At 37.9% G+C, this 72,089-nt stretch overlaps 3 protein-coding genes across 6 annotated transcripts in view; 2 read left to right on the forward strand and 1 right to left on the reverse strand.

The window, feature by feature from the left end:
* Window positions 1-17,725: 17,725 nt before the first annotated feature.
* Window positions 17,726-20,492, forward strand: fzd7a (frizzled class receptor 7a). Its single transcript, XM_084122476.1, has one exon. It carries the CDS (start codon window positions 18,170-18,172, stop codon window positions 19,829-19,831), a length of 1,662 nt encoding a protein of 553 aa, XP_083978602.1. The 5' UTR covers window positions 17,726-18,169; the 3' UTR covers window positions 19,832-20,492.
* A 3,630-nt stretch (window positions 20,493-24,122) lies between these two features.
* Window positions 24,123-55,743, forward strand: kiaa2012 (KIAA2012 ortholog; the record flags this gene model as incomplete). The annotated part of the gene is made up of 29 exons (XM_084122467.1): window positions 24,123-24,224; window positions 24,317-24,586; window positions 27,332-27,446; window positions 32,177-32,317; window positions 32,745-32,911; window positions 33,345-33,531; window positions 33,660-33,793; window positions 34,659-34,845; window positions 34,949-35,110; window positions 36,540-36,701; window positions 37,736-37,867; window positions 38,235-38,312; window positions 43,456-43,523; window positions 44,162-44,254; window positions 44,373-44,534; window positions 45,268-45,357; window positions 45,478-45,570; window positions 45,756-45,848; window positions 46,036-46,128; window positions 47,032-47,124; window positions 47,221-47,287; window positions 47,485-47,695; window positions 48,560-48,740; window positions 48,819-48,948; window positions 49,596-50,041; window positions 51,734-51,939; window positions 52,028-52,200; window positions 52,695-52,914; window positions 54,073-55,743. 29 exons carry the CDS (start codon window positions 24,123-24,125, stop codon window positions 54,239-54,241), a joined length of 4,425 nt encoding a protein of 1,474 aa, XP_083978593.1. The 3' UTR covers window positions 54,242-55,743.
* Window positions 55,744-63,251: 7,508 nt separating this feature from the next.
* The window catches only part of carf (calcium responsive transcription factor), a 9,750-nt gene continuing 912 nt past the window's right edge, over window positions 63,252-72,089 (reverse strand). For 3 of the 4 annotated variants that reach the window (XM_084122472.1, XM_084122470.1, XM_084122471.1), the window contains exons 3-15: window positions 71,396-71,569; window positions 71,075-71,186; window positions 69,576-69,696; window positions 69,065-69,146; window positions 68,624-68,813; window positions 66,741-66,861; window positions 66,499-66,642; window positions 66,148-66,426; window positions 65,911-66,067; window positions 65,742-65,805; window positions 65,440-65,552; window positions 64,455-64,761; window positions 63,252-64,352 (exon numbers count right to left, since the gene is read on the reverse strand). In XM_084122472.1, coding sequence (XP_083978598.1) covers window positions 64,315-64,352; window positions 64,455-64,761; window positions 65,440-65,552; window positions 65,742-65,805; window positions 65,911-66,067; window positions 66,148-66,426; window positions 66,499-66,642; window positions 66,741-66,861; window positions 68,624-68,813; window positions 69,065-69,146; window positions 69,576-69,696; window positions 71,075-71,186; window positions 71,396-71,569 — 1,902 coding nt within the window. In that variant the 3' untranslated portion in view covers window positions 63,252-64,314. Of the gene's footprint in view, window positions 64,353-64,454; window positions 64,762-65,439; window positions 65,553-65,741; window positions 65,806-65,910; window positions 66,068-66,147; window positions 66,427-66,498; window positions 66,643-66,740; window positions 66,862-68,623; window positions 68,814-69,064; window positions 69,147-69,575; window positions 69,697-69,832; window positions 69,942-71,074; window positions 71,187-71,395; window positions 71,570-72,089 lie in introns of all 4 variants that reach the window. The other variant, XM_084122473.1, reaches the window with a different exon arrangement.

Raw genomic sequence — 72,089 nt, forward strand, 5'->3', positions numbered from 1 at the left:
GTGCATTTGCATCATCAAAGCAGCAGCTTTTTACCCTGTTGCTTGGTAATGACATTGCAGGAGAATTCGGCAAAATGAACGTACCCCAGACCACCATTTTTAGGCGGACTCGGGTACAGTTCACGGGTGCGCACCTGAGTTCGGACAGCGTTCACATCATTCAAAAGAAATCAAACTCTGACGTCAATGGAACCAGGGAGCGCACTAAAAGTGCTGGTGTGAAATAATCATATCATAACCATAATCAACCTCATGTTGTTCCTGTATGACTTTCTTTCTTAAGTGGAACATTAAAAAAAGATATTTTGAGAAATGCCCAACCCGATTTCATGAGGTGGTGATTTCATATGAATTTGTACGATGTGATTCTTATGGAAACGTATGATTTTTTAGAAAAAACTTAAGCATGAAGGTCCACTCCTAAATCTAACTGCCAGTAGGGCATGAGCAGATCATACGAAAACAAATTAAAGAGATTGTACAAATAACCGCGCCAATCTAGCAAAAAGCAAAATAGTTACAAATTGCCATGAGAGTGTGTAGGAAATATCTCTGGGCTAATTATTTTGTTAATACAGTGGAAGTCAATGGTAACTACAGCTGTTTGGTTAACAACATACTTCAAAATATCTTCCTTTGCATTCATACAAGATTTAGAATGACACAAGAGTAAGTAAATGACTTACTGACCACTTTTGGGTGGACTATCCCTTTAACACATTCATTTATAGTTTTTTAATTTTTTGTGCATAATTCAGACATGTTAAAATACTGTGAAAATCAATATACACTAGACGAAACATCAAGCAATATTTTGTATTACACGCATGTGTGCTAGAGGATTATCTGCTGCGGATTGTGATGGGCTGGCATTGGTCCTTGGCTGCTTTTTACTCCTCCCTGAGGTACAGAAGCTGTCAGAAGTGTGGAAGAGAAACAGGGTGAGAGACTGAAGTGCTGAGAGTAAGAATGGATTTTAAAACTTTCAGTCACGGCAGTCAAACTTTCTTTCCAGAACAGTCCAAATGTGAGTCAAACACCTCCTGCAGCAACAGTAGAGCAGTAATCTTCTAATCTGGTTTGCAGAGTTCATCTCAATTTTGAGTGTCATACAAAAACAGAATGGATGACAAAAAAATGTAGAAATAAGCCCTGATTGCTTTTGGTATTTAGGGGTAGATTAGTCGTCATGGAAATTTAGTTAGCTGCTCTATGCTTCAAGTATAATCTGGGAGCAGCGCAAATAAGAGGGGTTAAAACTGGAGCATCGGCAAACAGACAGAGACAGTGGCAGGCGAGAATCATTCCATTAGAGAACAACAACAAATCTTCGATGGTCGTCATGGAAACTGGAGACCTGTCGTATGTGTTTTGGAGTTGAGAACATGGGAAAATTATAATGAAACCACATGTGATCACAAACACACACACATGCAGATACACGACACAAACAAAAGTTACACAAACCACAGGAACCAAACATAGCAGTGGCACACTTTTTGACTGGGTTATTCCTAAACTTCTAAAAAATAAAGGTTCTTTGCAAAAAAAAAAAAAAAAAAGTAGGCCTACAGCAAAGAAACCTTATCTTATTGGCTGTATGAGTTCTTATCTTGAGATCGCTTTATGGACTTTTGGAGAAAAAGTTGATGCTACATTATTTCCATCAGATGCATGTGCTTCTAATGGGCTCTATTATTTTTGCAATATTAATGCTGCCTTCACATACTATAGGAAATGTCCTACTTCCCACTTCTAAAGTCATGATTATCGCGTTCAAGTGCTCTGGTGTCGGACAGAACAGGAATCATGGAAGCAAAAATCAAGCGTATAGCGTCAGTTCTGGCAGGTCACATCAGTCAAGCTCGCATCAGCTGACTCTCAGCTGATCCACCATATCTACCTATAGACATACATTGGACTGGAGTAAACATATAACCCCATTTGGAGCAATGGGAATCCAGATTTGGCAATCTGGAAAAGTGTGTATCTGGATCAGAGTGATCCAATCCTATTTTGCTTTGAAAAACCAGCACAAAAGTAAGATGGATTACCTGATCCTAGATTCCAAATCTAGATTATTCTGATCCAGATTAATCTTTTTGAACATCTGGGCCTAGAGTATCAAAATGATCCCAGAGTTTCCCCATTGATAAATTTGACTTGAGAGGGTGATTTGTCCAATTTTTAACCAGGAAACTCGTAGGCTATTGACGAGGCCACCACAACTTTCGGTGCAGAGCAGTGTATGGAAATTATGAGAAAATTAATCAAAAAATGTAATCTTGAGGGAGTGCATGTAACACGACAGGACAGAGCAATGTTGATACAATCCACCTTTACAATAAAGTACTACAATGTTATGTTTCAATATAATATACTAAAATGTTATGTTTACAATAGGCTAGTTAAAGGACAAGTTCGGTATTTTACACTTAAAGCCCTGTTTACAGATAGTTTCTGATGAAATAGAACGGTTAAGATTAAAATTTGGACAGATGCTGCTGTCCCGAGAATTTTAGGTTTATTTCGCTTCTCCCCCCCACCTACAGAATGGCAGCCTATGTGCACTGGAACAACCCTTCATAAAACGCATTAAACTTTCGATTACAAAGACGTGAAACTCACCGAGTGGTCAGGGGTGTTCACTGATATGCTCACACAAAAATCACTGCAAAAGATGCTTTCCAACAGGTTTTATCATAGTTTTTGTCCAACTCCATTGACTTGTATTGGGTGAGCTGTGTGAGGTACGGTATTACCAAAGAGTATAGAAGTAACAAGAGGCGAAACTCCGTTGCAGTTTTGACAACAGCCACTAGGTGGCGCTTCGGTAGCGCGGCCGCCATTTTGGACTGAACCAACGGCTTTACCGTTAGCACAACTACTGTACAGCATTAACATTATGTCTGGAAATAATTGGAAACAAAGAAAACAGTGTTCTGCCATCAACTACCAGTGTACAACCAATCAACTAGCATTTCATAGATTCCCCAAAGATCCAGAGAGGTAAAGTAGAAAAGGTTTTTATTAACTTTAAAGTGAGCTAACGTCAACGATAACAGGTGCTGTAACGTTAATGTAAGCTATCCCATAACCGCAGTAACAGTTTGCTAATGTTATGTATTTGGTCGAAATTGTCAAGACTCGAAATTGGCTTTTTAAATCGCATACTTTCAGAGATATATGAACACCTAACCTGGCAAATGACCGCTTTATTAATTCATTGTTATCACTAAATTAACCCTTTAACTTTTTTTCGCATCAACAAGTTGTGTTCCACATTTTAGGTTGATATGTTGATATTTCGCTCCCTCACCCTTCCTGCCGTGTGCTCTAACGTTACACGGTTTGGAGCTGCGCGCTCTTGCTCGCTCGCTCTAGATTCCGGGTGATTTTAGCTAATTTGTGGGCATCAGGGAGCCGCTATCAATATGCGGGAGACTCCCGGATCTTCCGGGAGACATGGGATGTCTGCTCTAGAGATATTAAAAACTAGAAACTACTTTTTAGTTCATTTAACCGCTTTTGAATTTGAACCGGTATCGTTCAATTCTATGACAGCTGTGTTGCGTTCAGTCCAAGATGGCGGAGCTGCAGCTCTGCGCATGGGTGAGTTTGTTGCAATGGAACGTTCTATTGAGTTTCGCCTCTTGGTACTTCTATACTCTTTGGTATTACTCCGCCGCTTCTTCTTCTGCTTCTTCTGTGTATTCAATTAAATGCCAGTGGTTTGCTTGCAATTGGCTAAGGTGCATTATCGCCACCAACTGGGCTGGAGTGTCTATTATTCAAGCTCTCAACGGAAGAATCTACGGGTGTGAGACGTTTGGAAAAATAGATCCACACAGTTTTACAACGAATGGTAAAACACCTGTTGGAAAGCATCTTTTGCAGCGATTTTTTTGTGAGCATATCAGTGAACACCCCTGACCACTCGGTGAGTTTCACGTCTTTGTAATCGAAAGTTTAATGCGTTTTATGAAGGATTGTTCCAGTGCACATAGGCTGCCATTCTGTAGGTGGGGGGGAGAAGCGAAATAAACCTAAAATTCTCGGGACAGCAGCATCTGTCCAAATTTTTAATCTTAACCGTTCTATTTCATCAGAAACGATCTGTGAACAGGGCTTTAAGTGTAAAATACCGAACTTGTCCTTTAATAATATATAGAATATATCTACTACAATATAATTGGTTGTGATCTAGCTAGAGTTATTAGAAATAGCCTATGACAGAGAGAGTTTTCACAACACCGGAAGCAAGTGTAGCACTGAATTTGCAGCAGAAGGCCAAGTGAGCTACAATTCAAGCACTTAAACAGGTATGTCTTTCTAAATAAAAAAATAAAAACAAATACATAAATAAAACCTGCTGTAATCGATGATAGCCGACTTGGAGACTTTAGCCAAATAACTAAACATGTCCCCTTTTTCTACTAACCGCGCCGCTTTGGCATTACCACAACATTACCTGTTTAGGCGAAAGCGAAGCAAGTTCGGCACCTTTTTTCAAACGCGTTGAAGCTCTCAGCTCTCTGCAGCGATGAAAAACCTCTCCTCTTGCTCCTGTTTTGGTGACTTTATTCTCCTCTGTCTTCCTATTTCGTTTAGGATGTTTAGTTGTGTTCGCCGTTGTTGACAAGAGAAATCCGGCTTTACATATGCACTGATTCCTGTGAACTCGCAAAATGATTGACAGGCAGACAGCGCCTCAAAATCCTTTTTGATTGGCTATCAAAGAATATAACAGCGGCAGTTTTATTTCATTTTACATAGAAAGATAAAAGTATTTTTATATTAAGCTCAAAAATGGCACCAGACTATAAAAAATGTTGGGGGTAATTGGAACCTTTATTTTAGTCAGCATACATGACATGAAAATTCACCCTATCTTCTATATGTGCGTGTAATAGATTTTATTGTGAATGATTCATCCATTAGAACTAAATCTACTTGCATCATCCCATGGACGCAAACAAAGAAAAACAAACCCTCATGACAGAGAAAAGTGTGGAATGCTCAGAAATGAAGAGTTAGAACAGAAGAAAGAAGAAAGAGTAAAACAGAAGATTTGAATATAAATAAAACATGAACAAGAGGGTACCTGTCCAGAATTTAGATGTCTTTCCCCTGCCTTTTACCTGACTAAAAAGCTTATTGAGGTTATATGGCCCATCTCTCGCAGGGATCTGGCCCTCTCTGATCCACTATCCTGTGACACAAACCCTTCCCTCATCCATCCACATCACTACCTTTCCTGTGACATCACTTCTTCCTCGTTCATTTGAAAGGTTAGGTGTCTGAACAGTGAACAAAGTGGATGTTTGGAATGAAAGAAATGAAGTGATAGAGTGGCTTTTAAATTCCAACCTAATTCCAGAAACTGAATTAAAATTAAATTGAGCAGGATACAGAACTGCAGTGTGAATCTGAATGGGGGTAAAATGAAAATGAACTAAAATTCAAATAAAGATAGATTGAGATAGATAGATAGATAGATAGATAGATAGATAGATAGATAGATAGATAGATAGAAAGTTTGAAAATGTGATAGTATCTGACCCTGTTTCTGTGCAGCTTCAAGGGTTGTGCACTATTACTGGGATCTGTCACAGTCAGCATTGAAGATACACATGAACACATACACTATGTTTTTCAGGGTGGAACACAGCCAGAGGGGTCGTAGCAGCACCCCAGCTCCCCTGGGGCTAATTACTATTACTTCCGCCTCAGGGGGATATTTAGCTAAAAGAATACTCCATATAAACACACACAGCTAACTATCGTTCTCACAATCTTGTATACAACATTCAAACTCCACATCCTGCCATGTTGAAAATCCACACACATGCACAACTCAGCAGCCATCACAAAAACATCTCCCAAGCTGCTTAAGCTGCATGAAACAGCAGCCATGTGGAGCATAATGAATGCAGCAGTGAATGAAACAACCCCATGCTCACCAACTCATCCCACAGGCCTCATCCCTTTATCCTACTTGTAGCTGCTGTCTTTTGTCTAGAAGTGTTAATATCCCTGACTGTGTAGCTCTAACCTCAGTAGTCCAGCTGTGAGGGGATCAATACCATACCCCAGTTCTGCTCTAGGTTATGTAAACGCCTCTTGAACTTTACAGTAAAAACACCAGGCTCCATCCCTGAGCTCCACTAAATGTTTTTCTTTTTTTCTTAAAAGCCAACTATCTGACAAGGTGAGGCGGCATCCAAAAGTCTGGGTCGACTCTGCAGTGATCAGCTGGGAACATTGATTTTATGTCAAGCTAAGAGCCAAACCTGCCAGACACAGTTGGACTGGCTGCCTCCTTCAAGTTGAACTCTCCTAGCTGCCCGCTTGGCTGTTTGTTTAAAGAGGCTGATCGATACAAACACCTCTTAGCATCACCGCAACACAAACAGCACCAGGGCAACCACATAACTCTTTCACAAGGGCTCCACATCTCCTCGGAGTGAGTAACAGGGTAATCTCATTAGAATTCATGTTATAGATATTCATTAGTGATGTTTACACTTACATTTTTATTTTGTTTGGATAGACACTAAAACTTTCCAAATCACCTGATAATTAGTCAGAAGAGAAATTTTGTGAACGAGTCAGTCTAATTGCAGAACATCCATTGATTTATTTATACTTAAATTATGGAGAAACATTATTCATAAATATATATATTTCATTTAAATACAAATACACACACACACACACACACATATATATATATATATAATGAAATGCAGATGGGGCTAATAAAAAAGTGATACTTGGTGCTCTTGATATTTTAAGGTAATAATATTATATATTATTAAAGTCCACCTGTGGTGAAAATCAAGCTTTTAATGTTGTTTTATGTCTATGGGGTGTTTTTAAAATGCAAACCATGTACAAATTCATAAGTCAACACCATTGCTGAGTATTTTCTACTTAAAACTGCAGTGAACCAAAGACAGTATCAAAAACGTGGTTTGAAATCGCTGGTGTTTCTGACGTCACAAACTACCCTGTAACCAATCACGTTAGTGGATCTCTGAGCTGGTGTGAGTGGAGGCGGGGCTAATTTGTTTATTCATAGAACAGCGTATACTAAATGAGGCTAAATGAGTTACATTCAAGCTATTTTAAGGCATGAAGAATTTTTTTTCAAGGAAAAAAAAGTTTAAATATGTCATTTTGGTGGTCAAAGATGAGTTTTAAGGGATACAATTATTGACTACAGGGGGACTTTAAATATATTGGTCACATTTTAGGGCCTAATTCTCACTATTAACCTCAGTAAACTCATAATGACTGATTATTAATAGTTAGTAAGGTAGTTTTTAACTTTAGGTATTGGGTAGGATTAAGGTATGTAGAATATGGTCAGAATAAGGCATTGATATGTTCTTTATAAGTACTAATAAACAGCTAATATCCTAGTAATAAGCTAATAAGAAACTTAATGAGAATTAATCCACAAAATAAAGTGTCACAGTGCTTTAAATACACGTAATGTCATTAAAATTATTTATTTTATGTAGTAAATTACACATTACAACTATTTACAGTGTATTTGAAGGTCCCACTTTATATTATGTGTCTTTACAACTAACATTTAAATTATAGTTTGATACAAAGCACTTATTGTGTACATACATGTTTTACATTGTACTTATATATAATTACCTACATGTAATTACATCAGATATTATCTTCTGTAATTACATCTTTAATCACACAGTTGACCCTTCCCTTCCCTTTTAGCCCACCCATACCCCCAAACAGGGACAGCCCTGATCTTAACCGTATCCCACCTCAATATCAGCAAAAGTGTTTTGCAATACAACATGAACTCAATAAATACATTGTACTTATTGTTTGATGTAAGTACATAGTTAAATACACCTAATTTAAAGTGTGACACATTTGGATTCTAATGAGGTCACATTGGCTATACAAGTAATCAGAGAAAGACAGCAGCACACACAATGCGGTTTGAGATATGATTGAGATACTCTACAACCCCCCCTCTACAGTTGAAAAATGTTTGGAGCAGCTGTTTCCTTCAGACCTTTGATTCAACTTGGCTTATGCAGCTGTCAGGGTGCAAGAAATTATACTTATAGAAATATAGGACAGGCACTTCATTGTTTCATCACATGTTCCTCTGCACTGAAAGACTCTAGCCAGAGACTTGATCGAGTGAAATGAATTTAAAAATCCAGGTGCTTCAATCAGACAGCATCAAGACCAAACAGTAACACACGGCACATACACACTCTTTCTCAGTGAAAACAGAGGAAGGTCCCCTCCTGCTAAAGTGCAGCACATATTGAGGTCCTGTACTCCCAGCCATCCAATGGGTCGCCTTGTTTATTAATCCTGTGTAAGAATGCCACTTTCAAACAGCACTGAGCTCCCAGAGGTGCCCTGGCCTTGCTTTTTTTCTGACATGTGATAAACACAAGATGGCCGCCCCCACCCCAGTTGGTTTACATAAGACTGTTAAAACATCCCTCCGCCTCTTGCCCTCTACACCGGCAGCACGTATCCTTCACAGCACAACCCCAGCAGCCAGAAACAGCCTACCCGCTCATTTGCTAGCAGACCATACGTGCGGCGTATTTGTACTGCATAAATCATCCTTTCATCACTCAGTTTCTCCTGGCGGCCATGTTTTTTTTCCAGGTTTGTGGAGGTAGCATACCTCTGCCCTGTACTGTAGCGGCTCTGTAAACCATTGACGGATCCAGTCCAGCTGGCTGGGTGAGCAGCCCTCTCCCTGACATACTCGCCCTCTTCTAGTCCACTCCAGGCAGGCTGACGGGTCCTAGCCCTCATCTACCACCTCCGCTGACCAAAAACAGCCTCTTTTTTATTCATCTCCTTTTTCACTCACTGACTCTGTGAAATTAAAACCTCTGTGGGAGAAGAAAATGAAGACTTGCAGTAAATGAAAGTAGCAGCACATGGCTCGTGATGAAGACTACCCTTGTGGACATTTTTGAATGTATTGAATGTGCAAAAAGGTAGTGAAGACATTTTTAAAATTGTCCATGTGACTACAGTGGTTCAACCTTAATGTTATGAAGAGACGAGAATACTTTTTATGTCACATGGACTATTTTAATGATGTCAGTGTTTCCTCTATGTTGATTAGTTAATGGCGGCCCGCCACGGCAAAATTTTTGCCGCCACGGTAACGTTAGGGCTCTACAGTGCGACCATTTCACTCGCATTTCCGCCTAAATATGTCTGTGTGCGACCATGAAAAGATATTTAGGCGCACTTGTGCGACTGACCCGATCGAAGATTTTTTTTTGGCGGCCGCCAAAGCGAATTTTTGTCCCGCCAAAGTCTTATTTGACCGGTGTGTAATGTAGATAAACTGCTGCGCTTGTGACAGCTGGGCGCATGTTTAAAAGAACGAGAGAGAGCGAGAGCGCGCGCCCTCTGGTCGCGTGCGCGCGAGCACTCTCTTTGCAAAGCAAGGTTCCACGTTTTAATGAATGGTTAAACGACTGATCTTTCCAACACTGAACTCACGAGACGTCTGAATCGGTGTATAACAGATCGGTAACACTTTACAATAAGGTTCCATTTATTAAACTCTAGTAGCCTAATAACTACATTAGTTAACATTAACTTTTAATAAACTGCACTTCTACAGAATGTATTAATCTTTGCTAATGTTCATTTCAACATTTAATAGCCTACATTATTGAAATCAAAAGTTGTATTTGTTAACATTTAGTTAATGCACTGTGAACTAACATGAACAAACAATAAACAGCTGTATTTTTATTAAGATTAATAAAGATGAATACATTCAGTAACATGTATTGCTCATGGTCCATGTTAGTAATAAACTAATGTTAAATCAAACCATATTGTAAAGTGTTTCAAAAAAAATAATTTACAGAACTCCTTAAAATAAGAAGGTGTGCTTACCCCCTTTAGTACAGCCTATATGGTTAGCAAGATTTAGCCTTAATAAACTACAGCATTTACAACTGAATGGTAGCCTATTCAATAGTAGATGGTAGAAAATAAGACTATTAGTTAAAATAAACTTTTTAATGCTACTTTTTCTCCCTGCTTTTTTATATTGATATGATTATATACCAAAATAATCTATTAAAGAAGGATTTTATCTTACAAAGCTATGAAATCCAGAGGTAAAATCACAGCTTTTTTTTTTTTTTAAAGTGTTGGCCACCGAAGACCATTTTTGACCCAGGTAAAACCCTGCAGGGCCAACAATGTTTGTGTGCGGACATTCACACTTCAAGCAAGAATCGCTAGTGAGGCACGAAATGTATGAATTTATGGGGGTTTTTTTATGAAATTTTTTTTATGACAGCCAGTGTAATTGTTTTTCTAAAACTGAAAATATTTAATGTTCATAAGGTAAACTTTTGTCACACAATGTGGCACAGTAATATTGTGTCGTTAAAGGGAAAAAAAACCCTTTCAATTGTATATGCTCCTAAATTTGGGGGGGGGGGGGGATTGGCGGGGGGGGGTTGTTCGGACAGACCTGCCCCCACTGCTAAAAAAAATCCTAAAGGAAACACTGGATGTCTTTACTACCTTTCTGGGCCTTGAAAGTAGTAATAACGTGGCAGTCTATGGGGGGGTCAAAGATGAAAGATGGTCTTACAGGTTTGGAACGACATGAGGGTGAGTAATTAAGGACAGCAATTTCATTTTTGGGTGAACTATCCCTTTAATGATTAACATGCTAAAGCAAGTAAAATACTTACGATTAAAATAATTATCATTTTAACTATTTGTTTTAATTTTAACTAGAATTTTATGGCTTGGTTTCACAAACAGGGCTTGGATTAAGCCAAGATTAGGCTTTAGTTCAGTTATGATATTTAAGTGGCTTTTATGAACATGCCTTAGAAAAAAAACATTACTGGTGTGCATCTTTCACGGGACTAGGCTTAAGCCTTGTCTGTGAAACCAGGGATATATATTTTAAATGTACCAAATTGCATCTCAATCATTACAAATGTGTAATTACAAATATTTAAATCCATGACAAGTTTCAATAAAATTTACATTGTAGTATATTTTAGTTTTTAGTTTACCTAAATGCTTGACAGTACATTCAGCAGTACATTTTAATAATATTTCAAAAACAAAATAATATTCCATATTTTACTTAAGTCGGTTAAAAAGGTAACTCTAAAGGTAAACTATTTCCATTTAATACAACTTTTAACTAGAATACATTTTTATTTAATTGTAAAAAGCATAAAATTAAGTGTCCGGAAACGTTACATTAAGTTCGTACTTAAGTAGCCTATATTAAGAAGTATATTATTTATATATAAGTATACTTTTTTTCACTAGTGTAATACCACAACCATGTCACAATGAGATAACATCTATTACAAGACACTTAACTTGTATACTGAGAAATAACTGGATAAACTGGAAAAATATACTACTAAATCTACTAAAGATATGTTATTTAAAATAAATATGGGGTGATCCGTATAAATAGGTTTGCATATTTATTTAACTGAAAGTTGTAGAAACTTAGTGCCAAAAATCACTAACCCTGTTGAAAAAAAGCTGGTTCACTGGTCTTCCAGCCTGGTCAGGTTTTAAAAGGGTTTTGACCAGTTGGCCACCCAGCTAAACTAGCTAAACATCAGCTTGACAACATGAAGACCAGCTTAAACCAACAAACGTTACAGTTAAGTAACGTAAGTGTGTTTGCAGCCTGCAGACCGCTTCTTTCATTTCGCCTTTGATGAGCCCACGTTTCTCTAAATTGTTTCCCTTAAAATGTATATTGCCAGACGACTGTGTTTAGGTTAACGGTATAGCGTGTTTATATGACGAGTACATCTTCCATTGTAGAAAAAAGAGAAAATCTTGCTCTGAATCAAGGGATTATAGGACAGACGCCTGCTCTCTGACAGCTGGCCACTTGAGTTTTACAAATGACAGACAAACTCCATCAGTGGAAAGTTTTAGAAGTATGTCGACCAGAACAGGAGGGGGGAAACTGTGCACATGCAGGGTCAGGAAGAACACACTACGAAAAAAGCAGGAGGGAAGAGTGAAAGATAAGACGAAACTAACTTGTCAACTCACAAAATATATACATAAACATGTCAAAAAGGGAGTTTACGAGTAAAGTGTGTTCATACCACTAAACTGTGTGGCAATAAAACATCTTAAGCATCACATTCTGGTGCAGTTAAGGTGTGGATATCTGTCATGAAGTCCTGTGGAGACAGCCTGGAGCTCTGTTTCCGTAACACAGTGTGATGTTCAGTAAGCTGGATGATCAGAGGGCTAAACCAAAGCTTTCCTCCCCTTTTCCCGTCCCCTGTGACAGCAGTACACGGAAAGCTGGAGAGGGAAGGAGCTCTTGGCACAAAGAATAAATGAGGGAGTTTAAACTGCTAATTAATTGCAGGTCCAGCTCACACACACACACACACACACACACACGAACATGCAAACACCCTAAAAATTCTCTCACATGCAACTACACAAGTTTGTTCTCTATCAAACACACAAAAACGGACATTCAAAAGCTCTTAGTGTGTGTGTGTGTGTGTGTGACACATTTTTAAAGGAATTTCAAATATTACGAGCTAGTGTTCCTGATGTTGTATCCCAGCACATGATCTTAGATTCATATCAACAGCATTTTGCACCATGGACGTCATGTTTCTCTGGAGAGGCCGTATTAACCCCTTCCACATTACACTGGGCCGTATTAGCCGAACTGAATAAGCCTCCTGTCATTTATGAGACAGCGCCTGCAGCCTATCCTCAGGCAGTGCTCAAGAGTCCAGCGTAACCTGCATTTCCTGTGGCTCTCATTCTCTTTCTGCCTTTATCTGTCTCGATCTCTCTCTCTCTCTCTCATGACTATCTTCATTCATTCCTTCCGCAGACACCATCCCTTCATCTGCTGCCTGCACCTCTCCCAGTGCATGAGAACCACTGTCATAGGCAGACATGCCTGGGGCTTTTTAAATATGTATGTGAATCATGATACTCTCTCTTGCCATTAGCAATGGAAATATAATACAAACAAAGGACATTTAAATGGAGCTGCAATGCTGATGAATGCTGTGGCATTCTTCTGCAAGTCCAGACCTACATAACTAGGGTATAAAACAGGTTTGTATTTCTTCTCTTACATGCACACTATTAATTTAGACAAGAGCAAACATTTCTTCAAACATGAAAGTGTTGAGTAGTGGGTTAATATATATCGGCACCACCCATGCAGATATCTGGGTGAAGGGTTTTCTTGCAGGAAAAATCTCAACTGAAGAGAGCCAGAGCTTTACAGTCTGACACGGTAGCTAAATGACCACAGTGATATACACTTTGCCCGGGACGATGTGCCTCAAAGCGCTCACTGACCATCCTTAAGCGTTTTATTTGGCTTGCTCGTGTATGCAGTGTTGAGTTATGTGCCACAGTCCTCTGTAAGTTAACGTTGGTGCCAGACTACGGGAAACCAAGGGCTTGACCAAATCAAAACAGACTCTCCCGCAAATTTACGGACCTGCTACTGAAAGAGCTGAATGACTGGGGGAGGGATGTTCTGCTAGCGTCATTCAAATTTGAAAAAAGCTTCTTTTTTTTCTTTGTATGTAATATAGGTTATAAAGAACAAAATTGGGAGATATGAAAGAATGAAACTAAAGGTTCAGGTTAGGTTAATATTTGTGGAAAATGCATGAAGAATGTGCATGATAAAAACATCTCTGGGACAGCAAATCCAGCATGGTGTAATGAGATTTCCTCATGTACAGAACGTCCTAAATCATGAAGCTTTGATGGGGCGAGCATCAATAGATCCAACTGTAAAAGAAACTCCGCACAATCTGGAAAACATGTTAGTTAGTTTTTTCCTGCAGCATGTAAGTGATTAAAACATAGCACCAATGGGAGGAAATGTTCTTGGAAAACTAACAATTGATTTCCAAAATTTCCTGGAAACTTACAGTTAGTTCTCAGGCTGGGTCATGTCAGAGATGTTTCACTTTTAATCTCAGTGACGTTGAGTTTTGTCTCAAGGGACGGCGAATGCTGGTGGGTGTATCCGAGCGTCTCCCTTGGGAAATCAACCTCTCTGAAACTATCACTGACTATTAGTAAAACACATATAATTTAAGTTGCTTCACTGACAACTAGTTGAAAGAAAAAACATAATTATTTTGCAAGACATCGTGATTCCTTAAGATGTCTCCTCTTTCTAAACCAAATAGGACAGGAGATTCTTGATTCAAATTTTGTAGAATATTTGTAGATACTATAATGCTTAAAGTATTTCAAATAGAATGATTTGTTGGCACATTAAAAAAGTATATACACATGCTGTTTTTTTATGCAGACCTCAGGTGTGTCAGTCATAAAAAAAAATTAAGACATGCAGAGCTCTAACTGGGCCTATAAAACACAGAAAGGACAATAAATATTGACACACTAAAAGCAGTGGTTTGATTTTTTGTCAGGATGATTAAAGGTCAAATTCAATTAGCCCCAAAAACAAGCTATGACCAACAGGTTAATATTCAAAGCACAGCCAAATACGATTGGAGAGTTGAACTGATGGCTCCAATGAAGTTCACATCATTTCACAAAATACAACAGATCATGTAGTTTATTCCACTACATGGCACCCGTATTCCCCTCATTACCTCATTTTACTTTCTCTCTTAGTTGAAATGTAAAAATGTGGAGCTGAGCTGTATGAGAGCTAATAAGGTCCAGTGGGAAACCACAAATATTAATGAAGATACTAAAAACTCATATGAACTTTTCAAACTGGTCTAATCATCTGTACTAAATCATTTCTTTTTGGCATCTTTAAAGCCACCCATACCACCATCATACCATCTCTCAATATCGTTTCCAAATTTCACATATTCAGCTTTAAAGGGGTCATGAACTGGCTTTTTTAATTTTTTTATATTGATGTCTGAGGTCAACTTATAACGTTCGCTTGGTTTTTACATTCAAAAACATCAAAATGAAAAAGTAATAGGCTATTTTCTACCCTGGTTTTGAGCCTAGCTCCTGAAACGCTCGGTTTTTATGGGCGTGCCGCATTGAAGACTTGGAAGTAAACACCCACTGCTATGATTGGATAACAGTTTTGCATATTATAATGAGTTTCATGTAATGCGCGAATTGGTGGGCGGGGCTAAACAGGCAGTGTTGAAGTAGGCGTTGATCTTCTTCTGCGGAGGCGGTGTTTGATACCCTTTGACGTCATAGATCCCCTCTTTGAAAAACCTGTCGTTCGCTGTGCCTGGTGTCAATAACAGCTTTTATTGGACTAACAAGGACGTTTTCAGTTCTGAAACTTACAGGATATTCTTATAGTATGATGACCTCTTATATGTCAAAAGCTCAAGGAAAATTTAATTCCTCAGTTCATCACCCCTTTAAAGTTGTTCCTACTTTTGTTGGTCCTATACAAGCATGCCGCACAAGCCCTGAAAAGTGAAGCCAAAACGTCTCGATCGCCCCCCCCGGTGACTGGTCCTAGTATAGGTCATAAGCCCCGCCTCCCCATGTTATTCAACGGGCCGTGAGACCAACTAAACAATTAAATTACACTTCAAATATCTTTTTTCCAAAGGTGGTTTCTTTCATTTGCTGTCGTTTTTATCACGCTGATGTTAGTTCAAGTGTCTGTTTCAAAAATAAGTTGTTTTTAAGTTAGTTACGTGATGCGGTGGTGTAACGTCATGACTGACAGCTGTGATTGACAGGTTCTCTGAGCGAAGTAGTCACTGAAGCACCAACGGACATTTTTTTCGGGATCTTCGGAGGACTGAGGAGATTGTATTTACTTTATTTTAACAAGCCTCTTGACGTACTGCAATCAATTTTTAAAAAAGTGTGCAGAATCCACTCTCCCTGAGTGCATTCTGCGAGAGTGAGGGCGGAGCGTTGATTTCGCGGCTTTACTTCCTGCTCACTACTGCGCAGGTCTGGTCCCGAGATCGCTACTGCGCAGACTCAAGTTCCAATATGTCAGCGCCATATCGGGACTCTGGCGGCTTCAGTTCTCATCAATGGAAGAGAGCGAAGGGGCGTCGTCCATCTTTTTTTACAGTCTATGGTCCTATACATAGGCACATTAAAAACACAAAATTATGTAAATCACTCTTGCAGAGTAGCATTTTTAACCATATTCTGTTCTCAAATTTTCCCTCAAAGGGACAAGAATCATGAATTCATAAAGTCATGATGTATTTTATCACTAAAACAACATCAGAACAACTTACTGGATGTATTTTTTAGCCCTAATAAGCCAGAGAAGTATACTCTTAAGAAAATGTCGGTCGAAGTTTTAAGTTGCATGTCTGTTGAAAGATGAAGTGAGTGTATATGCCCAGTGATCAAACATGGCCTGCTGTAGAGCTGTACGGTGAGTTCCAGAATAAGCGTGCCATGCAGCGCTCATTTCTGAGGCAGCAGCTTTAGGCTCCGTGTGATTGATGTTGAGGTCCAGAGAGCAGATCATCTCCCTCAGCCCTCACATTTACATACCACGTAACCAGGCATACAGCTATAAAGCTCAGATCTATTTTTAAAACTCACTCAAGCAGAGGGAAGAAGATTTTTTATTTATGATTAAGAATATGTTATTCAATAAGCCAATAGCTCTGGCTACTGCTGGTCTCAGACACTTATTAATTAATTGGTTTATAATTGTAAAAAGTTGTGAATTTTTCACATTTTTGGCACCACTGAAACTCTGTTTGGTTTAGCTTCTAATCTGGACCTTAATGTACTATTTCACATAATCTTCCAGGCAGATTTCATGTAGTGTTTCTCTTAATCTCTTCCTTACATGGACATACTCTTCATGTACATTTAATTCTCAGCATTTTTTGCCCTTAAATAGTCCAAATTGTTTAGCTGATGATCCCCACCCACTCTGCAGGAGAATTTATATGAAAATAATCAAAATATTTACCATGCTTTCTAGCAAGTTAACTTTCCAAGCCAGCCTGAATAGTGGGTGTGAGGTGTGTCATTAAATTAACATTTAAACTCAGACCATTTAATTATCTATTTCGTAATGTTACCTTAAAACAATAGGCTACTTCAATAACAAATATGCTAATATTAGATTGGGAAAGATGTAGGCTATTTACTCAAAGGAATTTATTTTAGCTCTGCTTTTTCCGATTTATTATATGATTATAGCCTACTCAGATAATAACAAGAAAACAAATCAGATTAAATGGTGTTTACATTTTGTACACTGACTCAGTGTTGCTATACTTCTACTACGCAAATTAGTAAACACATATTTAATTTTTTAACATACACACATAATTATCATTTGAAGGGTTTTAAAAATGAAAAGCTAGATTTGAATTGAGAAACTAAAATTGATTGACTTAGTAGTAGTCATGTGCAAGGCTTGGAACCGTTTTACATGCCCAAAAGAATCACTACACTTTCAGAATCCAGCCTATGGATTTTTTTTCTCCGCCGTCTATAGAAGGAAAGTTTCTGATGGCTGAAACCCACCGCAATTACAACGAATGACCAATCAAAAGCAAGACGCAAAGGAAAACAAAACCTGTGATTGGTCTAAAACGCTAGTGGTTTCAAGGCGCCCCGCATCGAGGGGCAGTGATTTTGAATGAGGGGTGTGTGGAAACCGACGGCACATTATTGTATGTGCGCCCCACTTGCGCTCAAACCTTCCAGTCAGTGAGTAGCGCGTCTACCTAGCGCACACGAGAGCGCGCTCTGCTCGAGAAACCCGACTTAAGTTTTCCAGCACCAACACGACTCTCTGGAAGGCAGTTTCTAAAGTCACTGGATACACAGGCTTTTACACGCGGGATTTGGAGAGACAGACGGAAAACTCGAAATAACATTCGAAAGATTCTCTCAAAAACCTTGAAGAAGAAAAACTATGCGCTCCTTGTGGATTTAGTTTGGATCTATTTTCGGACTTTTGTCAGGGCTTCCTTCACAAATCCACTCATTTGCTTAACATGATTGCTTTCAGACCACGAGTGTCGTGACAAGAGCTCAAACAAGGAGTTAAAAAAAAAAAAAATTTACGAACTGGTCACAAAGAAACTTTGACTGTGAACGCGCAGCTTAATTTCTTTCAGAACGAATCAACTGAACAACGACTTTCCTCAAAATGCAACACTGTTGCGGGATTACTGTATATTTTCTTCTGTTTTCCACCCTGTTCCTGCAGCCGTCCAGCGCTCAGTATCATGGCGAGAAGGGCATCTCCATTCCCGAGCACGGCTTCTGCCAGCCCATATCGATACCACTCTGTACGGACATCGCCTACAATCAGACCATTATGCCTAACCTTTTGGGTCACACCAACCAGGAGGACGCCGGGCTGGAGGTGCACCAGTTCTACCCCCTGGTGAAAGTGCAGTGCTCCATGGACCTGAAATTCTTCCTCTGCTCCATGTATGCGCCGGTTTGCACTGTGCTCGAGCAAGCCATCCCGCCGTGTCGCTCCCTGTGCGAGCGCGCGAGACAAGGCTGCGAGGCCCTCATGAACAAGTTCGGCTTCCAGTGGCCCGAGCGACTGCGCTGCGAGAACTTCCCGGTCCACGGCGCGGGCGAGATCTGCGTGGGACAGAACACCTCGGACGCGGGAAGCCCGACCTCAAACCCGACGCCCTACGTGCCAGAACTGATCACACTACAGCCGAGCGTGGTCAGACCCAGCCAGCAATTCACATGCCCGCTGCAGCTCAAAGTGCCCACTTATCTGAAGTACCACTTCATGGGCGAGAAGGACTGCGGGGCGCCATGTGAGCCCACTAGACCCAACGGATTGATGTATTTTAGAGAAGAAGAGGTCAAATTTGGCCGGCTCTGGGTGGGCATTTGGTCCATTTTGTGCTGTGTGAGTACACTCTTCACAGTTCTCACGTACTTAGTGGACATGAGGAGGTTCCGTTACCCGGAGAGGCCCATCATCTTCCTCTCCGGGTGTTACTTCATGGTGGCTGTTGCATACGCAGCTGGCTTTTTCCTTGAAGACAAAGTCGTGTGCATTGACAAATTCAACGATGATGGTTACAAGACCGTTGCGCAGGGCACCAAAAAAGAGGGCTGCACTATCCTCTTCATGATCCTCTATTTCTTCGGCATGGCGAGTTCAATCTGGTGGGTCATTCTGTCCCTCACATGGTTCCTCTCTGCGGGAATGAAATGGGGTCATGAAGCCATCGAGGCCAACTCTCAGTACTTCCACCTGGCCGCTTGGGCTGTCCCAGCAGTTAAGACCATCACCATCCTCGCCATGGGCCAGGTGGATGGCGACCTCCTCACCGGTGTGTGCTACGTTGGCATCTACAACGTGGACTCGCTGCGTGGCTTCGTCCTGGCGCCGCTTTTCGTCTACCTCTTCATCGGCACCTCGTTTCTCCTGGCCGGCTTCGTGTCGCTTTTCCGCATCAGAACCATCATGAAGCACGACGGCACCAAGACGGAGAAGCTGGAGAAGCTGATGGTGCGCATCGGCGTGTTTAGTGTGCTCTACACGGTTCCCGCGACCATCGTGATCGCCTGCTACTTCTACGAGCAGGCTTTCCGAGAGCAATGGGAGAAGACCTGGCACATGCAGACGTGCAAGCGATTCGCCGTCCCTTGCCCGGTCAATAACTTCGCCCCTATGTCTCCAGACTTTACCGTGTTCATGATAAAGTACCTGATGACCATGATCGTAGGAATCACCTCTGGATTTTGGATATGGTCTGGGAAAACTCTGCAGTCGTGGCGCAGGTTTTATAAACGGCTCAGCAATAGCAACCAAGGCGAGACGACGGTATGAAAAAGAAGCGAGTCTGTGTTTGGTTTTGGTCAGGCTATGAATGACCATACTACTTTTCTCTGAGATAAATGTCTCGAGCGGAGACATGGCGAACCGTTACGCGAAACGAGACTTGTTGAGTGAGTTTTGTGGACACTACTGTGTGCCTAGACGTTTCCACAGTGGAAGCGGACCATCATGAACAGTGTTATCAGCCTGAGTCTGCTTAACCATTGGGGTTTTTCATATTATATGTATGTGAAAAAGACATTTGAGTGTATTTCTGTGTAACACGATATCATTTGCAGATGTGATCTCTGTAGACAGTAGCCTACTGAATGCTTTGCGCAATGCTCACGGTTCTGTACCTGAAATTTTGGAAGTAATTTGCCTTATACACATAACTGGGGACTTGTATGACTTTCGTAGCCCTACGTCGACAATCATGCATACTTCATGGACCGTCAAGTACGCATTAGGATTGGGACTCTTTAATGCATGTGTACAGCTGTGAATTTATGCAAGCTCCCTTTAAACGTTGAAATGTGTAAATAATCACCTTTTCTCAAAGAATATATGTATTTATGAAAATAATCTTGCTGTTTTTTACTTGGTTTTTAAAATTTGGTAAGAGACCTTTGTATCTGTACAGTTTTGCTGAATAAAATGATTAGATTTTTAACGAACTGACTCATTTTACTCAAAAGTTTCTATTTTTAAAATTATGAAAACAACTCTGTTTAACCTTTAGCATTTCTTGTAAGAAAAGAGTTTGAAGTGTTCGGAGTTTGAAGACTGTTGCACCAAATGTGGTATTATATCTTGACTTTCAAAACGAAAAGCACGAGACAAAATGATTTTTAATTTAACTACAAAACAAAGTCAGCCTCAAAGAATAAGATCTACCTACATGGTGATATTCGGTGCATTATGAACAAATATGCGTTACTGGGATGAAGTGTAAGAGCGGTGCTTTAGCGCCACCCACAGGTGACTGATATATTGTGAAAACTTGATCACAAGCTGAGTTGACTTTACAGCAAGTATTATGAATGAACTACAAAGACAAGTTTCAAGAACGAAACATACTTTGTATTTAAGCAAAAGTTTAGGTTATCATCAACTGTTGCACATAATTTATCTCTTGTGCTATTGGAGCGCTTTAATATATTCAAATGTATTGTTTTGTAACAGTCTTGAAAGAAAGACTTATATTGATAAGAATATTAATATCACTCTTAAAAAGAAGGAGTTTCGCAGTAATGCCATAGACAAACCATTTTTGGTTTCTAAAAAGAAAGTTTCAGTGAACGGGTTTTAAAATAACTTTTTTGTTTTCCTATAAAGAACACTTTAAAAATCTAAACAATCTTTTTCCATGAAGACCCTTTTGTCCAATGGAAAGTTTTCATGGATGTTAAAGATTCTTCATGGAAGCAAATGCAATAAAGACCCTTTGTTTTTAAGAGTGCACTGCAAAGGAAAAGGGATCACCAAAATATTAATAAAATAATAAAATACATTAATGTTAACATTAACATTAAAATACATTAATGTTAATTAACATTTTATTTCAAGAATCACATTAACAATAATTATGTTGCAAACTCTCTTGAATGCCTACAAGCTAGAAAGTTCTGCACCTTTAAATATGTTTAAATCTGTTGAGCCCCTCACATATACACTAGGCTATACTGTTCTTTGGATGTGCAAAGTGCCCATATTAACTATGGCACTCTCAAAAGCAACTGATTTGTGATATACACATTAAGTAAAACTCCAAGATCTTTTGTAATTTTAAAGACAGAAGAAAAAAAATATTTTCCTTATTTTACTATAATCATGATTTTTTTTAATGATTTCAGTGTAGGTCAAGAGCTCAGCTCAGAGGGTGTTGGCAGGTTAATGTTAAGTATCCTAACATTTTGTCCTCATCAACCTGCAGCTGCTCAACTAGGGTTCTGTTCATCGTCACAAAGCATGATCTCACAGAGTAATAAAATGATTCACCATGTAACACAAAGCACATGCAGTTGTGGTTGAAGAGGCTAGTGTTGTGGTTCAAAGGCATCCCTAGCAGTCTGAAGAAGTCTTTTCTGTGATGCTCAGTTTAAACCTCCAAGTATATTGAAGCACAAGAGCTGCACTTTACAATATGGTTCCATTTGTTAACATTAGTTAAATTTGTTAAACTATGAAAAAAACTAAAAACATTTACTAATACATATTAAAATCAAAAGTTGTTTCTGTTAATATCAGTTAATGGACCTGAGCTAACATGAACTAACATTTGTATTTGTAACATTAACAAATATTAATAATTACTGTAAAAAATATGTTGTTCATTGTTAGTTAATGTTAGCTAATGCATTAACTAACGTTAACTAATGGGACCTTAAGTGTTACTCAATGCACCGTTCCCAAAATGTGTTTATTAGTACCGACACAATAAGTTGCTGCCTTAAATATTTATGTACAAAAAACTTGGTTGTTTAAATCATTTCAACTGAAATTACATTAAACTGACTTAAAAAAAAAATGAGTTAAATATAATTTTGCTCGACTTTTTTCAAAATTGCTTAACTTATTTTGACCAGTTATGTAAAAACATAATTCTGTATGTTGTCAAAACATATTGATCACATAATTTTTTACAGCGTACTGTCATACAGCATGCAATATACGTATCTTTCCTTGCCTCGTGCTTTTCTGGCCAAACTGTCACATATCCTAGTGTTATTTTAGAATCAATGAGATACTATTTTTTTATTCATATTTTTATTTTTATATTTTATTTTTTCATTTTAATTTTAGTCAAAATGTTAGTAATTGCGTTGTGTTTTTGTCATTTTTTATAAGTTTTTGTTTTTTTACAGTTTTAGCTATTTCAGTACATCAAGTTAAACTAAATGAAAATGAGAACTGTTAATCTTGGCAACTGGCTGAAATAAAATGAGTTTTTTTTTAAAATATTTGATTTGATTTCAGTTAACATATATTTTATAGTTTGGTTACACTTTATTTCACAGTATTTGTACATACAGTTACCCGAGAAAGTACTGGTAATATAGGGTAACTATAGGTTAAGGTTAGGTTAAGGGATAGGTTCAGGGTTAGTCACTGTAAAAAATAAAATAATTTTTTGGTTCAACTTAAAAAAAGTAAGTTACCTGGTTGCCTTAAAAATTTTAGTCCATTGAAATGATAAATTTGAGTTAATACAACAAAGTAGATTGACTTAATCAACAGAAACTCAAAATCTGAATCACATTAATCATCTAAGTTGATTTGACAAAAGAAAAAAAGTTGCGATAACAAATCATGAAAATAATTTTTTACAGTGTAGGTTATAACCCAGTTATTGTATGAAGTAGTATGTATATGCGGAACATGACTGTAAAATAAAGTGCTACCTTTTAATTTTAGTTTCAGTTCCTCCAGTATCCTCTTACATTATTTAAGGACATCCTGCAGGTCTTTTAGTTGTACGTTTTAACAATTCCCCCTGTCTGTTTGATTGATGGAGGGGTTTTATGTGAAGGAAGGAAAGATTTGTGGCACAGTCAATAACACTATACTGTAGGTATGTGTTGTACTGGGCATATGACAGGACGTGCCTGTCAAGTTACTCACCAAAAACTGTGACCAGTTATCTTCCTTTTGTTTGTATTTTAGGATGGGTTTAGCAAAGTTGCTGGCCTGACCAGGAGGGGGTAAGTGCTTGGTTGCAACCAAGGAAACAAGAAAACAGTGCTCTGCCGAGGAGCTGTGGAGAGCCTATAGCAACACCAAAGCTCAGCAAACACAGACATTCGTAACATGGGCCGAAATGATTCTTAGTATGTAAAAGCAGCTGCGGAGATGCTGAACAAACACGCAAATGAATTCTGAGGTAAAGAGAAATGGTCGCTGAAGAGAGGGGTGCTGCTAGGCCACAAACTGAGGTACGAGAAACAAAAAACAGTGTTGAACAACTGTGAAAATCGCTGACTTTTGACTTTCTTTGAAACCTAATTATATCAATAAGTTATATGACAACCTTTGTTTTTACATGACTTTTTTTTCAACTTTTTTATAAGTTATACTTTTTTATAAGTTATACAATATTGAACTCATTAATGTAATTTAAGTTGAAATTACTTAAACATCTAAGTTGACTGTACTTAAAAATTTAAGGCAGCAACTTTTTTTTAACAGTGATACAATTGCTATATATAATAACAATATTGCAAATTAAAAAGGCCTTTGTGATTTTAAAAACTTGTACATGTACTTTTTCAGCATCCATTCAAAGAACATTATCAGTGCCACAATGAAAGATTTTGTCCTGTCATTGCTGAGTCGTGGGTACGGCCAAATTGTGCCCGATGAAGATGGTAATGATGGAAGACTGGAGGTCTATTTTGAACCAGAGGTAAATGTTTCTTACATATGTGTCTATATAAGGCCAGTTTCAATGAGTACGCAGTAGAACAGTCAATAGAAACATGATCTTTTCCTAACTAGGACTACTTCAACTGGAAATCCCAGCCTTCACTGCTGCGTCTTACGAGCAGTGGGCGTTTTTTTGGAGGCCTAGAGCCGGCGCCACCTAAGACCTACAGTACAAGGAGAGGGCCTCTTATTCTGTATTCAGAAGATCTCGCACTGGCATACCGATCTGGCCAGGTTAACAGGAAGAGAAAGGCTCCTAGCTGCCCGAAACAGGAAGTTGAGAAGCAGCTGCACACACTGCAAGACCTAACTGGAGCAATTTTGGCCTTTGGAAAAAAGAAGGTAAATTTGTGAAATAGAAGAAAGAATAACACTATTACCCTTCACTGTAAAACATTTGCCTTAAAATGCCTTAAAAACATGAGTAAACTCAACTAAACATGAACATATCCTTTGTTTCACAAATAGTTGAAACATTGGATTACTTTTTTTCCATTTTTGAAAACGTATAAATTTGAGTTCAAAATCCAAAACTTGTCATGACAGTTGGAGTAAATTTGACTTTAAAAATGTACCGTCTCCCCCAGGTGTAAAAAAATAATATATATATATATATATATATATATATATGAAGAGTTCAGATGCAAAAGCCTCTAAGTGCCATCTGAAATTTTCTTCTAGAATGATCATTTTTATCAAGCTCGTATATTTAATTTCAGTAATTTCACTTAAATGACAATTAATAGGTAATTTTCATTGCCATTAAAGTGAAATTACTGAACTTAAATATACGAGCTTGATAAAAATGATCATTCTAGAAGAAAATTCCAGATGGCACTTAGAGGCTTTTGCATCTGAACTCTTCATATATATATATATATATATATATATATATACATATAAATATTAAAAAATATCTTGTAAAAGTATGCACATTCAATGCAATTAAGCAAACTTCTTTTTCACAAGGGTAACTATTAAAAATAAAATCAATTTCAATAAATTTAATTGTATTTAGTGGGTGTTACACACAATAATGTTAATGCTGTTTGCAGAGGTCATGTATTTCTGGAAATATCACTCAGATTTACTGTTCCGGATATAAAGATTTAATGGTCAAGTTTAAAAAACATTAGATACTGAAAAGGCAGCTGAACCGAACAGTCGTCTGATTAATGTACCAGGTTACACACACGTACATGACCAAGTACTGCATGAAACAGTTCGTTATCTGTCAAAAGGCCCAGATCTACTACAAATGGACTATTGTCCAGCTCTGCCTGAAGTTGCCTCCTGATTGCCAGAGAGCAAGAGAGGTGGGACATAAACTTGAAGGACAGACCAGTACACAGTAAATCTTCCAAAATTTTACTGCCCAGAAAAGTTGAAACTCAGGTTCAGGTCAGGGTGACAGACTCTGTGGTAGTATTAGTTTACCGGCCCTCATTGGCGAACCGCTACTCTGGCCAGAGAGGTAACACCATCCTGAAGTCAACTAGGTGAAATGTGGTATGTTCATTTTACATTTCACTTCATAATCTTTCACTGAGCGCTTAAAACTGCACCTGGACAGGGGAGATAACACTGCCGTCAGTACGCAACACACACACACAGACACACATGGTCAGTCCTCAAGGTGTCTTCAATTTCCACACATTCCAGGTCAATCAAACTGGTGATTTACCCATAATGTGCCATTTGACCTCTGTGAGATGTGAGCTGCAAATCTTAATAAAGGTGTCCTGAGGGATTTTACATAAGCACACAGTCCACAATCTATCCAATTCCCGTCCACCACAATCTGCTAATGGTCCACAGCCCTTGACTGTTCCCTTATTATATGCACATTAATCCGCCCTCTCTCTGCGCCCCCTGAAAATCATCTGTCGATGCGGAAGGAGATCAAAGGAATCACCAAATCAGGTGTGCATCTTGAATGAGAAACGTAAACTCTATGGTGGCTTCCGTTTCACAATGTCCATCTTCTATCATCCAAACATAAACCCGCATGAACCATCAGAAGAGAAACTGTGATCAGCAGGAAAAGAGCAACTTCAATGACACCGACAAATTGCTGCAGTATGTGACCGAAATGGCACTCTCTCGGGGCAAAAGGGGAATGATCCAGGTGATGAGAGCTGAATGCTGTAATCAGTGTGTTTACCTCATAGACATGAGGGTTTGGACAGGGATTTGGAGGGGATCCAGGAAGAAGGGTCTTCGGTGTGGGTGGCCTGTGTGAAGTCTCGATCTGTCACGTTCAACTGCAGCAGAATGAAAACAACACAGGTTCATCCAGAGACTCAAAAATGGCCGCCATAGTCATCCTCAGCAAAGCCAGCTGAATTCAAACAGATAATGCTCATAATTATCAACATAACACCAGTTGTTTTTAGCAAATCTAAGTGACTAAAATAATCAAAACCAACACAACTCCAAACAAAACTGACTAAAATTAATCTTTGAAACTATTTTTTAAAACTTTAACCTTTATAACCCACTTGCATTCAACATTTTTAAATAATAAATTTAAAAACAAGGGAAAAAATTTACATATCAGAGAAAAAAAAGAGATATCCCTACAAGAGGTAGGGGAAGATATTTTGTTTATAAGGGGACATGAATAAAAAATTTAAAAAAAAGATGTGCATGGAAAAATCATTTATAATAAATACGGCAATATTCCATTTTGATTTCATGGTAACTGATTTAAAAGCATTGATGTCTATACCTGGTATCTCTTTATTATTGTTAAATGTTCAACCCAGGAGATCAAAACATCTCAGTTCTTTTATATTCTTCTGGAAAAAAATTGCAAGGTATTGCATCCAAAAGAATTCCAGTGTGACTTCCAGCTTGGCATTCACATTCACATTTTCATTTTTAACTGACGTTTAATACAAATAGGAGGAACCTTGAAAATAAGTGAGCCTTGAAAGAAGGTGAACATCATGTTTGAATGGCTTCAAAAGAGATAGTTAGAGATAATGTGGAACAGTTCTATGTTTTTGTAGAGGTCTATGAAATCATGAAGATGTGAAAATCAAACACATGTTCTTTTTATATATGATTCTTTGTTTCTTTTAGGCAAAAGTTGGATCTTTTGCTGGTGTAACGCACCGCTTATTGCCAGATACTAAACATGCTACACAGAACATCCAGAGAAGAAGAGAAGATAACTATAATCTAAACCAGGTTAAAGGTGAGGATATTTAAACACTTAAACACTCTGGTTAACCTTTTAAAATATTTTATAGGCTTAGAATTTTTATTTATTTATTCATAGACAGTTTTATAGAATGAAGTACGGTGGCCGAGAGAGCTCAACGCGCTGCAACTAAAGAAAACACATGCAAATAGAAAAAAACACATGCAAATAGAAAAAAAACACATGCAAATAGAAAAAACACATGCAAATAGAAAAAAACACATGCAAATAGAAAAAAAACACATGCAAATAGAAAGAAACACCCGCAAATTAAGAAAACATCTCAGTTTCACAACACACGTGTGCTCCAAATACAGAAACGCGCTGCAAAAGTTCACAACACAACCAAATACAGAAACGCGCTGCAAATAACGTCTACTTTGTCTATAACGTCAAAAGTCTACTTTGTTTTATTTTATTTTATTTTATTTCTTTTAACTTTTTTTTCCCTTTTTTTTGCAAAACATACAGATTAAATTTTTATGACATACAACTTTGCATACAATATACAAAATATATTAACAATATGTTCAATGTCATCAGAATACAAATGAGAAAAAAAAAAGAGATGAAATAGATGAATAAATAAAAAAGATAGAGAAAAAGAACATGTGGGAAAGATATTAATCTATACATCAGTTACAAATTTTGTCATGTTATGTTTAAATTTTCATAAAGAAAAGTTTCATAAGAAATGTTAGGTAATGGGTCCAGAGTTTTAAAGTTGAGACACTCACACAAAGATATATAACGCATATTTTAAAAGCCTTTTTGTAAAAAAAAAAAAAAAAAAAAAAAAAAACAGCATTATATGTCTTATATATTTCTGTCGTAAGAACAGCTATTCAGCTTATGGACACCATGCTGCTTTGTCATGGGAACATCCCAGGTGAAAATAATGAGGAAATTATGTTGTCTTTTGTTGCTCCCTTCATCAAGTGCGTTCCAAACGGCTACATAATGGCACACCAGTGCCTGCTCACTCTCCAAAGTCCCACTTCAAGGGCTCTGCCATCTGCCCTTTGAAGGGACCCAGCCAACATTGATATGTGGGCCCCATGTGGGTTATATCCAGGCAGCATGGGTTCCTTGTGGGCATGGGCTGAACATGGGCAATTGATGTGGGTCCCATGTGGGTTTCACAATGTGGATCAGATATAGGTATGCCCATGTTGGATGATAATATGGGACCTTCATATGTGGGCAAAATAAAAATACATAATTTATATATTTATACATTTAAACTTTTGAAATGATAACATTTGGTTGACAGTCACTTTTATACAAATAACAAATAATATCATAGATAGGATCTGATCAGTATAACAACTTTTAAATAAAAGTTAAATAAGCATTATTTTCTATTGTGACATTTCGTTTTTTTTTTAATTCTCATTATTACAACGTTCACCTGCCTATGAATTTATCAAACATGTATTTTATTTCCAATTCGCAAAGCTGGGAATGAGAGAAATTAAGAAATGTCAGAAATTAAGTGGGTCCCATATGGGACCTATGGGTTCAACATGACCTAGTCACTGACTGACGACACATTACGCTTGACAAAGTAGTCCTGCTTCGAATGTTTTTAATTACAATTTTTTTTCACATAATATCATATCATTATATCATATGTCACATAATATTTGCCGAAAATAATCGGAAATTTAAAATACAACTATAAAGATTTTAAATATTCAAACTACAAGAATTCCCGCCCAGGCGCAAGGATACAGTTTCTTTCAAACGTAGAGCGATGGCGCCGGCGCAGCGAGTTACTCATAATCGTTTCTGGATATTTCGACGAGGTCGTGGATACAGAAATAAGCAGGTAAAAAGAATATTTTCTAAACATGTCTGTATTATCTGTGTTTTTAACCATAGGGAACTTTGTTTTGGCAACTGAAATGACCTTTAAACAAATTTATCCATTGTCTTTTTTTATTTAGGCGCGTAACAGTAAATTAGGCCTATTATGTTTGTGGGGCTTAAAATTGAGGTAATTTCTGTTGACAGTAAGGTGTACTTTTGTTTTTGCATGTCATTAATCAAGTCACATTCCCATTTTTATAGATTTTATGCTTTAATGATGCTTTTTGTGGCTGTATAGCCACATTTTTTCAAAGCCCATATTGGGCCCACATTGGCCCCACCCTGTAATGTTGGCTGGGGAGTAGGGCATAGGGATGCTCACGAGCAATAAGCACGTCCCAGCCGGGTTCGTCACTCGCGTTTCTGTATTTGGTTGTGTTGTGAGTATTTGGAGCACACGTGTGTTGTGAAACTGATGAAGATGTTTTCATAATTTGCGTGTGTTTTTTTCTATTTGCATGTGTTTTCTTAAGTTGCAGCACGTTGAGCTCTCTCGGCCACCGTATACCTCTTAAACCTAGTAGAGAAAGTTTTATGAGCAGTATGATAACCATATCATCAGCACAGTCACTCACCAAAGCACAACCAAAACAATGTTCGGTAACACTTTACAATAAGGTTTTCAGTGTTTCACACACATAGACTAATTCGTGGCGGTGCGCCACAGAATCACCACCGGCCGCCACATATTGCGTTTCGTTATAAAAAAAAAATGTTTACGCTATTTAATACACGCAGCGTATTCATTCAGCTGAATTTCCTTTCCCTGCTCTCCCTCCGTCTCTCTGTCACTCACGCGTCTCTCTCACAAGCGATTTTTGTCTCGCCAAAGCCTTATTTGAACGGTGAGTGATGTAGATGACTGCTGCGCTTGCGATAGGGCGCATATTACTGAAGAGAGAGCCCCGGTCGCGCGCGTCTTCAAACTGTATTGCTCTCTCTCGCTCCCTCGCGCATATTAATCAAAATCAATTGAGAATTGACACGATGGTAAAAGATTCAGATTTTTAAAAAATATTTATAGTGTTGACAAATCTTGTGCGATGTCCTAACTGCCGGGATAATCACACAACGCGTAAAAGTCCGCTAATGACACATCCGATTCGCGAACTAATGACTCCTTTGAACCGATTCCATTTAATGAATGGTTAAAACAATTGATCTGTCCAACACTGAATCGCTGTATAACAAATCGGTAACACTTTACAATAAGGTTCCATTTATTAAACTCTAGTTAACTACATTAGTTAACATGAACTATTAATAAACTGCACTTCTACAGCATTTATTAATCTTTATTAATGTTAATTTCACCATTTACTAGTAGCCTACATTATTTAAATCAAAAGTTGTATTTATTAACATTAGTTAGCCTAATGCACTGTGTGAAGTAACAATAAAAATACAGCTGTTCATTGTTTGTTCAATTAAGATTAACAAAGATGAATTGCTTGTGGTTCATGTTAGTTAGCCTAATACATTAACTAATGTAAACAAATCAAACCACATTTAACACCTCTTAAGGCGAGACACTACAGGTGAATAGGGTAAAATTTTAAAATAATAGATATCACCATGAAACTTCCTCAGTTGATTACTTACACAAGTATATAAAAAAATTGTATTACAAGTTTTAGAAATTTGTATGTTTAATTATGCAAATTAGGCATTATCTCATTAAATATGCACGATTTTACATATATTTTCGGTAGATAGATCTGAACATATGGTAAAACCAGGTGCAAAATTCTTTTTTCATTTTGTTTACACACAAGATGAAAATAAAAACTCAGAGGGATTTCAGGATATATGCTTTCATTACCTAGGGAATCAAAATATACTGTCCATAGCCATAAAAAATAGATTTTCGACATTTTTTTTATTTTATTAAAATGTCACATAAATCAGGCCAGGAATGATTTATTAACAAATCCCTCTGAAAATATCTTCAGAATACTGCTAAGTGTATAACTGGAAAGTTTGGTGTACACAGGTGCTACATAGGCTGAGATGTAACATTATGTACTGGAGAATGACAAAAAACTCATTTTGAGAAAACGGCAGTTAAAGATTTAAATAGCTCTAAATGAGATTTCGTCATTAGCTTTAAATCCCCCTTTGGACATTCACGATTGGTTACTGATAGAAAGGAAATGCCCATATTTGGGTTACATAGCGTTGTGCAGGAGACTCAGAGCTTTACAATGATACCGGTCACGACAGACTTCAGTAAACAGACGGAGCGCGGCGTGTCACGTTGTAATTACTGCCGCAAGTAAGCAAAATGTAATAAAATAAACATCTTAATGTATATTTTCAACGTTTTCTTTATAGCAGCTTGAAAGAACACATATTGAAGGAGTAAACTAGCCCAAAATCTCAAAACTGACCACTGCATGAAAATCGATGTTTTTGCCTGCCGTGTCTCGCCCTAAAAAGAGAATGTGTGTGAGAGTGTGCTTACCCCATTTTTTTAGTAAGAGTGGTTAGCAAGATAAACCTTAATAACCTTAACAAAGTACTGTATTTTCAGGTTTTCTATATAACAATGTGCAGAACAATTGCCAAAACAATCTTTTAGTTTAGACTGTTTGCGGTAAATGCAGTTAGGTTGTCGAGGTCAAAACTCTAAGCTGTGAATCAAATAAACTTACTATAAATAATGTTCTGTCGTTTTTTTTACTCTTACACTGAATGTTTGGATTTTGTGAAGGTGTGAATCATTTTTGATTAATATTTAATATAATAAAGTTCTGTGTAATGAATTATTAACGAAGGACTCCGCCCCCCGCCATGGAACAACACCTTATAAATTATAATAATCTCGTGTTTATAATCTCATTGTGTTTCAGGAGAAAAAGCTGGGCAGGTCAGATACCAGCCACATTTCCTCTGTTCCCCTCGACCCAACAGGGCCACCCTTGGCCCTCTGCCGCCCATAACGGAGGGTTTGGTACATGTACAAATCCATGAGGAAACTCGTCCTGCACCAGGTATAGTTCATGAAATCTAACACAAGTGACACTAACGATCAGATAAACGTTAACTATTCAAAAGCAGATCAGCAAGTTAGATCAACAACATCCTGTGCAGGACAGCAATGCAGAAACGCAAAAAAATATTTGTTGCCAGTGTTTGCCAGTGTTTAGTTAAAGTCCATTCAGAGGGTGAATGTTTACATATTTAAGATCTTTAACACATGTCAGATACCTGCCTCTGAATGCACTCCATTCATGTTGGGACTTACAGCTTTTAGTTTGGATTTTACTTTCCCATTGCCAAAAGGAAGTAAAAAGTGATTCCTAAAATGTAAACCATTTTGATTTCAAGCAGCTTCTTCTGTGATGCTGTGAAACATAATTGGAAACAGAGAATAACGGTTTCGCTTTAACCTAATGTCAAAATCAATCTTGATTCCAGATGAACAAATGACCTTTAAGACTAAAGTACAGAAAGATGAACTGAGAGAGAAGCCAAAAGAGAGAAAAGGACAGGATAGGAGTCTCAGGATAGCGGTTGACGCATGCAGAGCTCAGATGAGTCCGATCCCTGAGACAGAACCTGCACATCAGACTGAAGATAAAACAGTGAGTCCAATAACCAGATTAATCATCTTTAGTACATGTCGCTCTGGCTCTTTTCGTCTGTTTCCCAACAGTGACCTGAAATTCCCTCCAACCATATAATTGACACTGTGCTTTTGGCATCATAAGACCAGACACTTGGAAAGTTCTACTCATAAATAAACATCTGACCTTTAACAGCATCTGATTTCATTTTTCTTGGTTAATCTCTGTCACTGATGTAATATACTGTTGTTTATGTGAAGTATTTGGCTTTTGAACCTTTACAATGAAAAACGGAGACCAGAAATGCTAAGGTGAAGTACTGTACATGTGAATTTGATCAAATGTCTAAATGATTTCCACTTTTTAGTCCATGTGTTTTTCCAAACTGCATGACCATAACTTCTAAACTTAGCTAAAGAGCTTTTCATTATTTTGCTTTGACATATACCAGATACTCCCACATCTTATCGACCATCTGAAGGATCTAAATGGCCGTGGGAAGCGCACTCGGATGGAGAGTGGAAATGGTGTTGCAGAGACGTGCCCTCTGAGGTCAGTGTATGTGGATTCGTCTTTGGAATACAGCCCACTCTCACGGGTCAACTACTACGGTGGACACATGGAGGGATCCCGCCAGAGTAAGACAAGAAGTACATCAGTATTTAGCGGACCATTTAAAGTCCATAAAATCCACATATGACATCCAGATACAAGCCTGAAGTCATAAATTTGCTAAGTATGTTCTGCAAAACTGTGTTTGCTTTAGTGAGACATTGTGGGGGTGAAACTCACGAGAGGAGAGTGAATATAGAAACAGATCCCAGCTTCACCGTCTTCCACTTACCACCCATTAACCAGAGCCCGCTGGTCAACTCAGACTCTGACATTACTTCAACAATGGTAAGAATTCGGTATTTGGTAATTACACTGCAAGAAATGGCTGAAGACACATTTATCTCAACCATTACTCTAAACCAATGCACTTCTTATAAACAAAATATCAAACAAATCTTGTTCTCTATTTTTCTGCATGTTAACTTCTGTGATGTTAACTTTTTGTTAATTTCTTGGCAGCTTCTTGACAAAATTTGTCAAACATTTTCAAAAGAGAAAACACCTAATATTGCTGAAATATGTATTGTAAACACCTGGGACTCTTATTCAAGCGCAAATCTCAAAATTACTCTTTACTATAAATAAACCTAAAAAAAATTGTCTCCTTCTCTCTTTTCTGTACTTTTCTGCATTTTAACATCTGCTCTAGCTTCTGTTCGACTCTGAATTACTCTTCCACAAGAGGATAATGGATATTTTTGAATCTTGCTTGATAAATTGCTTATCATTTTCCTCATTTGTAATTCAATTAATTTTTAAATGCTAATATTGTGAAATAGTATTACAAATTAAAACAAATGTTTCCTTTTTGAATAGATTTTAAAATGCTGAATTTTCACTCAGTGTCACATGATCCGTCAAATTCATTCTAATATGCTGATATGTTGATCGTTTTGTATTATTATTAATGTTCTGCTGCTTATTTTTTTTATGGAAACATGATATAATAATATAATTGTTTTTGTATACATTTTTGTTAAGATTTAATTGCTAAATAAAAGCATAAAAAAAAAACCTTCTGACCCCAAACTTTTGAACGGTTCTCAAACATCCGAATAACAATATATTTGTCTTTTATAAATTCACCATATCTACTGAAAATGATTTAAGTGCATACAAATGATGTAGTTCTTTTGGAATTGTCTTGAAGAATAAACCGGAAATAACAGATAAAAAAAGGAGCTGTGAGAATTTACCACAAGGAGAACTACATGTACATCTCCCTGGCATCAAAGCGGGAACTACACATGAAAACCCCTCAGAGAGCCGCGTGCGCAGGAAAGTGCTGCTGCTTTTTCCTGCACAAACAGAACATACAGACACCCATCAGCCGGATGGTATGCAACATCACATTGCACACTTTTACCAGCAAGTACATTTGCATAATGGATTAGTTTATTATACCACATTTACCATTCTTTCTTTATTGTTGTGCCTTAGATGACCTTCATAGGACCCCTCTTCAGGAGCGTAAGCCATGTGGTGATCTGCATGCAGAGGGGCTCGACCAAAGAGGACAGGACCCTCTCTCTGACAGCAAGTGCAGGATTATAGAGATGGACCTGGGGCACATCATGTGGTCTGACGATCTAGAAAAGGGAGGTAGTGATATATTTATTTCTTTTTTAGATTTTACACAGTGTGGCTGCTGATATGACTCACAACATATATGCTGAAAGAAATACAACAAAAACAATCCATTATAGCAAGATCGTTTTTGTGATATGATCTTTTTAAGTATTAACCTTTATGCCCAGTGCTGTACAACTGAAGCATTACCTGACACATTCAAAAAGTGGTGCTGCAATTCAATTCAAACTCAAAATCTTGTCAAACATTTTCAAAAGATAATATTACTGAAATACATATTGTAAGAACACCTGGGCGCTGAACTCAAAATGACTCATCCTGAAAGTCAACAGCACTGCGGTATTGAAAACTGGTCAAGTGATGAAAAAATATAAGAACACTGCCAACAGTTTTGTACATGTACAAGCATTACCAAAGAGTCTGGAATCATGTGATCCTGCTTGAATTTTATAATAACAGTTATATATGAATATGGTTTGAATGTACTTTCAGGTTAATTGTTACATTTAAAAAATGAAATTCAGTACTGAGGTTTACTGACCGGTCTCACTCGTGCATTATTAATGTTAATTTATAGCACTTAAAATGTTAGTCACCATGAAATCATTATTTTTTTATGGAATATTTCAGTATTTATTGTAAATGACTTAGGGTTAGGGTTAGGTTTAGGCCATGCACATCATTATTTATTTATTTTTTAAATGCATGTTCCCTCGAAAATAACTACCCCTCGCTCTTGCAGCGAGGGCTCTTCTCTTCTCTGATGATGCGTTTACTGGCACAATGGCGGAACAACCTGTCACTCACATGACATCATAGCAGTAGCAAAACCACAGCCATCCAATCAATTCTCAATGGATAAAATTTTTTTTTTTTATTGTCCGAGAAGCCGTGTCACTCTGATATACGTCACAATAGCGAAGAAAAGACGTATTCAAAAACTTGATTCAAAAACCTTATGCATATTAATGAGTTAAAACCTTAATTTAAAGTCTGGCCAATTTGTAATATCTCTTTCTCATTTTTAACCATCTCATTTTTCATGCTGCTGACCGCCTTTCCTCTTCTCATTAGTTCACACATACTCTCCTCATCCAGAGCTTAAATAAGCTGTACGCTCCAGGGCTGCAGTGGCTCATACAGTGAAGCCGTGCTGGCAGAGCAAAGCCCCCCTCTGAGGGCCGAGCACCTCTTCATGTGTGGCTCGGCTGGTGCTTGGCTGCAGCTAAATGAAGTCTTTAGACAGGCAGAGCAGTGAGGACAGGGGTTGGTGGGAGATCTCAGGGGCTGATACGGTAAATAACAACACAGAGGCTAAGGTTCAGTTGTCCTCTAGCGCTCTGGGACCCAGGCAAAACAAGTCTCTATGAGAATTTCTGAGCATTTCTGCAGTCATTTCTGGTTCAGTCTGAAGTGAATTCTTTTCCTTTAATTCCCTCAGATCAACATCCCCCCCTTGGTCCATTGCCACCCCTGGTGGGCCGGAGGGGTCCCGGTAAACAGAGCTCCATGGCTGTGTACAGACAGAACCTACATGACCCTGCAGACACAACAGAAGCACAGACAGGAAACACTAGAGGCTGTCTTCCTCCGGAGCTCAGAGGTAGCCGGATGCTTCATAAAGACGGTTCAAAACAAGTTACAAGAAAAGCAGGCCAATTTTTTGCTGTGCACTCTGTCTAGAGTCTAGGGTATACCCGGCCCGGTGACAAGCAGGTCAAGGGTTAATCCTTCATAAAGTAAAAAACAAAAAAATATCATATTTATTACATTGTATAATATTTAATAAATAAATATATATTATAGGTATATTTGTATAGTTAGATTTGACCAATATATATATATATATTTTTTTAGTCTTTCTTTGAGTCTATACAAATATGGAAAAATGTAAAATGTATTTTTTTTTTTTAATTGAATGTACAATATTTAATAACTAAATGCAGTTGCATTAAATATATATTTTTATAGTTTCATTTTAACATTACATAGATATTTTTGAGTGTAGCCTATATAATTATCATATAAACTCAAATATCTATATATTTGTCTTTATATATTATACAATAAATAAATAAATGTTTACATAATATTACAATATATAATATTTTATAAATAAATATAATATTAATAATATTGATATATTTGTATAGTTAAATTTAACCAGTGGATAGATTTTCTTTGAGTTTATACAATTAGTGTACTTGCTCAAATTACTGTAGTAGTCTATGTCAATATAATGGCAAAATGTTAATATACAAAATGTATTTATAATATAAATATAAAGGATTGCTTTAGAAAGTTTGCTTCTAAAGATGTGCATGAACTAAAACTTTTTTTTTTATTTAGATGCTTTTGATTCGTCAATATTGTGCATTTCAGAAAATACTCAAATATACAAAAATGTATGTATAAACATTACGTTAAATGTCGAATAGTGAGATTATGCTGATATTAAATATGAAAATACCATTTGACAACATATTTCTGTGACACTTTGTTTGATATGTCTAATGCAATGACATTTTTACATGTGGCCCAAGTGTCATCTTGGAGCCCCTCTATATAGAGCAATCTCAACTTTTTTTCCTTTTTTAGGTTTGTCAAGTCTGTCTGTTTGAATCTGTGTGTTTTCAGAATGGGAGCGAGGCAAAGCGTTGGGCACCTTAATAATGGGTCCTGATGGTGAAATCATACGCTTGTCTCTCTGGGATCCCGCAGTTGACACCGAGGACCACCCAATAAAGGGTGATGTCACACAAGGTCACGGTAATCGAGGCTTTACTTGGTTTTATATTGTGCTCAACCAAATAAACACAGAACACAGTAATGTCTATACTGGCCTTTGCTCGCATTGGGCTCTTAAAGAAAAGGGGGGAAAAACGCATTAAAATGTCCACAAGATGTTATTCTCAACGATGTGTGTTATTAGTTATTATGTTGTAAATGTAACTTGTTGTCAGGGGAGTCTGTGTTAGTGTATTACAAGGACAGAGTAGGTGCTGGGTAAGAGTTCAGGTCAAATAAAGGTACTCTGAAGGGGAAACACAGCAGACAAAACAAAAATAGAGAGCAGAGGAGGTCCGTAACAGACAGAGATGATGTTAACATGAAGAATGTACCTCTTTGTTTCCAGTTCTTAAGGTTGTGACTTCTGAGGGAGATTTGAAACAGCCTTGGACGATCATTATACAGGACCACACCACAGATGAAGGTTAGAGTTTCCTATCCAAAGCACTGGAAGAATTTACTCTGTGTTCAGATTTATTATCGGACATGGTTAATATGAAACAATATACATTCAATTACACTACTGTTCACATGTTTGGGTTTGGTAAGATTTTTAAATGTTTTGGAAAGAAGAATCTTATGCTATCCTAATGCTGCATTTATCTGTAAAAAAAAAATATATTTTAAAATGCAATTTATTCCTGTGATGTAAAGCTGAATTTTCAGCATCATTACTTCAGTCGTCAGTGTCACATGATCCTTCAGAAATCATTCTGATATGCTGATTTGCTGCTCCGAAACATTTCTTATTATAATCAAATGTGCTGCTTAAATTTTTTTTTCAGGATTCCTTGATGAATATAAAAAAACAAATTCAAAAAGATTAATTATTTGACGAAACAGCATTTATTTGAAATAGAAATCATTATAAATATCTCCATTATTGTCGAATAAAAGTATTTTAGCAAAAATCTGACCCAAACTTTTGAATGGTAGTGTATATATTAATATTATTATTTTAATAATAATTATTAATAATATTAATATAAAACATATGATGTACTAGTATTAATAATCAGGTATAATAGAATATAATAACATTCATTGTAAAATTATATTATTTGGCTACTCTTTTATATGAGTTTCTACCTGTAGCTGTAGATGTCTTGGAATGGATTCACTTAAGAACCTTTCAGCAAATTAGCATTTTTACATAACCATTTAATTTTTTTAATTAATCCCACTCTCAAACTCATCTCATATGGGCCCTAACGAGCAAAATATGAGTAAAAATAGTACAGTACAATGAAACACACAAATATGCATATAAAGCACACGCTCCCCCCTCCCGCTCTCATGCTGGCTGCTCCACATCTGGTAGTGGTTTGCAGCAGTGAGGTATCCCGGACAGAGAAACCTGATCCCCCCCCAGGCTGAGGCCTAATCCCGGCCCAGGAGTCTGTGTGACTGACAGAGGCTGTGTTTTCTCAAGCCGACCTCTGGAGCTGCTCTGTTTCCTTTATCCTGTCACTGGTCAGAAACTCAACCCCCACCGACCCGCCTTAGCCCACCAAACCCCCTCCTCCATCCACACTTTCTAAATAAAGACTGTTGGAGCAAATGGCTATCATCACGAGGGCAACATCCCCATACCATGATATCCAAAAACCAAGGCAGCATAATTATCTGATACCATCATTGTACTATGGTACTGTGAGAGTACTATTTTGTTATTAGTTCTTTAACTGCTATTATTAACGTTTAAATTAATCATGTAGTGCAATGCACTTATTGCGTACATACATGTTTTTACATTGTACTTATATTATAATTATAAATGTAATTGCATCACTAATTAATTTCTGTAATTACATCTATAACTACAGTTGACCCTTCCCTTCCCTTTTAACCCATTCTTAAATTTACCCATGCCACAAAACCTGTCCCTGATCTTACCCGTATCCCACCTCAATAGCAGCAAAAGTGTCTTGCAAAACAACATGAACACAATTTACTCTACTTATTTTTTTATGTAAGTACATAGTAGTTAAAAACATCTTAAATAAAGTGTGACCTTTATTTTTCTTCAAGTTCTAGTAAATCCCCTACTGATATATTTCAATCAAAAGCTAAGTTTTAGCTACAAAACGGTCAGATGTGTGTTACAGCAGGCTATTCATCCATTAACATTAGTGCTGCAGACAGCTCTTTACGTTAACCTAAAACCAAATGCCAATACGTGTGTCCTTGTGCTTATTCTGGGATGTTTTATGCTTGTCTGTCTGGACATTGACAATGTGCTAACAAGTTGGTTGCTGAAAATAGTAAGGAGTGTTCAGAGGTGCCACATAGCATTCTGGGGTGTCTGGAATGCTGGAGACGGGTGGCGTTCATTACAGATGGACCAGCAGAAGGGAAGGAAGAAATGTGAAAACAAGAGGCAGCAATGCTCCCCTGAAGCTTATTAATTAAGTGTATATTTTCAGTAGCATTTGTAGAAACATTTATTTATTTTGACCCAAGGCTGATATCGCAAATAACATTCTATTGATATAGTAAAAACATTGTAGTCCTTCTAGACTTCCGCTGACTAGGATTTCTAAAGAAAATTTTGTGCAGGTTTTTATACATGAATGTCTTTTGTGATTTTTTTTTTTTTTTAGAGATCAAAATAATGAGTTACATTAATCCAAACAGTTTAGTAGACAATCTCATATTTAATAACGGATAAGTGAAATGGAAGTCACGATAGTCTTTTCTTCCCTATAGGGACATAAAAGGGAGGGACATGTAGGGAGGGACTTGATTTTGTTCATTGGGAATTGATTGGATCATTGCGGTTTGCTGTTGCTGTGATGTCATTTGAGTGACAGGTTGATCCCGCCCTCTCGCCAGTAAACAGGTCATCAGAAAAGAGAAGTCACTGCAAGAGAGAGGGGAAGTTATTTTGATTAAAGATTACGAGGGCACATGCATTAAAATAAATAAATAATGATGTGCATGGATAAGTCATTTATAATAAATACTGCAACATTCCATAAAAAATAAGAATTGTCCATTTTGATTTAATGCTGACTTCAACTGCTAGTAATAATAGTGAGGTAACTAACAATTGACATATACAAAGTTCTGTTATGAAATTCTAGATGGCGCAGGCTGATTGGTCCTTATTTGTTAGCAATCACATTGTTATCTACATAACGCAGCTGATTGGTTGCTGTGGCATCAGCAGCCAATGAGCTTGCTGCTCAACATTCAAATACTTGGCATGGTTTGCAGTTATCAGTCAGTCTATAGCGCTCTTCAGAAACCCTCCACCTTCCCCAGCTCCACCTGTATAGCAGATCTTTTCTGCCAAGACCAAATACATTAACTTTGCCATATCAATTACCATGCCAATCTCTCAGAGAGTTGTCATGACAGAAATCATTTTTTATATTATATTTTATATGTAAAAACAAGTGCAAATCCAGTTAAAACAAATCTAGTGACCAGTGAGACAGACAAAATCAAGAAAAAAAGAGGACGAGAAAGCGAGCAGAAGAGCATTCCTGTTGCTTTTTGGCAGGAATTGTGTCATGCCTGATGAATAATTGCAGTGGCTGGGTGGGTAAGATCAGAGGGCGAGGAAGGTGAGTGGGGTGTGGAGAGACAGAGCAGAGGTCCCACATGTGGAACCAAATGCAGCCCTTCTTTCCTGAGGATGGGGTCGCTGCTGCATTCACACTGCCTTACAGGCGAACATGTGAGGCTCTTTCCATCCCCCTTCAGTTAAACTCCCTCCCTCGTACTGTCTATCTCCTCCACACACCCGTTTCTTTGCCTCATTGACATCAAAGCAGCGCTGGAACCCATTAAAGCAGACAGACTTGCTGAAAAATAAACCATCAGTGACCGGTGCAGGGGTGCAAAATAACTGGCCGCTCTGTGTCCTGACTATAGGCCGGTGGAGAGAGGCACAAAGAAAACACTCCAGATCCTACAGCAGGACACTGAACATGCTCGCTGTCTCATGGTTAAATGCAAAAGACAGAAATCTGGCATTCGAAAGTTCGTGTGAGAATATCCGTGCCAGCAAAATACATTGAACAAGTAGCAAACTGAGAAGCTGCGGTTGCTATTCTACAACCTAAATCAAACCGCACAGTAACCTCAGAACTATTTTCTCAGACAAAAAGATTTGACTGAGAAATGACTAGACATATAAACATACTATTATAAATACATTTAGCATGGCAAGCTGAACTGCTGTCATGTGCTGTTGAGGTTTTTGAGAGCGATCATGTTTGGGACAGGCCTAAGTTAGTTGTGCCCCCTGGTGGAATGCAGCACTTTTCCATGAGGTTCATCCACGTGATTAGAGGCGACGCAAGCATACTAAACTTTGGTCTTGCGACAACTCAATGCATTCATGTCATGTCAGAATGATTGTATTTACAAGCTGAGCACAACCATGAAGTCATAATTACCAGTGGGAGATTTACCAGACCTGACTTTCCAAGGTGTGTGTCAAGATTTGTGGCAAAAGAAAACTGGTATTGATCATAACAATCTATGATTGTGAATGTTGATGGTATAATTTATTTTGCCGTCTTGTTTACAGTTGATTGAGATTCATTTAGTTGGTTTATTTCAACTGATACGATAAAGACAAATTACAGACAAAGTATCAGTTAAATACCTAATGTGCAATGTTTACTCTTCATCTTTTTATTTTGTTGAATTAGCACAAAGAAGTCAAGAAGTCAAATAGTCCAGTGAGTCCATTTCATTCCAAAGAAAATCACTTGACCGCATATTACATAGCAATTACGATTTCTAAACCTCCCAGGATGCAGAATGACTTCCATTTTACTGAACACAGGTTATCTTTCTTATTGCATCTAGAGCCACAAAAATGATTCTTGAGTCACTTAGTCTTGAGTACACTACTGTCTGTAAGATTTTTTTCTAAATGTTATTGTCTCTAATGCTCAAACACGGCGTTATTGTAAAATATGATTACAATGTAAAATTTATTTCTGTGATGGCAAAGCTGAATTGTCAGCATCATTACTCCAGTCTTCAGTGTCACATGATCCTTCAGAAATCATTCAAATATGCTGGTTTACTTCTTATTATTATCAGTGTTGAAAACAGTTGTGCTGCTTAACATTTTTGTGGAAAACATGATGTTTTTCAGCATTCTTTGATGAACAGAAAGTTCAAAAGAACAGAATTTATTTGAAATAGAAATAGTTTGTAAAATTATGAATCTTTACTGTAACTTTTCATTAAATTAATGCATCCTTCCTGACTAAATAAAGGTATTAATTTTTTGGTCACACTTTAGATTAGGGTCCAATTTTCACTATTAACTAGCCTATGACTTTTGCCTCAATAAACTCCTAATTACTGCTTATTAATAGTTAGTAAGGTAGTTGTTAAGTTTAGTTTACATTGGGTACGGGATGGAGAATATACTCATGCAGAATAAGGCATTACTATGTGCATAATAAACAGCCAATATCCTAGTAATATTCATGCTAATAAGCAACTAGTTAATAGTGAGAATTGGACCCTAAACTAAAGTGTTCCCTTTAACTCCTTTAAAAAGTCATGCAGAAATATACTATCTCTGTTTGCAGAGGAAGTCGCCACTAGTACATCTGAAGAAACTGCTTCTAACATGGAACAGCTTGACTCTAGTCATAAGGTATGACCTCAAGCAAACCTTTCCATCCTGCCTGGATCACAAAACATCTCACTATATCTGCTGAGAGTCAGAGAGACACTTTTATAATATAGTATGAAATATTTCACAGTGAGAGAGAAGGAATTATCCATGAACTACAGTTCAGTGCACTCCACCTCAATATAGCAAAGTCAGATTAATCTCTTTGAATCAAAGCCAGTTCTGTTCCCAAATTAATGACATTTCCATTACGCAGACAAAGTCGGCATGCTTTTCTTATGAATTAATATTTTTTATTATACTTCAGTGTGGAGCACAGCATGTGTTGACCAGTAGTTGTTTTTAAATCAAGCAACATGTATGGCGCAATCTGTTGTTACATTGATTTTGTCTTTTTTGATAATTCAAGGACATTGCTAAGTGCTTTTTTGGCACCAGAGAAGTTTTCCATCCTGTGTGATCCTTAGCATTGTGCAGAGCAATGGCAAAAACACCAGAACTTTGCACTGTAAACTAATCAGACATTTTCTTTAGGTTTTTGATCAGAACTGCGACTTCTTCGGCCAGAAAGCCTTGATGATCTATGAGTCCTCCTGAATTGTCCAGGGTAATTGTTTTTGTGAAAATCACAACATATTTGTGTGGTGTTTTTTTTATAGGCTTTTAAGGTCAGTCAACTTGCAGAGAAAACTAATGCTAAGAAGAAGCAGCATCTTTTAGGTCCCTACAATGAAACATTCCAGAAGACACAGGTGAGTCTTTTTACACCTGTATACAGCTGAATATTAAATCGATGTTGGCCTCCGGGGAATTGCAGGATCATGTTTTTATGAAAAATCACAATAAAAGGTGAGATGCTGCTTTCTGTAGGGTTTTAAGGTCCAAACACACGCAGAGACTAATGCAGAGGAGGAGGAGGAACAGGAAGAAGAACCAGAAGAAGAAGAAGAACCAGAAGAAGAAGAAGAAGAGGTGTATGAGAATGAGGAAAATTGTTTAGGTTCTGACAATAAACTTGTTAATAATGTACAGGTGAGTCCTTCCAAATCTGTATGACTTTCTCTATTTTTTTTACATTTTCAACTTTCTTTAGTGTGTAATGTTGCTGTGTGAGCATGAAAAAAGTCAAAAACTCTGCAAAGTCACAGAGCACAAAATCCATCCAAAGGGAGTTATTCTCTATATCAGTGCACACTGTTTCTGAACTCCCTGAAACGCCTCCATTGTAGTCTTGAGTTTTCTTCCAGGAACGGACACGTCATAGTATTCCTCATTTTAAAAATCCCTGCCCAAGGCAAAATAAAGGGGCGAGGCCTGGTTGAGTTGTGTTAGTAGTGTGTTGAAACTCGTGATTATGGTAAGGATAGTGACATTTCTGAAACACACTTAAAGGGATACTCCACTTTTTTTGGAAATAGGCTCATTTTACAACTCCCCCAGAGTTAAAGAGAGAGAGATGCTAATGGTCTTGTCCGATTCAATGATCTATGCTAAGCTATGCTAAAAGTGGTCTGGCTGAATGGATTTGAAAACGGTAAAACTCAACTGTTTAACTCTGGGGGAGTTGTAAAATGAGCCTATTTCCAAAAAAAGTGGAGTATCCCTTTATGTAACCAATCACAACACACTTGTCCAGCCAACCAATCAGAGCACATTGTGCTTTTCAGAGAAAACAGAGCATTACAGACAGACTGGAAAGAGAGGGGCTGCAACAAATGCAAACAGGAACTACCCACTGCTATCACACATGTGAATTTTTCTGTAGGTGTTTAAGAGGAAAGCGCACACACGACAGAATAATGCAGAAGATTATCAGGATGATTTAGGATCCGACTGTCAGATCATTCAAGAACAGGTTAGTCTTCCTCTTTAAGCACACTATGGGATTTGTTACAACCAAGTAAGAGTTCACCTAAAGTTTCAAACTGGTTTTGTGGAAATCACAATAAAATATGAGAGATGCTGTTTTCTGTAGGTGTTTAAGGCCAGATCACAAGCAAAGCAGAGTAATGCCAAGAGGAAGGAGAATTGTTTAGACGCTGACAGTGAAATAATTAAGGAGGAAAAAGTGAGTCTTCCTCTTTTACCTGTATTGTGTTTAGAACGGTGTTATGAGATTTGTCACCTTCAACGTCTGCAGCTAGAGAGTCTAAATAATCTATGAAGTTTAAACCATCTTTAGAGTTGACCTGAAAGCTACAGAATTAAGTGGAAATAAAAAACTCAAAAAAAGTAAAGTGCTGTTTTCTGTAGGTGTTTAAGGTCAGATCACGTGCAAAGCAGAGTAATGCCAAGAGGAAGGATGATCGTTTAGACGCTGCCAAAGAAATAATTCAGGAGGAAAAAGTGAGTCTTTCTCTTTCCTCTTCCACCTGTTCTCGTTTAGCATGGTATTATGAGATTGGTCACCTTCAATCTCTGCAGCCAGGAAGTCTTAATAATCCGTGAAGCCTAAACTATCTTCAGACCAGCGGACCTAAGAGTTACAGATTTAGCTGGAAATAACAAACTCAAAATATGCTGTTTTCTGTAGGTGTTTAAGGTCAGATCCCGTGCAAAGCAGAGTAATGCCAAGAGAAAGGAGGATTGTTTAGACGCTGACAGTGAAATAATCCAGGAGACACAGGTGAATCTTTCTGTCTCACCTTTATATCATGTGGCACACTATTATACAACTGATTAACTTAACGTCATAATATTCTATGAAGCCTTAACCATATTGCTACCATGCAACACTTGAACTAGAGTTTCAGGATAACTGATTTTGAAGAAATCACAATGAAATACACTACCATTCAAAAGTTTGGGGTCAGTGTAATTTGTATCATTTATTTGATCAAAAACACAATAAATAAAATAGTAATGATGTGATATAATATTACAATTTAAAATAACTGTTTTCTGTTTGAATATATTTAAAAATGTAATTTATTCCTGTGAATTTTCAGCATCATTACTCCAGTCTTCAGTGTCACATGATCCTTCAGAAATCATTCTAATATGATGATTTGCTGCTCAAGAAACATTTCTTATCAATATTGAAAACAGTTGTGATGCTTTATATTTTTTGTAAAACAGCGTTACTTTTTTTTACGATCCTTTGATGAATAGAAAATAATCAATCTTATTTTAACATTATAAATGTCTTTAGTGTCACTTTTGATCAATTTAATGGATCCTTGCTGAATATAAGAATTAATGGTCACACTTTAGTTTAGTTGATAGTTATTTACTATGACTTTTGTCTCAATTAACTCCTAATTACTGCTTATTAATAGTTAGTAAAGTAGCTGTTAAGTTGAGTGATTGGGTTATTATGGGATGGAGAATATGTTCATGCAGAGTAAGGCATTAATATGTGCTTTATAAGTACTAATAAACAGCCAAAATCCTAGTAATGCATGCTAACAAGAAACTAGTTAATAGTGAGAATTGGACCCTAAACTAAAGTGTTACCAAATTAATTTATTTTAAAATATATACTAAATATTTTACAAACGGTATGTAAGAGCGATAATGTTTTCTGTAGGTAATTAAGGTCAAATCACGTGCAAAGCAGACTAATGCCAAGAAGATCGAGGATTGTTTCAGCTCTGACGGTGAAATAATTCAGGAAGCACAGGTAATTCTTCCACTCGTATAACATATAGCATGCAATTATAAGTTATCCATTAACGCCTGGTTTAATCTGACTGAGTCTTATCCTGTCTCTCTCAAGGTCTATTTACCTGAGGAGAGATTAGAGGAAATGAGCAGCTCCACAACTCGGCAGTTCAACAAAACCGGTAACCTGAGTTACAGCTCAACACAGAAACATAAAGAGCAATGGTGCTGATCTGGTATCTAAGCTCTGCAGTCTGAGTAGACTCTGTTTACCATCTAAAAGAATAGAGCAAGAACCATTCTTGCATTTCCATTAAGTGTTTTACCTAAACTTCTCTGTATATTCACAAAAAGTAAATAGTTGTGACTCTGCCCACAGGAGAGGAGGCCACTAGGGTCCCAAAAAAACGAAAAGTAAAGGCAACTTTACAGCCGGAAACAGGGGTGACACGGGGGTCAAGGAAGACCAAAGGTGATGCGCCTGCTATCATCCCAAAATCAACACATTTCACTCCCAGAGCACATTCACCGGAGTCTCTGTCTCCTGAAGGACAGACAGAAATCCAGACAGGATTACCAATGGAAGCAGAGTGAGTCTCAATCACATGTCATGTTGTGCTCTTGTGTTTGTGTTTAGAAATTCTGTACTGATGTGCAGCACCGGTATGCAAGATTGCCATGCTTGTGTATTTGAATTCGGAAAGCCAAATGACAATAAATTCCCTGAATAATGTGCAAATGTAACCCATCTCTCCAAATAAATGATGCATAAGGGACTGAATTATGTTGCAAATGTTTATATTATTGTGCTAAATTATGACCCGGTCAGAGTGAAACAGTAACATAATACTGTTTCGGTTAAGTGGCAGTTATAGTTTATAATTATGGTTTATCAGAGAGGGTTAGAAAGTTTTATAATAATAAATATGACCCAGTGCTTCATCTAATTAATGGACAATCAATCCCCTAAACGTCCTTTTAATTCCCCTGAACTCCTCCCTCTCGCTTTCCGCCGCTTCATCAGTTTTTACCTCTTCAATCATCAGCCTGCTTGCATTCCCGTCATGTTTTGGGCATACACAAAGCAGGTTGCAACTTCGAGTCAGAGGTCAGACAGAGGTCAAACAGCCTGGCTCCAAGGTTTTGGGGACTCATTAATATCCTGTCTAATCACTGTTTGCATTCCTCTCTCGTCACTCCATCCGTCCCAGTCTCCGGCGCTCTTTGATTGCAGCTCAGATTTCAGCCCGAACCCTTCTCAGGCCCTGTGAGCGGTGAGAAAGCCGAGAGGAGATTAGGGTATCGCTTCACATCTGAGCTCTTATCAGTAAATCTCTCTCACTCCCTACCTCACTCCATCTGGGCTATATCTTAACCCCAACACCAGACTTCCGACACTGTGCTCCAGTTGATTCCCATTAATATTTGATATCCTTTGTTGTTATTTTTGACAGCACGGGTCATTCAAAGAACGCAGGTGGAAGAGAAGATTCACAACACACACTGGTGGAGAAAGTAAAGAAAAATAAAAAGCTTAATAAGCAAACATCAAAGGGGAAGACCGTTCAAATTCATAAAGACATTGAGACCCAGAATACCAGCGTCCCCGACGATCCCACTTCTACCTCAAAGAAAGTGAGTTACATTCTAGTCCAAATGTTCTTATTTATTTTATACACATTATAATTGTTATAGTATGCTCTCAATCTGCAGAAGAAAAAGAAAACAGAAAAACAGAAAATTGAAGAGGCTGAAGAAGAAAAGGAAAAGCCTGAAAAAGCCCAGAACTCAATAGTTCAAGTTAAAAAGAAGAAGAAAAAGGATCAACCAGCATTTGTTGTTGGTGAGTTTATGTTGAAATAAGGTAGGCAGAATTTAAAGACATCATGAAGTTTTGCGGTAAACAGATTTTATGTACTGTATAATTCTAACATTTGGGGTAAGTACTTTTTATTTTTTCAAATAAACTAATAATTGATTCAGCAAGGATGCATTCAATTGGTCAAAACTGACGACAGTTTTTTTTTATCATGTTATACAATTTATAAAATCTATTTCAAATAGATGTTGTTCTATCCATCAAAGATGAAAAATATTGATAATTGATAACATTGATAATAATAATAAATGTTAGAGCACCAAATCAGCATATTGGAATGATTTCTGAAGGATCATGTGACACTGAAGACTGGAGTAATGATGCTGAAAAATCAGCCTTACCATCACAGAAATATATATTTTTAATTATATTAAAATAGAAAACATTTCACAATCTTACTTTTTTTTTTTTTTTTACTGTATTTTTTATTTAAAAAAGAGACTTCTTTCAAAAACATTTTACAGACCCCAAACTTTTGAACAGTAGGCTAGTGTATATTTATGTTTATTAGAGGCAACTCATTAGGACAGCAATTAAACAGAAAACATTTCATAAACAGAAAAAATTAAGAACATGTGAAAGAAAATATATTTTCAATGCATTTGTTTTAGGAAAACCTCGGCCACAAGAAGCTGAGTGGATGACAAATCCAGTGGATGAGCCTGAGAGACAGATGACCCTTCAGAGAGAGGTGACGACTCACGACACAGCGGATGACCAACGACAAAACACTGAGAGCACAGAAGAACAAACCTATATTGACTCTGGAGACGACATGGATGCTGATACGGACTCAGAGAGTACAGACACTCATGAAGCACATGAAGACTCTCCCAGATCAGTTTACAGCACTCAAAGATCGCAGAACTCACTCATTACAGCACGTTCAGATGCCAGCATACACAGACTCTCACAGAACTCCACCAGAACCAGCTCAATGGGGGTGGCAGCCCAATGCGGCCCGTGCAGCCCAGCAACCCTGTCTCTCATCCACCTGCCTCCTCAGTCAGTACACCCTCCTGCCTCAGACCCCACCAAATCTGAGACAGGCAAGGATGTGAGTATTTCTCATTCAACAGCTAGACATTTGTTTGAATCTATACCAGGGGTAGCCAACCCTGCTCCTGGAGGGCTACCTTCCTGCAGACTTCAGTTCCAACCCTGCTCAGACACAATTGGCTGTTGTTTTCAAGTAATCCTAAGCACTTTAATTAGGTGGTTCAGGTGTGTCTGATTACAGTTGGAGATAAACTCTGCGGGATGGTAGCCCTCCAGGAGCAGGGTTGGCTAGCCCTGATATACGAATGTGCTGTGTTCGAAATCACCCCCATACCCTCATTCACTATTACCTACATTACTCCACTAATATAGTCTACTTGAAGGAGTTGATGAAAATGAGTGAGTGAATTCGGACACTGAGTGCACTGGAAGGACTGCCGACTTTGTATAGTTTGTGCTTGCTGTTTAATAATAATCATTTGAAATGTAGCAAACTGGCAGCCCCAGTAGTAATGAAAGATGTATATTGAACTCTAACATGGAAACTAGCATATAAACCTTCATTAAACAATTTAATAACAAATTAAAAAGGAATTTATACCTGTATGATATTACGCTGGACCAGCGCGGTTTGGAAAATGGATGGATGATTTGATTCAGCTGCAGGCGCCGGGAATTCATTCAGCGCTCGACTCTCACAGTGCATTATGGGTATTCTCTAGCCGTTGAGCGTACAACGGTTGTGCACTCGTTATTGCGGTGCATTGTGGGATTGAATGAGTGCACTCAATAAAGTCTGGACACCACTACAAATGGCTGTCCCTTCAAATAGTGCCCTATTTAAGGGCATATGGGGCGATTTCGGACACAGATACCATTTATAACAGACTGTCAGTGCATTAGTGGTGAGGATTTTACAGTGACTGCCCGCAGTTACAGTAGATGGCGACAAGTGACTGACTTTATAAATAAGCCAACAAATCTTTAATTCACCCATTTTTTTCAAGCATACTGATTCATTCAGAAATGAATAGTCATTGAATAGTTCACTTAACCGTAAGACTTATTCAGAAACAAAACACCACTGTTTGTTGCACAGTGTTGCAACTGCAACTCTGATTTTACTTCATTTGGAACTGTTTTTGTTGATAGTGCAAACATACACACTAGGAGTTAGAAGTAATTGGAAATACTGTGTCTTGAATGAAATTTACTCAATATAGAGTGCCTTAGTGCCTGCCCACTTTTTCAGTAGCTTTGGTTCTGGAATTATTTTTCCCATAACGTCTTTTGCAAAGCTTCATGGGAGTGGATGGGCGCTAAAGAGCTTCTTTTTTTTTTTTTGCATGATTTGCTTGTACTATTTGCTTTCTCTGATTGGTGGAGATTTCTCTGCAGAATCATGGGTAATGTAGTTTTTCACTAGAAATTCTACTGTTGAACATGATTTTTATTTTAAGTTGAAATATTGAAGGCTGAAATATCATTGATTAACAACCTCATAGTTAGGCCTTTAAAGTTTTTCTTTAAAATGTATTGTAAAAATCAATTACCGTATGCAGAAAATAAATGAAAAATGAGGTCTTCGAAACACAAAATTTTGCACTAAATTTTTTTTTCATTGAATCATTGAATAAGTAAAATCCCCATTGCAGTTGTGCTGTTCATCTGAATATCAGCACTCTTGTTTGTGTGTGATGTTGCTTAAGTACGCTCTTATTCATAACCCTACCATTGACTTCACTATTAGGTTAAAAGCAGCGAGGTGCCAACTAACCAAACAGACAAAAAAGCTGCAGCGCTGGCTGAAAAGGCAGAGCGTCGTCGTCTGGAGGTGGAGAAGAAACGGAGGGAGAGAGAGGAGGAGAAGAAGAGACAGCAAGAAAAAGAAGCGACAGAAGAAAGGATGAGGCTGGAACTGGAAGAAGAACAGAGGAAGAGAGCAGAGGAAGCGAGGTACAACCTGTTTACTGCTTTTTAGAAACATAACAAAACACAATATACCGCAAACACTGGCAAGAAACTAACACTGTGATATATGCAGGTTACGGAAGATTAGAGAAGAAGATGAGAGTCGAAGAAGGCAAGAGGAGGAGATGGAGAGACAGAGGAGAGAGCAGGCAGAGAAGGACCGAGAAAGAAGACGACACGAGGAGAAGAGGAGGCTGATGGAACGGCTCCAGAGAGAAAGACAGGAAGAGGAGAAACGGCAGGCTGGTAAATATCAGTGTAGTAATGATTTATAATTGGTTGGGGCCCTTAACACGTGACAATCTTGATTCCTGCATTAGTTAACACTCTACTGGTGATTTAATATGTACAGAGCAACTGTTTGTGCTTTAATGTGGCCATGGTCTGGATTTCAGCCTTGACAATAGCGACACTGACCACAGTACTAAGGCCGTGTCCCAAAAATAGCACACTTGCGGTCTTGTATCCTTTATTTGTACATGTAGTCAATGAAACCATAGGAAGTCCCACTGGTCATTTTATGATTTAAGAGGGTGCTCACGGTGGCTTTACATGCCAAACCTGCAGACTATTGCACAACAGTCTACGACTCTGTGCAGCATTACATCCCCTAAGCGTGCATTTGATGAAGGAACACATCGCTGATCATGCATCCTACTACATTAAAATGTAAATATCCTGCAAGCATAATGCTTTATGAATAAGTAAACAAATGAATGAATGACTTTCCTAATTTTCAGCTGAACTGGAACGCCAGCGTTTGGAAGAGGAAGCTCGTAAGGAGGAGGAGCGCAGGAAGCTGTCAGAGATGGGTGATGCTGAGAGACTGGAGTATCTGCGAAAACAGCAGGAGGAGGAGGAGGAGAGAAGGAAAGCTGCTGATGAGAGGAGGAGAAAGGAGGAGAAGGCAGCGATGCAGGTTGAACAGGAGGCCAGACTGCATGCTGAGCTGTTTGCCAGGTATGTCACGCTACAACAAACACGTTCATGCAGAACTCCATCAACGTTTCATCAACTAAGGTTCCTTCATGTGAGAACATTTACAGTGTCTGAAACTTTATATCACTAGCACCTCGTGTGTATTGCCTCTTTAAGCGGAATCGCTTGAGACTATTCCTCATTTGTAAATCACTTTCCATTAAAGTAACAAAAGTTTGGCAAATCTGACATTAGATAGAGAATGTGATTTAATGTTGAATCGTCGCTCTGTTGAGAATATTTAGTGTGTTCACCATGAGTTGACTAAACTTACTCCCACACACTTTTTTTAAACCAGCATGCCTCGATTAAGCAAGGTTTGATTTAATCTTCCGAGAGTTCAGGCCTTCAGGATTTGTTTGGCGGTAAGATAAACTTGCTTTCTGGAATCCCCCCCAGACCTTCTTTCCTTTATTTACGGCTATGGCGTACATGAATGATGAAAGTATGCAGTCTCCTGAGAAAGCTCTAAAATATAAATAACTATTTTAGCCTCACCATTGTGGTTTAGGGTAAGGTAAAACACGGTTTGGAAAATGGCTTTATGATGTAATTACTCATTATTGACATTTTATAAATTTTTACATTGCGTAGCATTCTCACATGAAGGATCCAATTTTATTGTATTTTTTTTAGATTTTTGATACAGATCAGCTCTAGCATGCATTAAAGGCACACTATGCAAGATTTGTTCCTTAAATGTAACAGCTTGGAAAAATTTTTTATGGTTAACACACTCGTAGTAGGGCGAATCATCCCGATAGCAAAGCGGGGGGGGCACGACGTCACATACATCAACAACATATGAATCAACCTCAATGGAAGACACTAGCACGCATTTCAGACATGAATCATGACAGAGTCGACAAAGAAAACGAAGAAAGCGCGGTCGGAAGAGTGTAGAGACGGCTCTGCGTGAGTGGTGTTTACGACAGTAACGTTAAATACAAGTACTCCACAGCGACTCTAGGTGTCGCTGTTTGACAAAAATGGAAACTGCATAGTGTGCCTTTAAAATGGTCAGCATTCATTGCATTGGTTAAAAATCTCCTTACAATTTTCTATATAATATTGCAGTATAATATTGCTATTTTTCAAACTGCAGGAGCTTTATGTGAAGTGTATATCTCTCTATGACAGGCAGAGGGCAGCACTGGAGCAGCAGTTAAAGTTTCACAGGGGTCTTTTTGTGGAGGCAGAAGGGCTGGAGCAGACGCAGGATATATCCCGTCCCTGGCTTTTCTCCTATTTCACCCTGTTAAAGCTGCTTGGCTTGGCTGAGGAGGACACACTCAAAGATGTGCTGTGATTCCTTCTTTTGGGTTCATAACCCTCACCACACCAGCGCTTACAGCTAGTATTTCAGTTATGTGCAGTTTTCTCTAATAGGTGAGCAATCTGCCACATGTGGAAATCTGCTGGATTGCTCTCATCATTTCAGATGACATATGACTCATATCAGCACTTTTGAATTGCGCCTGCTCAAACTGGATTTTTCTTCATTTCTGTCTGAAAATTTAGTCCTAGCCCTATGCATACCCCTAAACCTAACCCTTCCCATAATTATCCCTAAAATCAGAGGGAATTGATGAATAACATGTAGAAGCACCTAACCCTGGTTGTAAGCTTACACTTCACATAAAATAAACTTGTCCCTCAAACCTGATTGGTTGATGGGAATGTTGTTCCAGGATCAACAAAGATGTTGATCCAGGAACATGTTGCACTTGGTGAAATCAGTCACAGAAGGAAGGAGTTGTAGAAGTTGAGAGAGCCACTGACATTGAGTGAGCAGCGCCCTCTACTGTTTGTCTTTTTAACAAGATGAGAGATTTGTTCAGGTGTATTCTCATATTTTATATGTAGTTCAATTTGGCAATTGACACTATAGTAGAATAAAAGTATATTGGTGTGAAAGATCACAGCACAGACCTTGAGTTACATAACAGCTAGTGGATTAAAAAGACAAGCAGGTAATTTAATTATGATTAGCAGTGTGAAAAATCAAAAGACCCAAAATATCTGTTAGTGAAAGACAATGGGCAAACATCAAAATCCAGATTAGTCTTCATGAGGTAATAAACATAGTAAAAATAGAAAACGTTATAAAGAATAAAAAATAAAAAAAATCATTTAACTTGATGATGATGACAATTTTCTTCATGCAGCACCACATATACAAACACATACTGTACTTACATACATACATATTCTATTTGCTTTAAACGCTGTCAGTGCTTAGAGCTAGATGTGGAATACAAATTTTTTCTGTAAAAAATATAGAATAAAATCAGCCTTTTTATCAGATTATGTGAAGGAATAATCAACAGATTAATGGATTATCGTTAGTTGCAGACCTAGATATTATGAATTATTATATTATTTAACTAGCCAACAATGATATTAGAGGATGCAGACAATAAATATCTATTGATTTGCAAGTTAGCAAACATAACACAGTAAACAAAGCATATACTTGCACGCTTTAAAATAAATCAAAATTATTTGTTCATTTTCTTTGTTATAGGAGAAAAATCAAATGGCAGTAAAGATTGACGATCACTACATAAATCTTAGCGTAACCTACCATGTGTCTTTGCTTTCTTCTTTTCAGATGCTCAATGTTTCTAAAAAGAAACTAGTTTCTTTTCGCCCTTGGTGTCTGCAATTACAAAATCAAGACACAGGTTAAAAACAGAATTAATTTTATAATTTGAGCAGATATTTTGTTTTATTTGGTCAGCTACTGGACATTTACCAGGCTAGAAAAAGAACAAGAAAAGGATGAAAAATAAAACAAATAAAAATGTAAAAAACTATATGTATGTGCATCTGAATATTCATTCTCCAACAGGATTTAATCAGACTTCAAACAGATTTATTTAGTAGATTCACAACCAACCAAATGCTTCTTCACAGGCTGTGCTCCAATAAAAGCGGCTTGTGCTCTAGTCTGTGGAGGCAGGAGAAGCCACCAGAGCAGTTGAGCACTGAACAAAATAAGACACTTTAGTGAACAAAAGAAATGAGTCAATGCAAGAATGGTATGTTCACTTTAAAGATGAATTTCAACACACAGATTCATTCATGAACCCAGTTCCTAACAGTGATGCTGGCCTTAACAAACACCACTACATACACACAAAGATGAGTAATATATACAGTGGTGGTCAGAATTAATGGCACCCCTGGTAAATATGATAAAAAATGGCTGTAAAAAATAAATCTGCATTGTTTATCCTTTTGATCTTTCATTCAAAAAATTCGCAAAAATCTAACCTTTCATTGAAGTAAAAGAATTGAAAGTGGGGGGTAAATCACATTATAAAATAAATGCTTTTCTCCAAAACACGTCGGCCATAATTATTGGCTCCCTGTTATTAAATACTTTTTGCTACCTCCTTTTGCCAAGATAACAGATCTGAGTTTTCTTCTATAATGCCTGATGAGTTTGGAGAACACCTGACAAGAGATCAGAGACCATTCCTCCATACAGAATCTCTCCAGATCCTTCAGATTCACAAGTTCATGTTGGTGCTTCTTCTCTTTAGTTCAGCCACTCATCTTCTATGGGGTTCAGGTCAGGGAACTGGGACGATCATGGCAGAAGCTTCATTTTGTGGTCAGTTATCCATTTTTGTGTTGATTTTGATGTTTGTTTTGGACCGTTGCCCTGATGGAAGATCCAACCACGGCCCAGTATAAGATTTCTAGCAGAGGCAGTCAGGTTTTCATTTTTTATCTGTTGGTATTTGCTAGAATCCATAATACCATGTATCTGAACAAGAAGTCCAGGACCTCCAGCAAAAAAATAGGCCCACAACATATACAGTAAGATCCAGCAGTATATTTAACTGTAGGCATGGGGTACTCTTCATCCCTGTTTGCTCCAAACACATCTGCTGGGTTTGCTGCCAAAAAGCCCTTTTTTTGTTTCATCTGACCACAGAACCCTGTCCCGTTTGAAGATCCAGTCGTGTCTGACAACTGAATATGCTGGAGTTTATTTTTGGAGAAGCGAGGAGGATTTTTCTTGAAACCCTCCCAAACAACATGTGGTGATGTAGGGGTTGTTTGATCTTTTTTTTTTAGGCTTTCTGGCCCCCAAGACTCAAGTAATCTCTGCAATTCTCCATCTGTGATTATTGAAGAGTCTTTGGCCACTCAAACTTTCCTCCTCACCGTGCATTAAGACAATATAGACACACGTCCTCTTCCTGGCAGATTCGTAACATCTTTAGTTGATTGGAACTTCTGAATTATTGCCCTGATGGTCAAAATGGGGATTTTCAATTATTTAGCTACTTTCTTACAGCCACTTTTTATTTTGTGAAGCTCAACAATCTTTTGCTGCACATCAGAACTATATTCTTTGGTTTTACTCATTGTGATGGATGATTAAAGAAATTTGGCCTTTGTGTTTCCTCATATTTATACTCCTGTGAAACAAGAAGTCATAGCTGGACAATTTCATGTTCCTAGTCACCCTGGTGTGCTAAATGAAGGTAAATATTAATGGGAATATACTTCAGAGATATTTTACTCGTAAAAAATTCTAGGGGTGCCAATAATTGTGGCCGACGTGTTTTGGAGAAAAACATTTATTTCATAATGTGATTTCCCCCCACTTTCAATTCTTTTACTTCAATGAAAGGTTAGATTTTTGCGATTTTTTTTTAATGAAAGATCAAAAGAATAAACAGATTTATTTTTTTTACAGCCATTTTTTATCATATTTACCAGGGGTGCCATTAATTCTGACCATACATACATATACATACACAGGGATGGGCAGTATTTCAGAATCAGATACATGTATTTAAAATACGTATTTGAAATACAAAATACTATTTTGTATTTTAAAGCTTTTGGAAAAAATCAAATGTAATTTGTATTGAAATACATTTAAGATGAGTATTTTTGTAAAATACTTTTACAAAATACAAAATACTTTTTGTCAGTCAACCTCTTTATCAGGGTACTGATTTTGTACGTCAACTAGTTCAGACATTCACTAGCTCAACATTGGATCAGCGATTTTTTTTTTTTTTTATAAGGTGAGAATGTCATGATCAATTCTACTTGTTGATTAAAGTTAAAATAGTGCATTATTCACTTCAGTTAACATGAAAGAATAAAAGAAACAATAGTTGATTTTTGTCAAATGTGTTTGAAGCATTACTGCATGTTAGGGCTGGGTGATGTGACACTACATATCATAGCGATGATATAAAGTTTGAACTGATGAACTTTTTCTAAATCGTTTACATGGGCCTATTTGTGGGGTTTACAAGCAAATTTATCCGTGCAGCTTTTAGTGGGCAGGACTTATTGGAACATTGGAATGGAAAAGAAGCACTGATGAATGATACTCCACAAAAATCTTCAGCTTTTAGTTTTATTGTACATAAAAAATAATAATCAAAAAGGGGTAAATAGTGTCAAATGAATCTAAATTAATTCTAATTTTAAATTTTAGATACAATTTCTAATTTTAATAAACTTACAGAAACAAATAAACTTTACATAAAATAATCATAAAATTACTTAAAAAGCATTGGACTACCTGCCAAAAAAAAAAAAAGAAAAAAAAAAAAAAACTCAAAAGAGTTTAAAATTCAGTTTATGCTGTGGAATCAAAACTGATATTGAGAATTGTGAAACCATGATATTGTTACTGTGAGATTTTGGTCATATCGCCCATCCATATTCTTTGCTAGATAGCAGAAAAGGTTCCCACAGTTTTACATACAGTATGGATTTTTTAATAGTGTTCACCACAAGTAATAGACTACATTGTAACTAGAAATAAGTATATAAATGGCTGCTATTTTGCATAAATTTATTTGTAATTGCCAGAAAGAAAGAAAGAAAGAAAGAAAGGGCAGAGATTTGTATTTAAATACATTATTTCACACAGTATTTTGTATTTGTATTTAAATACATTTTTTCACACAGTATTTGTATTTTAAATACATTTCCATGTATTTATGCCCATCTCTGTACATAGAGGAATAAATGAAGATGATAATGGTAATTGGAGAAGCATATAATACATGTAACATAGAGCTCGCGCTGCTCTAATTGACTTACTGCTGATATCAAGTGTTGTTTACATTTAAAGGTAGGGTAGGTAGGAATTGTCTAAAAAACTTCTTTTCCAAATTTGTTTAAACTTTATTTATATATCAATACATAATTAAAATGTAAGTACTCTGAAAAAGAAAGTATAAAAATCGAGTGTCTGTAGACCTCTCACGGCTGTTTTAAAGACAGCTCATTATTTCCATTCACTCCACCCCCTCCCTTCTGGGCTCCTTCCAAAGCCACGCCCCCAAAACACATGAACGCGCGACTCCGACCGGAAGATGCATTTACCTGAGACGAGCGGAGAGGAAGGAGCGCAGTGCATGTAGTGACATCATGTCAGAATCACATGTAATAAAAAAAATCTAACTTTATCATTATGAATATAAACAAATAAGATGTATTTTAGTACTCACTATCAAGCTAGCATGTTGATATTGGTAAAGTTTAAAATATATATTTTTTGATTCGCTAACGAGCTAGTTATATCTATAAGGCAAAGCTAAAAACAGGTTGCATTCATACACGTTTTTTCCATTACCATCAGTTACACTGTGATGAAGATGAATTTCGTGTAAGATTCATAACATATGGTGTTCTGCATGTAAGAGTTTCCATGATGAAAGCACTGTTGACTCTGATGAGGGCTAAACTCCAGAGACAAGTACCGCATCGTCAGCTCGAGGACATGGTCCGGGGTCGAGGGCGAAGCAGAGGAGGTCGTGCAAGAGGCCGTGCAACTATGGGTCCGAGGATATTGACACGCGTTTTATTTCTTTGTTTATCCAAAGACTTTTTGTTCATTACCTTTTCTAGTAGCCTATTGTCTTCCTTTTTTGCCTTGTTTGCCTTCGCTATATGCCGGTAATGTGAATTTTTGATTGCTCTTTCTCTGCCATTGTTTTAAGCCAATCCTTTGTTTCATCCCGAATGGAAGTAATGAGCTGTGTTTAATACAGATTAAACGGTCTAGAGTCACTCGATTTTTATACTCTTTTTTTTCAGAGTACTTACATTTTAATTATGTATTGATATATATAGAAAGTTTAAACAAATTTGGAAAAAAGTTTTTTATAAAATTCCTACCTACCCTACCTTTAAATGATCCTAAACATTATATGTCAGTCCAGTAGATTAAAAATCAACACAACTGTTTCTGAAGCCTTGAAGCCTGAACGCACTTGCTGCAAGCTCTTCACAACTCTACAATTTGGTAAGTCTTAGTGATTTTTCCAGTCTTTGTAGTTCTTCTTGATTCATTATCATGGAGCAGCGTCGGTCAAGAAGAACCAGGGCTCTTCCCACACGCCTGAGGGGATTGGTGGAGGACGTCTCTTCCAGTCCGGACCCCTGTGAGCTTCCACAGCTGGCGGCTGTAACGTTGGTCAGGTCAGATCACACTTACAGCTGCATCTCTGCCAAAGCTCGAAGACCCACAGGTTTGGAAGAACGCTGCTGTCCTTCCTGACATCCGTCCAGCAGTCTCAGTCTCTTCAGTGGATGTGCGTCAGCAGGATGAGCCTATCTCCATCCTCAGCTACAGCGTAGAAGCCTACCAGGACATCTACCGCTCTGTGGTGGAGCCCATGATGAAGACGCCCAGTGGCCGGCAGCGTCCCTACAGCCTTAAACTAGGACTGAAGATCAAGCAGCGACTGTGGGAGGCTCTCAACCGCCCTTCACTGGTGGAGACGGAGCATCCTGATGGACGTGTCCGGATCACTGAGAGCTTCTCCACAACCAGCAGAGGCTTCGCTCCTCGAATCCACACGGACATCAGTGAAGTTCAGCTGCCTGAGGAACCCCGAATAAAAGAAGCCCAGACACTGAGTCATCACAGTGTCACACCGAGCCCGGAGTATCACACAGCGGGACCTCTATGTAAATACTGTATATACAGTGAGGAAAATAAGTATTTGAACACCCTGCTATTTTGCAAGTTCTCCCACTTAGAAATCATGGAGGGGTCTGAAATTGTCATCGTAGGTGCATGTCCACTGTGAGAGACATAATCTAAAAAAAAAAAATCCAGAAATCACAATGTATGATTTTTTAACTATTTATTTGTATGATACAGCTGCAAATAAGTATTTGAACACCTGAGAAAATCAATGTTAATATTTGGTACAGTAGCCTTTGTTTGCAATTACAGAGGTCAAACGTTTCCTGTAGTTTTTCACCAGGTTTGCACACACTGCAGGAGGGATTTTGGCCCACTCCTCCACACAGATCTTCTCTAGATCAGTCAGGTTTCTGGGCTGTCGCTGAGAAACACGGAGTTTGAGCTCCCTCCAAAGATTCTCTATTGGGTTTAGGTCTGGAGACTGGCTAGGCCACGCCAGAACCTTGATATGCTTCTTACAGAGCCACTCCTTGGTTATCCTGGCTGTGTGCTTCGGGTCATTGTCATGTTGGAAGACCCAGCCTCGACCCATCTTCAATGCTCTAACTGAGGGAAGGAGGTTGTTCCCCAAAATCTCGCAATACATGGCCCCGGTCATCCTCTCCTTAATACAGTGCAGTCGCCCTGTCCCATGTGCAGAAAAACACCCCCAAAGCATGATGCTACCACCCCCATGCTTCACAGTAGGGATGGTGTTCTTGGGATGGTACTCATCATTCTTCTTCCTCCAAACAGGTTTAGTGGAATTATGACCAAAAAGTTCTATTTTGGTCTCATCTGACCACATGACTTTCTCCCATGACTCCTCTGGATCATCCAAATGGTCATTGGCAAACTTAAGACGGGCCTTGACATGTGCTGGTTTAAGCAGGGGAACCTTCCGTGCCATGCATGATTTCAAACCATGACGTCTTAGTGTATTACCAACAGTAACCTTGGAAACGGTGGTCCCAGCTCTTTTCAGGTCATTGACCAGCTCCTCCCGTGTAGTTCTGGGCTGATTTCTCACCTTTCTTAGGATCATTGAGAACCCACGAGGTGAGATCTTGCATGGAGCCCCAGTCCGAGGGAGATTGACAGTCATGTTTAGCTTCTTCCATTTTCTAATGATTGCTCCAACAGTGGACCTTTTTTCACCAAGCTGCTTGGCAATTTCCCTGTAGCCCTTTCCAGCCTTGTGGAGGTGTACAATTTTGTCTCTAGTGTCTTTGGACAGCTCCTTGGGCTTGGCCATGTTAGTAGTTGGATTCTTACTGATTGTATGGGGTGGACAGGTGTCTTTATGCAGCTAACGACCTCAAACAGGTGCATCTAATTTAGGATAATAAATGGAGTGGAGGTGGACATTTTAAAGGCAGACTAACAGGTCTTTGAGGGTCAGAATTCTAGCTGATAGACAGGTGTTCAAATACTTATTTGCAGCTGTATCATACAAATAAATAGTTAAAAAATAATATATTGTGATTTCTGGATTTTTTTTTTTAGATTATGTCTCTCACAGTGGACATGCACCTACGATGACAATTTCAGACCCCTCCATGATTTCCAAGTGGGAGAACTTGCAAAATAGCAGGGTGTTCAAATACTTATTTTCCTCACTGTAGTTACAGAGTAAGTTCATAGTTTTATGAGTAAGTTTTATTTTGTAGAGTAAGTTTAGAGTTTTATGAGTAACGTTAAGTTTTATTTTCTAGAGGAGTTTTGCACATTGTTGTGAGGTTGTCAGGATGTTTTTGGTGATTGTCAAAGCATTGATATGCTGTTCATAGGTTGTTCTAAATGGTTTTTAGCGTTTTGCTACACGGTTGTTGGGATGTTTTGGATGGTTTCCTGTGTGTTGACATGCGTTTGCCAAGGTTTTTTGCGCGGTTGTTAGCGTGTTGCTTTGCGGTTGCTGGACTCTTCTGAGTGGTTTTTCATGCATTGCTATGTGGTTGTCAGGATGTTCTGAGTGGTTGGTTGATATGCGGTTGCTTTTAAGCAGTTACTGCAGGTTAGGGAAGGTTAGGGTCCCTCACATGGTTTGCAGCTTGACGTGCTGTGAGGGCTTGTGTGCATCAGTGATGCTGAGAGCTACGCCACTGGTACTTAACAACTACTGCTAGGGTCACCCATAGTGGACAGGTCTCAGCTGAGATGCCAGACGAAGACAAACCACCTGATTCTGGACAGCAGAAGATTGACCTGATGTTCCTGGCAGAAGATCGCTGTCTTGTTACAACAACAACAACATCAGCGGTACCTGAATGGAAGAAAATTCATGATTCAAGAAAAACTGATTATTTGTGGAAGTCATCAATGGATCAATGGAAGCAACCGATCGAACAGAACAAGGTAAAACAGTTTAATATTAGCAAAGGCTGCATTCTTTCTTCAGCATTTTTGTAAGAGCATTCGGCCAATTAAATCAGAGGAATGCTAATATTATAACTTCTTACATTCTTGTATATGTATGATAAATATGAAATAATTCTCTTCTAAATTCAGGCACACAATCATGTAAATACAGGCAAGCAGAGAAAATGATTAAAATACAACAATTACTATTCACACGTAAACACTATCACAGTAATCTGAACTTCATAAACAGACACTGTTCTTCTTCTACTGTTCTTCTGTTTTGTCCTTGAAATTTTTTTTGTCATGCCTTAAAATAGCTTGAATGTAACTCTACACCCTTGCCTCATTTAGTATACCGGTTCTATGAATATGCAAATTAACCAGCTCAGAGATCCACTCATTGACAATCACATGTTGATCTGATTGGTTACAAGGTAGTTTGTGACATCATAAACACCAGCGATTTCAAACCTCGTCTTTGTTTCACTGCAGTTTTAAGGAGAAAATACTCAGCCGTGCTGCTGACTTATGAATTTGCACATGGTTTGTCTTAAAGCATATTAAAAACACCACATAGACATATAAACAACATTAAAAATTTGAATTTCACCACAGGGGGACTTTAAAAAGTCCACCGCAAGGATCCATTAGGCTTCTATTCAAAGGGTAGAAATACCTGCATAAATACTCATAAGATATTCTTATAAAAAGTTGTGAAATAGTTTTTTGTGTGAATAGAATGCAACAGAAAACATTTAGCTTTAAATATTTAATTTTGATCTCATTCATACTTTTGAGAAATTTTTTTTTTTTCTCCAGTCACCACTGTAATAAATTAAAATAGCAATAATGGGAAATGGAAACAAATAATAATACAAATCAATATTGCATGAGTTCACGTTATCATAATACTGTACTTGAAACAATGAATCAGTCCTCCATTGGTCAAAGAGCTCAATCGTCAATCGCTGTTGTCACAGAAATGGACATTTGTTTTCTTTTCTCGTTGTTGTATTTCTGACTGCTGACACATCCATAGATTTCCCACTCTCCTATTTAACTGAAGTGTCATCTGCTGAGGGAGTCAAAGCTGAATAATAAGAACACACAACAGGTTTATATGTTATTTTCATGATTCTAATTGGTTAAATTTAGATTTTTTTTATTTATTTCTGTGGTGCCATGTACTTACCTATGCTTGCAGGGTCCACAATCTGGACTGGAATGGCCTGTCCGTCCTCCAACAAGATCTGTGTGATGCCACCTTCAGCTCCGGCATTAGTCACCGAGGTCACACTCACCAGCTGGCTCATGCCGAGTAGGGTCGGGGGTTCACACAGAGATATGCTTTCACCAGCACTGCCACTTGACTGGAGGAACTGGGACGGACTCAGCAGAACAGGCTGTGGAGGTGCAGGGCTGGACCGCTCTGGGGCTTCTGGTTGTAGTGGGGGTGTAGGCTGGGCAGTGTCTTCAACTTGACACAAGGCAGGCTGTATCTGGATGGCCAATCAGACAAGAGGAGAGCACCCTTAAAGGATAAGTTTGCCAACCAGCTTTGTCCCAGGCAACAGGGAACATTCTCACAAATGAAGCCAGGCAAGTTTTTATGAACAAACATTCTTCCATTAAACGTTAACAGAACATTGTTCAAAGTTATATGTTTTTAAATAATGTTCTCAAAACTTTAGCACAAAAACAATGAGTTTTTTTTCTGAAATATTTTAGTTGGATGTTTATCTAACATTTTTTTAAATGTTACAACTTGTTTCAGAATGTTCAGAGAACATTCAAAAGTAACCTTCACATAATGTTTGCAAAATTATAAAATTGAATGTTCCCTTAACGATCGCATTATTAACCAACAAAAGTTTTTAAAATGTTTAAAACTAGAGGTTTTGAAAGCTCTGAAATAACGTTTTCATAAGTTAATAGGAACATAAAAAAAAAGTTCAAAACAAAAATGTATACAAAAATTACGTAATAAGGTTTTCAAGCATTTAATTTTAATGTTTTTTTTGTTTCTTTAATTATACTATCAGAACAGTTGATCACCCTGAAACTTTCTACATTTATTCAGAAATTAAAAACTTAATTATGAAAGTTAAAAAATTAATGCATTAATTTAATAAATGAATAGATCCACATAAAAAATGATCATTTCAGGACAGGGTCACCTGGAGATGTGCAAAGATCTTGGGCTGCAGTGAGGTGAGAGAGCTGAAGAGCTGCACAGCCTCTGGAGAAAGAGTGTCACTCTCTTCCAAGAGTCCTTCCTTCTGAGAGGACACTGTCAATATAACAGCAGTACACTAGATTCTGTGGCAGGGTAAACAATGCTTATACTTGGACTACAGGTATGTGCTTTCTTTTTGAGGCAGGACCTTTCCTCTACTCTCTAAACTGTATTGAATGATTCCAAGATTATTGTTTTAATAATGTATGTCGTATTTCAAACAATATTTCAACAGTATTTTACCATCCACAGTAGCAGGAGTCAGGGTCAAAGTCTCTGGAAGCAGGTTATTAGCCTCTGCTTTCCACTGCAACAACAACAAAAACATAAATATAAATGCTCACAACAGAAAATGGTTGGCATATTTGTGCTCGCCAATCTAATGCTTTACAAACATGTTTTCTGTTCACACCTCTGTATCTGAGGTAGCCAGTGGTCCCGCCGTCAGCTGAAGAGCTTTCTGAGCCTCATGGATGTGGTTCTTGATGTCATTGACAGTGGGAAAGTAACACAGATTGTGTCTCTCAGGCACTTCCTCTGACTTGAACATCTCATGTTCCACAAACCTCCTGCCAGGGCGTTCACAAAGCAACGGTAAATAGTTTTCCAGCAAATAAAACAATGGAGATTTGAAACCATTGAGTCATACCTGAGCTGCTTGCGGACAGTGTAAACCTGGTTATGACCTTGTGCTACCAACTCACAGATCTTCTCTGCCACGAGCGGGTGTAGTCGAGAGGGTAGGGACGCCCCATCCTCCATCGTGACATCCTGCATGGCTTCGCTGTCCAGCTCCTCTGTCTCTTCCTCTTCATCTTCATTTTGTTCTTCCTCTGCAAAGCAGATCTGCTCTGGAAGTGGAGGCAGGTTTGCAGTGTCCACGTCATGGTACAGGTGGGCTTTCTCTGTAGGGAGCTGGGTGTAATACCTGTCACGAATGTAAATGAATGAAGTGAACCTTGCAGTCATGTGATGGACTGTGATGGCTAGGTGTTTATACCTTACAATGCCTCCAACATCCCATAAACTCTTCTTGAGGTTGAAGAAGGCTTTCTCCTGCTCTTGTCGCACTACCTTCTTGTCCACTTTGGGATCTGTAGGAACCTTGTACTCCGGGAATTTTCGTACTTTTTTGATATATATTCTGAAAAATGGTCAAATATTACAGTGTGGGTTTCATAATGAACTTCCTGTGCACAGAACAAATCTGTTGTGCTTGGCCCAACTGTAGGTTGTGTGTACCTGGCAGGGCAGGTTGCTTTGTAGAGTATGTTTTGATTCGTTTCTTGCTCTGACCCTTTTTTAGGTTGAACGCCCTTCCTCCGTGGACCAAACTGGCATTCCATCACAATGGCTCTGCTCCCTTAAAACCATATTAAAGATCAAGATAAAATGACTTTGTGTGTATTGTAAAACCATTACATTATCTGCAACAACAGCATTCAATCAAGGCTTAAGAACAAGGCATGTCCAGCCTCGGCATGCAACTTGCTATTGCAAGCATTCTCATTCTAGAAACAATTTGATTGAACAAAAATCTGGACAAATTAGTATGGAAGCTTGTTTACGCCATAGAATAAAAAATAAAAAAGGGTAATTGTGACTAGGGTAATTATCTTACAATTCTGACTTTTTTTCATGCAATTGCGAGTTTACATCTCGCAATTCTGACTTTTTTTCTCAGAACTGTGTGATATAAACTCGCAGTTGTGAAATATAATGTCAGAAATGTAAAATAAAAGTTAAAAAATAAATAAAAGTCAGACTTTTCTCAGAATTGCAAGTATATATCTTGCAATTCTTACTTTATTTCTCGTAATTGCAAGTTTATAACTGTGAGATAAAAAGTCGCAGTTATCTCTTAAATTGTTTTATTCCATAATGATTTGGTCTGTTTCCCCCCCAAAAAAGATCAACATTGTAAATTTTAAATTCACATACAATGCTTTTTAAATGTTTGGGGTTGGTAAGATTTTTTTAATAGGTCTCTGAAGCTCACCAAGTCTGCTTTTTTTAATCAAAAATATAGTAAAAACAGTAACATTGTGAAATATTCAAAATTATTTCAATTCAAAATAACTGTCTTCTGTTCAAATATATTTAAATTGAATTCCTGTGATGACAAGAACTCATTCTGTCATCATTCTAATGCTGATTTAGCGGACCAATGTTGCGGCTTAATCTTTATGAATGCCTTCACTGTCATTTTATATTTATTTAATGCATCCTACTGAATAAAAGTATTTCTTTCTTTCAAACAAATCGTATCTGCTAAAGTTTAATTTGCTAATTCTGGGAGCCAATATACCACTAGCACTCAGATGTCCCGTAATTTACAGACATCGATTAAAATTCCAATTTTGAATTATAGACAAAACTCATTTAAATAACATATAGGGCCCTATTTTAACGATCTGAAACGCAAGTATCAAGCGCGAAACGCAAGTAACTTTGTGGGCGGGTCTTGGGCGCTGTTGCTATTATACCGGCGGGATAAATGACTCTTGCGCCCGGCGCAAATCTAAAATGGGTTGGTCTGAAGTAGCTTCATTATTCATAGGCGCCACTGACTTTAAACAATTTTATTTTTCGGTTAGTGGCGGAATTGTTTTCTAAACCTGTAAAATAGCATGAGGGAACGTTTGCGCTGGAACACGCCTCCTCTTTGCGCTGAACCGCCCCGGGAGCGCAAGTGTATTTCTTAGTTAACCGGCGTGCGTCTGTGGATGGAAAAGTCCGCTGTGCGCGGGTGCAAAATAGGAATGATACATGCGTCAGTGTACAAAGTCAATTGCGCTGGGTGCAAGATAGGGCCCATAGACTACAGGGTGGGCCATTTATATGGATACACCGTAATAACATGGGAATGGTTGGTGATATTAAAGTCCTGTTTGTGGCACATTAGTATATGTGAGGGGGCAAACTCCTCAAGATGGGTGGTGTGTACTAATATATACTAATGTGCCACAAACAGGACTTTAATATCACCAACCATTCCCATGTTATTACGGTGTATCCATATAAATGGCCCACCCTGTACATGACAAAACAGCTTTAAGACTTAAATAAGGGTATCTCACATAAAGTCGAACCACAGATCCCACAAGCAAAAAGAGCCATATTACCTGCATTAACAAAGGGAATGCCATCGTAGGGCACATACTGTGATTTCCACATGAGTCTGGTGGCAGGTTTAGCCGGTGAGGGTGATTGGCGGGTGCCAAACACAGCGTGAGTCTGCTGCTTGTGTAGAAGCAGAACGGCCTCAAGCTCTGCCTCTGTGTTACAGTAACCGCGGTACGATTCTCCGATCTTCTGTTCCTCGTGAAACAATCACACAGAAAAAAAATTCACCAAGCCACATTAGCTTGACATCATCAGATTGTGTTGCTGTAATTGGATCTGTTTGACAGAGGGCTCTACGCACAATAGAAAAAGTACAATGCATTTAGGCTATTTCCATGCATATTACACTACTTTTTTAAAGTTATTATTTAAATTTTTATAAGTGAAAGTTTTGTCAAAAAAAAAAAAAAAAAAAATTATCCATTTTTTACTGGACAAACCTCACACCCACGCAGTCTTAGAGCCCAGTTTGGTGCCCCTGGTGGTAATGGGTTCACTGGGGGCTCAAATACATCAGGAGAACTGAAAGAAATGAGAAAACATTTCAGTAAAACTGTCAATAATTTAAGGTACACTTAAACTCCAGGAATGGGACCTGAAGCAGTTTTCTTGTTGTTCAAGCAAGGGATAAATTGAGCCAGAACAGGAGTTTAATTGGGTAGTTTGCTTGTCAACCCATTCCATATGCATATGAATGCTTTTTACTAATCCAGTACATATTTTCCAGCTCCATATTTGAGCAAGACTTGTAAAATCTTAGTTCAAATAAGTGTTTTTCAACATTTAAAACAAATCGGATGTAAAAAAAAAGAGCAAAAAAAACCAAAAAAAACATGTAGTTTATAATAAAAAAATGGTAATAAAAAGCAACAAACACAATAGGAAAGTTCATCTTTCAGATTAGATACAGAATGTGACGGATATAATAATGTGCAAACAAGGTTTACTGACCCTTTTTTCTGAATTTTAGTACCAGCGACATTCTGAGCCGCTAGTGCAGATAAACTATGGGTGCCATCATTGTCTTTTGTGGATGTGATGATTGACTGCTGTCTTTTCTCCACAAAGATTCCTATTTAACAGAACAGAAAGAAATGGCAGAACCGGACAGCAACCAATTTTCTTCATTATTAGTTCTATTTCATTTCTTCATTATTAGATGTTAACTACTCTATTATATATGCATACACATACACACACACACTCACCAGCCACTTTATTAGAGGACATTTGAGTGTAGTGAACTGATGATCTGAGATGATTTGAGCTTTGTGACATTGTGCATTATCCTGCTGGAAGTATCCATCAGAAGATGCACTGTGGTCATAAAGGGATGGACATGGTCAGCAACAATACTCAGGTAGGCTGTGGCATTTAAACAATGCTCACTTGGTACTAAGGGACCCAAAGTGTGCTAAGAAAATACCCTTACACCATTACATGCATTCAGAGATGCTCTTCTGCAGACCTTGGTTGTAACGAGTGGTTATTTAAGTTGCTGTTGCCTTTCTTTCAGCTTGAACCAGTCTGGTCATTCTCCTCTCCTCTGACCTCTGGCATTTTCACCCATAGAACGGCTCTATGCTGCTCACTGGATATACTGGATATTCTTACTTTTTCTGACCATTCTCTGTAAACCCTACAGACGGTTGTGTGTGAAAATCCCAGTAGATCAGTAGTTTCTGAATTACTCAGACCAGCCCGTCCGGCACCAACAACCACGCCGCGTTCAAAGTTACTTAAATCAGCTTTCTTCTCCATTCTGATGCTCATTTTGAACTTCACCAGATCGTGACCATGTCTACATGCCTAAATTCATTGAGTTGCTAGAGTTAGATATTTGCATTAAAGGGATACTTCACTGATTAGCATTAAGCTTTGTATCAGTAGAAACCCAGTATATTTTCGAAAGACCGTGCTTCCCTCCCTCATGTCCCCCTGAGACGAGAGATTTCTGTATTGTGTCTGGAAAAAAAACTCTGATGTCGCAAAAATCGTAATTTTGCGTCATCTGAGGCTTTTTTGGCCAGAGCTAGATCCGCATGTTTTCAACCCGCCTATAGTGGTGTCTCACGATAAAACGGCGTCTTTTCAGTTTCGAGTCAACTAGTAGCCTAGTTGTATCATTTCTTCCAATACTGCCCTCTGTAACCGGTAGGCGTGGCTTGGGAGTGGCCTCGTAGGGCAGCGAAGCAAGTGCATTCTGGGAGTTGCTGTCTTTCATCCACATGAGCCAAAAATACATTTTCTGGCTTTTCTCAGTCTAGAAGGCACAAACTTCTAAAATAATTTCACATTTCTACTACATAAATGACCCAATTTAAATATACATTCATCTCTCCAGCGGTAAAATATCCCTTTAACTAATAAAGTGTCCGGTGAGAGTGTGTGTGTGTGTTTATATAAATATGTAATATATTTAATAAAAATAAAAAAACATAATTAATTACCAGATGAGTTTGCTACTTTCAACAGCTGACCGTGAGGTAGTAACATCTGAGGGCCCCCTATAGACACAGATGGGACACCGTACAACTGTCCATTCTCCCCTTTCACGATCACCTGAAAAAATGCATCCGTCTTTGAGGTGAGGAAAAACTGTCATAAATATATCGTTCAAAATGACTTAATGGGTGGAATACATAAGGTCAAGCTCATATTTTAACATTTTGGTATATCTGGTGACTGAGTCAAGTACATAATACACATGTCTTCTAGTGTGAGTAATAGCCTGTAGTTTATAATGATGGATCATAGTGCAATGTCCTTACCACCCGCTCATACTGAATAGGATGTCCGTTTTGATCAAGTATAACTAAGTTGTCCACTTGTTCCGGGACTGTAGAGGGCTTCTGATTGGCTGCTACAGTTTCTGGGGCTGGAATGACTGACGGAAGCACTTGTGCATCTGGATTTTCTTTAGATTTTGAGTTTTTGCCAGGTTGCTGATACATCACAATACAAAAATAATAAATCGTTTGATCACAAAACATTGACAGCTGATATTTTACAATTATTCTTTACAGTTCAGATTTATTTATTTATTGCTATTTAATATTTAATGATGCATTTTGGTAAAAGTGTAAAAAAACAAAAATGTCCAAAAAGCCCCAGTCGTATTTCACCAAAAACCATAAGAAATTATACTTTTGTATACAGTAAAATGTATGAGGTTCTTATACTCATTACTTTAATGCCAAAAAGTGATTGTTTAAATTGTATTATCACAGTATTTATCACAGTAATATCTGTTGCACTTTTAATGAAAAAAAAACAAAACAGTTTGATAATATTTTACTGTAACAGAGTAAAAAAAAAAAAAACTGTATTACAGTAAAGAGAATAATCAGTTAAAAATGTGAATAGTTAAATTAAAATGTCAGAACACATGAAAATAATAATTTGTGGAAAAAATGTGCTGAAAATAATCAAATGAACTTGATGATGTTTGTTTGTGTGTGGCCA

Source organism: Abramis brama, assembly GCF_963993115.1.
Source record: "Abramis brama genome assembly, chromosome: 8".
In the NCBI taxonomy this organism is placed as follows: Eukaryota; Metazoa; Chordata; class Actinopteri; order Cypriniformes; family Leuciscidae; genus Abramis; species Abramis brama.

Coding starts and splice junctions, on each gene's coding strand:
- fzd7a (XM_084122476.1), top strand. CDS start 18,170: ATGCAACACTGTTGCGGGATTACTGTATATTTTCTTCTGTTTTCCACC.